Source organism: Bufo bufo, chromosome 3 (assembly GCF_905171765.1).
Source record: "Bufo bufo chromosome 3, aBufBuf1.1, whole genome shotgun sequence".
In the NCBI taxonomy this organism is placed as follows: Eukaryota; Metazoa; Chordata; class Amphibia; order Anura; family Bufonidae; genus Bufo; species Bufo bufo.
Genome location: NC_053391.1, coordinates 106,253,341 through 106,325,210, shown reverse-complemented (window position 1 = coordinate 106,325,210; position 71,870 = coordinate 106,253,341). Strand labels below are relative to the sequence as shown.

Sequence of the window (71,870 nt, the reverse complement as noted above, 5' to 3'; positions counted from 1 at the left end):
AGACAGTCAAAAAGCCCAGTGGCCCACGTACCTATCTGAGTTGATGTGGGCCTATAACAACAGAGTACACAGTACCACCGGATACTCTCCACATATGCTCATGTTTGGACGAGCTGGTGTCACGACTGTGACTGATCCAGACAGGTCTGGGAGGAGAAGGTCGCAGCAACTTGCTACTCGCGATAGCTTGTGAGTTTGCTCCGTGGTTCAGGGTATGTCATCCGGGTTTTGCCTTGTGAACCTTTTTGTCCTGACTGGGAGTTTGTAGGCATCCTTCTCAGGTGAGTCCTGTCTGCCACTCCCAGCTACTATATTAGTTTCAGTTTCACTTGCAGTCATTGCCAGATATAGTCCTTACTTCCAGTGCTATTCTGTCCTTGGAGATAGTTTGACAGTGTTGCTGTGGAGCTCTTGTCCGGCGTGGACTGTCGTGTTTGGGATCGCCTTCTCTGCTCGTTACTGGATAAGTCTATCTCTGCTATAGATTGTTTGTTTGTTGCTGTCTTCCCCTGTTGTTCTCCTAGACGTGAGTGATGGTGACTAGTGCTCCCATCGGCTTTTCCCCAGTCTAGTCTTGTTAGGGTGACTGAGGGTTTAGGCATCCTGCTCGCCGCACGGGTTCACACCCCGTCTAGGGTATCAGGGCAGACAGGTGCCAGCTTAGGGTTAGTCAGGGGTGGCCATTCTATTTCCCATCCGTAGATAAGGGTCCCCCTTCCCCTCCGTCTGGTGCGACACGACTGCTGCTGGGATAGCGTTCGTGACAGTATATCTGTCCTTTTAAAAAAAAAGGTGACATCTCCTTTTTTTTTGCTCGCTGTTTTGCTTGGTATTTTTCTGTTCCACTATGGATCCGGTTACGGTTTTGGCGAAACAATTACAGGGGTTATCCCTTGAAGTGGCAAGATTAAAAGCAACAGTGCTGCAGCAGCAGCAGCAATCCTTGGGTTCCACCGTTGCTACGGGAAACCAAGGTACTCCTGAGCCAAAAGTGGCTTTACCTGATAGGTTCTCAGGAGGGAGAGACCAATTTGTAACCTTCAGAGAAGCTTGCAAATTGTTCTTCAGGTTACGTCCTAGATCCTCCGGCGGTGAGGAACAACGGGTGGGCATTGTAATTTCTCTCCTGCAAGGAGATCCGCAGGCTTGGGCTTTCTCCCTACCATCAGACTCTCCGGCTACGTAGACTTCGGCAAGAGAACCGGTCTGCTGAACTATATTGTTCCTAATTCCGTAGGTGGGCTACTGATACATAATGGAACGACTCGGCCCTTAGGAGTCAGTTCTGCCAGGGGTTATCTGAAAAATTTAAAGACGCGCTGGCGGTATACGAGGTCCCTGGGTCTCTTGAGGCTGCTATGTCTCTGTCCATAAGAATCGACAGACGACTCAGGGAGAGACTAGTAAATTTTACGGAGGCCTCTATAGGGCAGGGATCGGTTTGTTATGATCCAGTCGAACCAATGCAAAATGGATGAATCCTCCTAAGTTCCGCCGTAGGTCAGAGGTTTGTTTTCGTTGTGGGGGGAGGGGTCATTTTGTAAAGGTTTGTCCCTCAGAACCCAAGAGACCACAAACAAAGGAGCCGCCGGAAAACTAGAGTCCCCAGATTGTGCGGAGGATAACAGTCTGGGCGTATTCGTTTCCTCCATACGCATGTCTCAGTTTTTGTTGTCCGCTACCGTTGAGGCGGGCAATAAGACTGAGATCTGTTCCGTCTTTTTGGACAGTGGGGCGGGGGTCAACTTGGTGGATTCACGGTTTGCTCAGGCTCTGGGTTTTACTCCGGAACCGGTACGCAGAACTATTCCTGTTTTTGCCATCGACTCCTCCCCTCTTACTCAGAGAGAGTTAACTCAGATCATCCATAATATCCATCTGCAGGTAGGGGACCTCCATAAAGAGCATATCTCTTGTTATGTCCTGGACGGTCTTCCGGCTCCTATGGTATTGGGGCTTCCCTGGCTGGTGACTCACAATCCAGTGGTGGATTGGCAGGCCGGGGAGATTGTGGAGTGGAGTGAACATTGTAACTGCTTGAGTAGTAGGTGCTCTACACTCTCTGTAACATCTTTACCTGCCTTTCTGTCAGATTTTATGGATGTGTTCTCTGAGAAGGGTTGTCAGGGGTTACCACCTCATCGTCCATATGATTGCCCGATTAATCTATTACCTGGGGCAAAACTACCTAAAACCCGGTTATACAATCTTTCCGGCCCGGAGAGGAAGGTTATGCAAGATTATATTTCGGAGAGTTTGGCTAAGGGACACATCAGACCCTCTTCTTCACCCGTGGCTGCAGGGTTCTTTTTCGTTAAAAAGAAAGATGGAGGCCTGCGTCCTTGCCTGGATTTCCGGGAATTAAACCGGATAACTATCCGAGATCCCTATCCTCTTCCTCTCATTCCCGACCTCTTTAATCAGGTTGCTGGTGCTAAATGGTTCTCCAAAATGGATCTCAGAGGAGCCTATAACCTGGTTCGCATCAAAGAGGGGGATGAGTGGAAAACGGTTTTTAATACTCCGGAAGGGCATTATGAAAATCTGGTCATGCCATTTGATCTTACTAATGCGCCTGCGGTGTTCCAACATTTTGTCAACTATATTTTTAGTCACCTTATCGGGAGATTTGTTGTGATATATCTTGATGACATCCTGGTCTATTCCCCGGATCTGGATACACATAAGATCCATGTGAGACAAGTGCTGCAGATATTAAGGGCCAACAAATTGTTTGCTAAATTAGAGAAATGTGTGTTCGCCGTAAAAGAACTGCCATTTCTGGGGTATGTGTTGTCAGATTCAGGTTTCCGCATGGATCCAGAGAAAGTCCGGGCGATTATGGACTGGGATCTGCCTGAGAACCTGAAGGCATTGCAACGCTTCTTGGGGTTTGCCAATTTTTATAGAAAGTTTATAAAGAACTATTCCTTGGTGGTCAAACCACTGACGGACATGACCCGAAAGGGATCCGATTTTTCCAAATGGTCACATGCAGCCAAAACTGCCTTTACATCTCTGAAGGAGAGATTCACCTCGGCCCCTATTCTCGTACAACCAGATGTCTTGCTTCCTTTTATTGTAGAGGTTGACGCATCAGAGGTGGGGGTGGGAGCGGTACTATCTTAGGGCCCGTCCCCTGGTGAATGGCGTCCGTGTGCTTTCTTTTCGAAGAAATTGTCTACTGCAGAAAGGAACTATGATATTGGCAACAGGGAACTTTTGGCTATTAAGTTGGCTTTTGAGGAGTGGCGTCATTTTTTGGAGGGGGCGGTTCATCCCGTCACGGTGATTACTGATCACAAAAACTTATTATATCTGGAGTCTGCTAAACGTCTCACCCCTAGACAGGCTCGGTGGTCGTTATTTTTTACTAGGTTTAATTTTGTAATAACCTATCGCCCGGGGGCAAAAAATACTAAGGCGGATGCATTGTCCCGAAGTTTTCCTGGAGGGGGTGATGTTGACGTACCAGAGCCCATTTTGCAAAAGGGGGTGGTGGTCTCTGCATTACACTCAGGTTTGGAGGGGAGGGTGTTGGAAGCTCAGGGGGATGCCCCGGCCTCCTGCCCCTCGGGTAAACTGTTTGTGCCAGAAAATTTACGCCTGGAGATACTAAAAGAACACCATAACTCCACACTGGCAGGACACCCAGGTAGTAGGGCAACCTCTGAGTTAGTGTCTCGTCGGTTCTGGTGGCCTAAGTGGCGCCAGGAGGTGTTGAATTTTGTGTCTGCATGTGCTAACTGTGCTCGTTCTAAGTTAGATCATACTCGTCCGGCAGGGCGTCTTTTACCTCTGGCCATCCCCAACAGGCCTTGGACGCACCTATCAATGGATTTCATTACGGATCTACCAGTATCAGCGGGGAAGACTGTTATTCTTGTAGTTGTTGACAGATTCAGTAAAATGGTGCACTTTATTGCTCTTGCCGCATTGACTAATGCTAACACACTGGCTCAGGTTTTTATTGACCACATCGTGAAGCTTCACGAGGTCCCTTCCGATATTGTTTCGGATCGTGGTACCCAATTTGTTTCTAAATTTTGGAAAGCTTTTTGTTCTCGTTTAGGGGTTCATCTGTCGTTTTCTTCATCTTTCCATCCACAGTCCAACGGTCAGACTGAACGTACCAATCAAAACCTAGAGACATATTTGAGATGCTTTGTTTCCGAAAATCAGGAGGAATGGTCATCTTATTTACCGTTAGCCGAGTTTGCCATTAATAATCGTCATTTTTTGGTGCGTATGGTTTCCATCCTCAGTTTTGTACGTTTAGTGAGGGGGGGCCGTATGGGATTCCCGAGGAGGAACAATTTGCGTCTTCACTTTCTTCAGTGTGGCAGAGTGTGCAAGAAAGTTTGAAGAGAATTGGTGGTAGATACAAACGTGTGGCTGATAGGAAGCGCACTGAAGGTCCGGACCTTGGGGTGAATGACTTGGTGTGGTTGTCTACCAGAAATATCAAGTTGAAGGTTCCCTCGTGGAAATTAGGTCCGAGATTTATTGGTCCTTATAGGGTAATTAAGATCATTAACCCGGTGGCTTTTCGTCTGGAGCTACCTCAGACTCTAAGGATCCATAATGTCTTCCACAGATCTCTGCTTAAAAGATATGTAGAACCTCCTGAACCATTGCCACTACCGCCTCCACCGGTGGTTGTTGACGGCAGTCTTGAGTTTCAGGTAGAAAAGATTGTTGATTCACGATATGTTCGCCGCTCTCTTCAGTACCTGGTGCACTGGAGAGGTTATGGTTCCGAAGAGAGAATGTGGGTTCCAGCATCAGAGATAAAAGCGGACAGACTCATTCGGGCTTTTCATAGCTCCCATCCGGAGAGGCCTGGTCTTGAGGGTCCGGGGGCCCCTCGTAGAAAGGGGGGTACTGTCACGATTGTGACTGATCCAGACAGGTCTGGGAGGAGAAGGTCGCAGCGACTTGCTACTCGCGATAGCTTGTGAGTTTGCTCCGTGGTTCAGGGTATGTCATCCGGGTTTTGCCTTGTGAACCTTTTTGTCCTGACTGGGAGTTTGTAGGCATCCTTCTCAGGTGAGTCCTGTCTGCCATTCCCAGCTACTATATTAGTTTCAGTTTCACTTGCAGTCATTGCCAGATATAGTCCTTACTTCCAGTGCTATTCTGACCTTGGAAGGAGATCGTTTGACGGTGTTGCTGTGGAGCTCTTGTCCGGCGTGGACTGTCGTGTTTGGGATCGCCTTCTCTGCTCGTGACTGGATAAGTCTATCTCTGCTATAGATTGTTTGTTTGTTGCTGTCTTCCCCTGTTGTTCTCCTAGACGTGAGTGATGGTGACTAGTGCTCCCATCGGCCTTTCCCCAGGGGTGGCCATTCTATTTCCCATCCGTAGATAAGGGTCCCCCTTCCCCCTCCGTCTGGTGCGACACGACTGCTGCTGGGATAGCGGTCGTGACAGCTGAGAGCGGTCCACCAGGTTGTGGGGGAGTGCCTGGGACAGTTGGTACACCCTAACCCAAGACTAGTGCAGAAAGATGGGTATGTCCCGGGTGATCGGGTGATGGTCAAAGCTAAACGGCCATCTGGGAAGTTGGATGGACGGTGGTATGCAGTCCTATACACGGTGAAGAGAAGGGTAGACCCCGCTATTCTGGTCTATGAGGTAGAGCCAGTAGGGACAGGGGGACCCTCACGGAACTTACACCGTAATATGTTGAGACGTTGCAATTTTGATGAGCCGCCGGTGTGCGTGGAGGGGATGCCTCCTCACGCTCAGGGTATGGAGGAAAGTCCCTCAGATGAGGAAGAGGAGGAATGGTGGGTCGTCCCTGCCCAAGTGTCCACAGAGGTTCAGGCCATGGCAGGTTATTTCTGAAACCCCCAATCTGAGAAGGTCAGCGAGGCCCAATGCTGGTGTGCCTCCACAGCGCGATGCCGAGGATGAGTTTGTATGGGGAGAGTTGTCGAGGATTATAACTTCTAGTGGGGTGGCATGTGAGATTGTGGATAAACTCTGCCTGTATAAGGTCTATGTTTAAATTGTATTGGAGCTGTTATTTGGTATTCCGGGCACTAGAGGCCACTGTTTTGCAGCACAGTCAGCACACTCTGGGATCTGCATATGCAAAGCAGATGATGACTCATGCTAGCTGCTTCTGAAAACCAGGAAGTGCTGATCTGACATGGTGGAAGCAATGTTCTTTGAGAGACTGAATCCGATTTCATCCTGGCTTGCGGATTTCCGGGAGTGAATGGACACGCAGAGGAAGAAGATTAGCTGTTGTCCCCTTACTGGATCCGGCTCTTTGAAAGAGAGATTGTTCCAGGAAGACAGTGTACAGCGTGTGGGCAGAAGTCCTATCATCAAGCAAGGCCGCATGGTTGCTGAGAGGTTGGTGGCCATCCTGGGTAAGCGGCATCTTTGGGCCCAGAACGGACGCAGGTCAGTACACCTGGTTACTGATTGTATTGTACTGTGTGGCGCCTGAAGTAACAGAGACTAGCCTAGGCCTTATAGTAGTTATATAGTTAGGGTTATATATTTTACTAGGCCTTACTGTACTGGCTGCGGCGCAGTATTTGACTTGCAGGCTCTGCTGCGTCCGCCACCAGCTAGGTGTGACCTCTTTAGCGGCACAGCACGACTTGCAGGCTCTGCTGTGTGCGCCATCGGGGTAGGGACAGTGACTGTGGGCCTGGGGTATTACTTAGTCTATGTATACTTATATTGTTGTGTTTTCACTATTGTTAAAGTAAAGTTTCTGTTCTTGCATATAAAGCTGGTGTCAGTGTCGCTTTTCTTGTCTGTGACTTCATTGTATCCTGGGGAGCCCACCCCGGTACATGGCTCACACGCCTAACAGTTTGTTGCTCAACACCCAGGCTCCTTTTTGGCTAGGCCCGGTGGCTGGACTCCGGTCAGTGCAGCCGAGATGAGGACGTTTTGGGGTCTCATGCTGCACATGGGCCTAGTCAAGAAACCTAGTTTCAGGCATTACTGGAGTGGGAACATCCTCTACCAGACCCCACTTTACAGTATGGCCATGACACGCTCCCGGTTTGAGGCCATCCGGAAAAGCCTGCATTATGCAGATAATGCAGCATGTCCCCCCCAAGGTGATCATGCCTATGACCGCCTGTACAAAATCAGGCCGGTCATTGATCACTTTCGGGCCAAATTTGTGCAGGACTATGAAAGGGAGGTCGCGGTTGATGAGTCTCTCATTGCTTTCATGCGGAGACTCCTTTTCCGCCAGTATGTTCCCTCTAAGCGGGCGAGGTATGGCTTGAAGCTGTACAAACTTTGTGAGAGTACCTCAGGGTACATTTACAAGTTTCGTGTGTACGAGGGGCGATATTCCCGTATTCAACCCCCAGAATGTCCCCCCACTCTGGGTGCTAGCGGGAAACTTGTGTGGGACCTTAATCACCCACTGCTAGATAAGGGTTACCACCTGTACATGGATAACTTTTATACTAGTATTCCCTTGTTCTAGTCCCTTGCCGCCAGATCCACGTCCACTTGTGGGACTGTGCAGAAAAATCAACGTGGCCTCCCTACCCACCCCCTCCAGGTACCTATCCCCAGGGGTGAGACCCGTGCCTGTCACGACTGTGACTGATCCAGACAGGTCTGGGAGGAGAAGGTCGCAGCGACTTGCTACTTGCGATAGCTTGTGAGTTTGCTCCGTGGTTCAGGGTATGTCATTCGGGTTTTGCCTTGTGAACCTTTTTGTCCTGACTGGGAGTTTGTAGGCATCCTTCTCAGGTGAGTCCTGTCTGCCACTCCCAGCTACTATATTAGTTTCAGTTTCACTTGCAGTCATTGCCAGATATAGTCCTTACTTCCAGTGCTATTCTGACCTTTGAAGGAGATCGTTTGACGGTGTTGCTGTGGAGCTCTTGTCCGGCATGGACTGTCGTGTTTGGGATCGCCTTCTCTGCTCGTGACTGGATAAGTCTATCTCTGCTGTTGATTGTTTGTTTGTTGCTGTCTTCCCCTGTTGTTCTCCTAGACGTGAGTGATGGTGACTAGTGCTCCCATCGGCCTTTCCCCAGTCTAGTCTTGTTAGGGTGACTGAGGGTTTAGGCATACTGCTCGCCGCACGGGTTCACACCCCGTCTAGGGTATCAGGGCAGACAGGTGCCAGCCTAGGGTTAGTCAGGGGTGGCCATTCTATTTCCCATCCGTAGATAAGGGTCCCCCTTCCCCTCCGTCTGGTGCGACACGACTGCTGCTGGGATAGAGGTCGTGACAGTGCCCTTACCAGTGGAAACCTGTTGCTGGTCAGATATAAGGACAAGAGGGATGTCCTTGTACTGTCCACAATTCACGGTAATGGCATCACCCCTGTCCCTCTGCGAGGAACCGCGGCAAAGGTCCTCAAGCCCGATTGTATCGTCGACTACAATCGGTATATGGGAGGAGTTGATCTCTCTGATCAAGTCCTCAAGCCATATAATGCCATGCGCAAAACCCAGGCATGGTACAAAAAAGTTGCGGTCTACTTGGTGCAGGTTGCCTTGTACAACTCTTTTGTGCTATCCCGGAGCGCTGGCAACACAGGGACATTCCTTCAGTTCTATGAGGCAGTCCTCAAGGACCTGATATTTTCTGACCGGAAAAGAGCAGGCCGGAGTACCTTGGGAACTGGAGGCGCCCGGATCATCCCTGGCCAACACTTTTCAGGTGTGGTCCCCCATACTGGAAAGAAGGGATGGACCCAAAAAAGGTGTGTCACAGGAGGGGGATATGGAAGGACACCACTACTCAGTGTAACACGTGCCCCGATCATCTGGGCCTCTGCATTATTGGTTGCTTCAGGGAGTACCACACTTCCATGTACTAAATTTATATTCCCCTTACCCAATTTAGCCACTGACAATCGGATAAAAAACTATGGTTCTCAGACTTGAGACACTAAAACAAAAACATTTTTTTTCAAAAATATTTAGTAAAAATAAATAAAAAAAGTTGACATATCTCCATAGTCTAAGAGTCTTTTTTTTTTTTTTTTTAGCCGTTTTTTTTGTGTTCATCTGAGGGGTTAGGTCATGGGGTATTTTTATAGAGCAGATTCTTACGGACGCGGCGATACCTAATATGTAAAATCAGTTTTGAATACCTTGAGGGGTGTAGTTTCTTAGATGGGGTAGCTTTCATGGAGTTTCTACTCTAGGGGTGCATCAGGGGGGCTTCAAATGGAACATGGTGTAAATAAACCAGTCCAGCAAAATCTGCCTTCCAAAAATCACACGGCGCACCTTTCCCTCTACGCCCTACCGTGTGTCCGTACAGTGGTTTACGGCCACATATGGGGTGTTTCTGCAAACTACAGAATTGGGGCAATAAATATAGCATTTTGTTTGGCTGTTAACACTTGCTTTGTCACTGGGAAAAATGGAATAAAATGGAAAATTTGTCAAAAAATTTAAATTCTCAAATTTCATCTCCATTTGCCAATAACTCTTGTGCAACACCTAAAGGGTTAACAAAGTTTGTAAAATCAGTTTTGAATACCTTGAGGGGTGTAGTTTCTTAGATGGGGGTCACTTTTATGGAGTTTCTACTCTAGGGGTGCATCAGGGGGGCTTCAAATGGGACATGGTGTAAATAAACCAGTCCAGCAAAATCTGCCTTCCAAAAACCACACAGCGCACCTTTCCCTCTACACCCTACCGCGTGCCTGTACAGTGGTTTACGGCCACATATGGGGTGTTTCTGCAAACTACAGAATCGGGGCAATAAATATAGCACTTTGTTTGGCTGTTAACCCTTGTAAAAATGGATTCAAATTGAAAATTTGGCAAAAAATTGAAATTCTCAAATTTCATCTCCATTTGCCAATAACTCTTGTGCAACACCTAAAGGGTAAACAAAGTTTGTAAAATCAGTTTTGAATACCTTGAGGGGTGTAGCTTCTTAGATGGGGTCACTTTTATGGAGTTTATACTCTAGGGGTGCATCAGGGGGGCTTCAAATGGGACATGGTGTAAATAAACCAGTCCAGCAAAATCTGCCTTCCAAAAGCCACACGGCGCACCTTTCCCTCTACGCCCTACCGTGTGCCCGTACAGTAGTTTACGGCCACATATGGGGTGTTTCTGAAAATTACAGAATCGGGGCAATAAATATAGCATTTTCTTTGGCTGTTAACCTTTGCTTTGTTACTGGAAAAAATTGATTAAATGGAAAATTTGCCAAAAAAATCTAAATTCTGAAATTTTATCTCCATTTGCCAATAACTCTTGTGGAACACATAAAAGGTTAACGACGTTTTTAAAATCAGTTTTGAATACCTTGAGGGGTGTAGTTTTTTTGGGTGGTTTCTATTATGTAAGCCTCACAAAGTGACTTCAAACCTGAACTGGTCCTTAAAAAGTGGGTTTTTGAAAATTTCAAAAAAATTTCAAGATTTGCTTCTAAACTTCTAAGCCTTGTAACGTCCCCAAAAACTAAAATGTAATTCCCAAAATGATCCAAACATGAAGTAGACATATAGGGAATGTAAAGTAATAACTATTTTTGGAGGTATTACTATGTATGATAGAAGTAGAGAAATTGAAACTTCGAAATTTTCTAATTTTTCCTAAATTTTTGTAAATTTGGTATTTTTTTTTTAAATGAAATTTATTTATTTTTTTACTTCATTTTACCAGTGTCATGAAGTACAATATGTGACGAAAAAACTATCTCAGAATGGCCTGGATAAGTCAAAGCGTTTTAAAGTTATCACCACTTAAAGTGACACTGGTTAGAATTGCAAAAAATGGCCTGGTCCTTAAGGTGAAATATGGCTGTGTCCTTAACCCCTTCAGGACCGGGCTCATTTTCACCTTAAGGACCAGGCCATTTTTTGGAAATCTGACCAGTGTCACTTTAAGTGCTAATAACTTTAAAACGCTTTGACTTATCCAGGCCATTCTGAGATTGTTTTTTCGTCATATATTGTACTTCATGACACTCAAAAAAGTCAAAAAAATAATTTTTTTTGCACAAAAAAATACCAAATTTACCAAAAATTTGGAAAAATTTCCAAATTTCAAAGTTTCAGTTTCTCTACTTCTGTAATACATAGTAATACCCCAAAAAATTGGGATGACTTTACATTCCCCATATGTCTACTTCATGCTTGAATTGTTTTGGGAATGATATTTTATTTTTTGGGGATGTTATAAGGCTTAGAAGTTTAGAAGCAAATCTTGAAATTTTTCCGAAATTTACAAAAACTCAATTTTTAGGGACCAGTTCAGGTCTGAAGTCACTTTGCGAGGCTTACATAATAGAAACCACCCAAAAATGACCCCATCTAAGAAACTACACCCCTCAAGGTATTCAAAACTGATTTTGCATACATTGTTAACCCTTTAGGTGTTGCACAAGAGTTATTGGCAAATGGGGAGGAAATTTGAGAATTTCATTTTTTTGTCTAATTTTTCATTTTAACCCATTTTTTCCACTAACAAAGCAAGGGTTAACAGCCAAACAAGACTGTATCTTTATTGCCCTGACTCTGCCGTTTACAGAAACACCTAATATGTGGCCGTAAACTACTGTACGGCCACACAGCGGGGCGTAGAGTGAAAGGTGCGCCGTTTGGTTTTTGGAAGGCTGATTTTTATGGACCGGTTTATTTACACCATGTCCCATTTGAAGCCCCCTGATGCACCCCTAGAGTAGAAACTCCCTAAAAGTGACCCCATCTAAGAAACTACACCCCCTCAAGGTATTCAAAACTGATTTTACATACGTCATTAACCCTTTAGGTGTTGCACAAGAGTTATTGGCAAATGGAGATGAAATTTGAGAATTTCATTTTTTTGCCTAATTTTCAATTTTAACCCATTTTTTCCACTAACAAAGCAAGGGTTAACAGCCAAACAAGACTGTATCTTTATTGCCCTGACTCTGATGTTCACAGAAACACCCCATATGTGGCCGTAAACGACTGTATGGCCACACAGCGGGGCGTAGAGTGAAAGGTGCGCCGTTTGGTTTCTGGAGGGCTAATTTTGCTGGACTGTTTTTTTTACACCATGTCCCATTTGAAGCCCCCTTGATGCACCCCTAGAGTAGAAACTCCATAAAAGTGACCCCATCTAAGAAACTACACCCCTCAAGGTATTCAAAACTGATTTTACAAACTTTGTTAACCCTTTAGGTGTTGCACAAGATTTAATGGAAAATAGAGACACAATTTCAAAATTTCACATTTTTGGCAGATTTTCCATTTTAATATTTTTTTTCCAGTTACAAAGCAAGGGTTAACAGCCAAACAAAACTCATTATTTATGGCCCTGATTCTGTAGTTTACAGAAGCACCCCATATGTGGTCGTAAACCGCTGTACGGGCACACGGCAGGGCGCAGAAGGAAAGGAATGCCATACGGTTTTTGGAAGGCAGGTTTTGCTGGACTGTTTTTTTGACACCATGTCCCATTTGAAGCCCCCCTGATGCACCCCTAGAGTAGAAACTCCATAAAAGTGACGGCCATCTAAGAAACTACACCCCTCAAGGTATTCAAAACTGATTTTACAAACGTTGTTTACCCTTTAGGTGTTCCACAAGAATAAATGGAAAATAGAGATTAAATTTCACTTTTTCGGCAGATTTTCCATTTTAATATTTTTTTTCCAGTAACAAAGCAAGGGTTAACAGCCAAACAAAACTCTTTATTTATGGCCCTGATTCTGTAGTTTACAGAAACACCCCATATGTGGTCGTAAACTGCTGTATGGCCACACGGCAGGGCGCAGAAGGAAAGGAACACCATATGGTTTCTGGAAGGCAGATTTTGCTGGATTGTTTTTAGACACCATGTCCCATTTAAAGCCCCCTGATGCACCCCTAGGTTAGAAACTCCAAAAAAGTGGCCCCATTTTGGAAACTACGGGATAAGGTGGCAGTTTTGTTGGTACTATTTTAGGGTACATATGATTTTTGGTTGCTCTATATTACACTTTTTTGTGAGGCAAAGTAACAAAAAATAGAAATTCAGAAATTTCATCTCCATTTGCCATTAACTCTTGTGGAACACTTAAAGGGTTAACAAAGTTTGTAAAAACTGTTTTGAATACCTTGAGGGGTGTAGTTTCCAAAATGGGGTCATTTTTTGGAGTTTATACTCTAGGGGTGCATCGGGGGGGCTTCAAATGGGACATGGTGTCAAAAAACCAGTCCAGCAAAAACTGCCTTCCAAAAACCATATGGCGCTTCTTTCCTTCTGCGCCCTGCCGTGTGGCCATACAGCAGTTAATGACCACATATGGGGCATTTCTATAAACTAAAGAATCAGGGCAATAAATATTGAGTTTTGTTTGGCTGTTAACCCTTGCTTTGTTATGGGAAAAAATGAATTAAAATGGAAAATTTGCCAAAAAATAGCTGTTTTGGCACTGTTTTTATTTTTTATTATTTACAACGTTCATCTGACAGGTTAGATCATGTGCTATTTTTATAGAGCAGGTTCTTACGGACGTGACGATACCTAATATGTATACTTTTTTATTTATTTAGGTTTTACACAATAATATCATTTTTGACACAAAAAAAAAACATGTTTTAGTGTCTCCATAGTCTGAGAGCCATAGTTTTTTCAGTTTTTTGGCGATTGTCTCAGGTTGGGTATCATTTTTGCGGGATGAGATGACGGTTAGATTGGTACTATTTTGGGGTGCACATGACTTTTTGATCGCTTGCTATTACACTTTTTGTGATGTAAGGTAACAAAAAAATAGCTTTTTTGACACCGTTTTTATTTAATTTTTCTTACAGTGTTCACCTGAGGGGTTAGGTCATGTGGTATTTTTATAGATCAGGTTCTTACGGACATGGCAATACCTAATATGTCTACCTTTTTATAATTTATCAGGCTTTTACACAATAATATTTTTGAAACAAAAAAAAATCATGTTTTAGTATCTCCATAGTCTGAGACACATAGTTTTTTTATTTTTTGGGCCATTGTCTCATGTAAGGGCTCATTTTTTGCGGGATGAGGTGACGGTTTGATTGGTACTTTTTTGGCGTACATGCGACTTTTTTGATCACTTTTATTACCTTTTTTGGGAAGTAAGGTGGGCAAAATTTCAATTTCCTCATAGTTTTTATTTTTTTATTTTTATGGCGTTCACCGTGCGGGGAAAGTAACATGACCGTTTTATAGATCAGGTCGTTACAGACGCGGCAATACCTAATATGTGTAGTGTATTTTATTTTATTTTTTTTTATTCAGTGATAAATGTGTTTTTTTGAAACTTTACTTTTTTCACTTTTTTTTTGACCCAGACCCACTTGGTTCTTGAAGATCCAGTGGGTCTGATGTCTGTATAATACAGTACAGAACAATATATATTGTTCTGTACTGTATTTTACACTTGTCTGAACAGATCTATGCCTTTTAGCATAGATCTGTTCAGCACCATGGACAGCAGGACGCCTGAGAGGCGTCCTGTTGCCATGGGAACCTTCCCCGTCTGCTCAGTACTGGTCAGAACTGCGCAGACGGGGAAGGGTAATTACAGGGCTGAGGGGGGCTCTCTGGGGGCTCTCTCCCTCTCCCATCGGGGGGCTGCAAAGGCACAGCAGCCCCCCGATGGGAGAGGGAGGGAGCTCCCTGCGCTGTTAACCTTTTCCATACAGCGGTCCGTACGGACCTCTGTATGGAAAGGGTTAAACGGCTGACATCGCATCGCACATGTCAGCCGTTTATACCAGGGTGCCAGCAATGTGCTGGCACCCTGGTATCCCCACTAGACACCAACGATCATTGAAGGGGAGGCGGGCGGGGGATCGCGATCCCGCCTGCCGCACCGCCCGCCTCCCGCACCTTACCGCACCTCCGCACCGCCTGCGACACCCCCCCTGCACCACCCGCCCACATAACATCATTCAGGGGTGCAGGGGGGGTGAAACATCTTTATTTTGGGCATACTAAAGTTTCTGATCCCCGCGGTCAGGGACCGCGGGGATCAGTAACCGCAGAAAGCGCTACAAACCGCAGGTCTGAATTGACCTGCGGTTTGCAGCGATCGCCGACATGGGGGGGTCACAGTACCCCCCTCGGCATTGACCTAAGGTGCCCGGCTGTGTGTGACAGCCGGGATCTCAGCGCTGTCACCATGTCTGCAGACATGGTGACAGTTTATGCCATGACGTGTATACTCATCATGGCGCGCTAAGTAGCAGTGCGCCATGACGAGTATACTCGTCATAGGTGGGGAATATTTTCACTTTCTCCTTCTCTGATCGCTTCCCTGACAGGAATTGGGGCGATCAGAGAAGGAGAAGCACATAGTCCCTCCCTAACCCCCCCTTACCTGCCCCGATGCGCTGTGATTGGTCCCTCTGCAGTAATGGACCAATCACAGCGATCGCGGGCGGGTCAGAGCTCCAATACAGCTCCTGCCGGCTTCTCTGGTTGCCTAGCAACCCCAGCACGCCGGCTTCACTGAAGCTTCAGCGCTTCGCTCCCTGCGCTGACAGTGAAACCCGATCACGTACATGCACGTGGGGATGCGGTGAGGCACCACATTCCCCCACGTACATGTACGTGATGTTGCGTGAAGGGGTTAAGGAGTTAAAAAACACACTTTTTGGGCAAAATATACAATTTTACAGCCCTTGCTGCATCTGCACGTGTGAAATTCAAACATTATATACTGCTGTAATATTCTGTTAGTAAAAAAGCACCCTTTTTTGGCAAAATACATAATATTGCAGCCTTTGCTGCATATGTCATTGTGAGATACACCCTTTATATACAGTTGTTCTATTCTGCTATTAAAAAAAACACCCTTTTTAGAAACATAGAAAGTATTGGCATATAAGAACCATTTGGCCCATCTAGTCTGCCCAATATACTGAATACTATGAATAGCCCTTGGCCCTATCTGATATGAAGGATGGCCTCATGCCTATCCCATGCATGCTTAAACTCCTTCACTGTATTTGCAGCTACCACTTCTGCAGGAAGGCTATTCCATGCATCCACTACTCTCTCAGTAAAGTAATAATTCCTGATATTACTTTTAAACCTTTGCCTCTCTAATTTAAAACTATGTCCTCTTGTTTCTGTGAAGGTTCTCATTTATCCAGGTAATGGTATATCTGTAAAGAATAAATCAAGGCAACTGGACATACTGTAGATTTCTTGAAAACGTTTGACTCGTTCTTCCAACGAGCTTTCTCAATTCTGAGTGACTGTACAAGAATTCTCTGGGAATAAATATGTAACTGAATCAATATCTGGTAATTATACCCAGCATGGGGTCAGAGGTCATAATACCCAGCATGGGGTCAAAGGTGTTGATTCCATTATCCTAATTGGAGTCAGTAGTTGATAAAGACTTCCCAGAAAAAGGTGTCAAGACAGCATTGTATGTGGCAGACAATAGATGTGAATTCTTGTACAGTCACTCAGAATTAAGTAAGCTCGTTGGAAGAACGAGTGAAACGTTTTCAAGAAATCTACAGTACGTCCAGTTGCCTTGATTTATTCTTTACAGATATACCATGACCTGGATAAATGAGAACCTTCACAGACATATTGCAACACATTTTGGGGGGAAAACCCTTAAACTTGTACGAGAATATGAAAAGACAGCAAGAAAACTGGCAGACTATAGAAACCACATGCGTTTCAACCTCAGATGCCGAAAACAGGGGCTGGTACCATGCAGCATCAGAATGGACTCCACGGTGAAGGGTCACAGAGCTGAGATGATTCTACAAAAAGCCCAGAAGCAACTACTAAATGAACGGGTACGACAGACCCCTTTCACAGTTGAAACAAACTATCAGTCAGCTGGAAGAGGACCTGACTTTGCAGCTACCCGCTGAAACGTGGAGGAAAGTAGCAGATTTCGCAGTACATGCACAGCTAGCTCAGCACACTAAGAGCAAGGAGAGGCAGAAGAACAAGTTCTGCATTTTGTTATCCCAAACTGCAAACAGCCATACCAGTGAGGAACTGACATGGAGACGAAAGGAGGAAACAAGGACAGTGCAAAACAAGGAGAAATGGGTGCAGAATCTTTCAGACCGGGTTCTCACCCAGCCTGAGATGGATGTCCTTGCGAAAGGGTTGAATTTCGCAATCACACCAAGAACCATACCAATAGTTGATATTATTTCAGCCACTGAAGCCTAAATCCACAGCAACAAAGTACCACAGGGTGAGGCTGAACAACTTCGCCTTAAAGTGTCTGCAGCTCTGGCCAGTGCCAAACCACCTCCTTCAAACTTGACTAGAGAAGAAAGGAGGGCCGTTACATCCCTGAAGAAAGACACAAACATCACCATCCTGCCTGCGGATAAAGGAAGATGCACGGTTGTACTTAATACATCTGACTACGATGCCAAGGTGACCACACTCCTGGATGATAACAACACATATGAGGCCCTAAGACGAGACCCAACCAGTGGCTACAAGAAGAAGGTTATAGAACTACTACAACAACTAGAAAAGGACAAGATCATTGATCGGGCCATGTATCATCGCCTCTACCCTGGGGAAGCCCCTCCATGTATTTATGGACTTCCTAAGGCTACTTTCACACTACCGTTCAGAGCGGGTCCGTCTGATGTCTGCTCAGACGGATCCGCTCCTATAATGCAGAGGTTTGTATCCGTTCAGAACGGATCCATCTGCATTATAGTTTTAAAAAAATTCTAAGTCTGAAAGTAGCCTGAACGGATCCGTCCAGACTTTACATTGAAAGTCAATGGGGGACAGATCCGTTTGAAGATTGAGCCATATTGTGTCATCTTCAAACGGATCCGTCCACATTGACTTACATTGTAAGTCTGGACGGATCCGCTTGCTTTCAGGTGTCCACTTGCTGAGCGGAGCGGAGGCTGAACGCTGCCAGACTGATGCATTCTGAGCGGATCCGCGTCCAATCAGAATGCATTAGGGCAGTACGGATGCGTTCGGGGGCGCTTGTGAGCCCCTTCAAACGGAGCTCACAAGCGGACACTCGAACGCTAGTGTGAAAGTAGCCTAAGGTACATAAGGACGGGACCCCTCTCAGGCCAATTGTCAGCAGCATCAACTCTGTGACCTACAATGTGGCTAAATACTTAGCCAGAATCCTAGCGCCCTTGGTTGGAAACACACAACTTCACATACAGAACTCTCAGGATTTCACCACCAAAATCCAGAACTTGGTATTGGGCACAGAAGAAACAATGGTCTCCTATGATGTTACATCCCTCCTCACCTGCATACCCACTACAGAGGCAATTGAAATGTCAGGAAACAGTTGCTACTAGACAACACCTTAGGCTACAGAACAGAACTTAGCCCAGACCAAGTGTGTGCCTTACTGGACCTTTGTCTGAGTACCACCTACTTCAAGTATAAGGACAAGTTCTACAAGCAAAAACATGGCTGTGCTATGGGATCGCCAGTATCACCTCTTGTAGCAAACCTGTATATGGAGGAAGTAGAAAGGAAAGCCCTGACCACTTTCAAGGGAATTACACCGAGTCATTGGTTCAGATATGTGGGTGACACTTGGGTTAAAATTCATAAACAAGAGTTACAGGCTTTCACCGACCACATCAACTCAGTGGATCATAACATCAATTTCACGCGGGAAGATATGCAGAACAACAAACTGGCGTTTCTGGACTGTCTTATAACAGTGGAAGAGGGAAGGAAGCTGGGAATAGAGGTCTATCGAAAACCAACACACACAGACCAGTACCTGCTATTTGATTCCCACCATCCTCTAGACCACAAACTGGGAGTCATCCAGACTTTACATCACCGGGCAGAGAAAATCCCCACCAGCACAGAGGCCAAGGCGAAGGAATTCAAACACTTCAGAGCGGCACTTAAAACTTGTGGGTATCCAGTTTGGGCCTTTGTCAAAACAGAAGGAAGGATAATAAAGAGCACCAAGACTACCAGTGAGGGCGAGAAGCATGACAGACGCAAGAATATGGTTATCCCATATGTAGCTGGGGTGTCTGAGAAACTCAAAAGGATTTTTAATAAACATCAGATCCCTGTCTGCTTTAAACCCAGCAACACACTGAGGCAACAACTGGTTCACCCCAAAGACCCAACGCCTAAACACAAGATGGACAACATTGTGTATGCAGTCCAGTGCAATGAGGAATGCTCAGAACTGTATATCGGCGAAACAAAACAACAACTACATCAGCGTATGGCTCAGCATAGAAGAGCCAAAACCTCTGGTCAAGATTCAGCCGTGTACTTACATCTAAAAGAAACAGGTCACACCTTTGAAGACAGTCAAGTACGTGTTTTGGATAAGGAGGCCGATTGGTACAAACGAGGTGTGAAGGAGGCCATCTACGTAAAAATGGAGGAGTCAAGCTTGAATAGAGGCGGTGGGGTTAGACATCTATTGTCTGCCACATACAATGCTGTCTTGACAACTTTTTTTGGGAAGTCTTTATCACTTATTGACTGCAATTAGGATAATAGAATCAACACCTTTGCCCCCATGCTGGGTATAATGACCTCTGACCCCATGCTGGGTATAATTACCAGATGTTGATTCAGTTACATATTTATTCCCAGAGAATTCTTGTACAGTCACTCAGAATTGAGAAAGCTCGTTGGAAGAACGAGTGAAACGTTTTCAAGAAATCTACAGTACGTCCAGTTGCCTTGATTTATTCTTTACAGATATATGTCCTCTTGTAGCAGTTTTTCTTCTTTTAAATATTTTCTTCTCTTTTACCTTGTTGATTCCCTTTATGTATTTAAAAGTTTCTATCATATCCCCTCTGTCTCGTCTTTCTTCCAAGCTATACATGTTCAGGTCCTTTAACCTTTCCTGGAAAGTTTTATCCTGCAATCCATGTACTAGTTTAGTAGCTCTTCTCTGAACTCTCTCCAAAGTATCGATATCCTTCTGGAGATATGGTCTCCAGTACTGCGCACAATACTCCAAATGAGGTCTCACTAGTGCTCTGTAGAGCGGCATGAGCACCTCCCTCTTTCTACTGTTAATGCCTCTCCCTATACACCCGAGCATTCTGCTAGCATTTCCTGCTCATCTATGACATTGTCTGGCTACCTTTAAGTCTACTGAAATAATGACCCCTAAATCCCTGTCCTCAGATACTGAGGTTAGGACTCTATCACTGATTTTATATTCTAATCTTGGGTTTTTACGCCCCAGCTGCATTATCTTGCACTTATCAACATTAAATTTTAGTTGCCAGATTTTTGACCATTCCTCTAGTTTTCCTAAATCCTTTTCCATTTGGTGTATGCCTCCAGGAACATCAACCCTGTTACAAATCTTTGTGTCATTAGCAAAAAGACACACCTTACCATCGAGGCCTTCTGAAATTTCGCTGATAAAGATATTAAACAATATGAGTCCCAGAACAGATCCCTGAGGTACCCCACTGGTATCAAGACGGTCTGAATATACTCCATTGACTACAACCCTCTGTTGTCTGTCCCTCAGCCACTGCCTAATCCATTCAACAATATGGGAGTCCAAGCTCAAAGACTGCAATTTATTGATAAGCCTTCTATGTGGGACAGTATCAAAAGCCTTACTAAAGTCTAGATAAGCGATGTCTACTGCACCTCGCCATTTATTATTTTAGTCACCCAATCAAAAAAATCTATAAGATTAGTATGACATGATCTCCCTGAAGTAAACCCATGCTGTTTTTCATCCTCTCCTTAAGTATGGTTTCCATTAATTTCCCCACTATTGATGTCAGGCTTACTGGCCTATAGTTGCCCGATTCCTCCCTACTACCTTTCTTGTGAATGGGCACAACATTTGCTAATTTCCAATCTTTTGGGACGACTCCTGTTACCAGTGATTGGTTAAATAAATCTGTTAATGGTTTTGCTAGTACACCGCTAAGCTCTTTTAATAGCTTTGGGTGTATCCCATCAGGCCCCTGTGACTTATTCGTATTAATTTTAGACAGCTGACCTAGAACCTCTTCCTCTGTAAAGACACATGCATCAAAAGATTTATTAGTCTTCCTCCCTAACTGAGGTCCTTTTCCTTTGTAAAAACTGAACAGAAGTATTTATTGAGGCAGTCAGCTAGTTCTTTATCTTCCTCCATATACCTTCCTTCTTTTGTTTTTAATTTGGTAATTCCTTGTCTTAACTTCCTTTTTTCATTTATGTATCTGAAGAATGTCTTATCAACTTTTTTTCACTGACTGAGCTAATTTCTCTTCTGCCTGTGCTTTAGAAGCTATTATAACTTGCTTGGCCTCTCTCTCCCTAATCTTATAAATTTCCCTGTCATCCTCGTTTTTTTTTATTTATTTTTTTATAATTACTAAATGTTATCTTTAAATGATTTTGGCCACTTCTCCTGAGTACCACAGTGGTCTCTTCCTTTTTTTTGCTTTTACTGACTAGCCTAATGCAATTATCTGTTGCCTTCAATAGTGCCACTTTTAAGTAGTCCCATTTCTCCTGGACTCCATTGAAATTGTTCCAATCTGCTAGGGACTCGTACACCTCTAATCTAATTTTAGGAAAGTAAATTTTTCTAAACTTTAAGGGCCAGATTTATTATTACTCTGACAGCTCACTCCACTTTCACATATGGCTAAAGTCAGTTTTAGCCAAGTCAGATTTATGATCGGCCCTTTAAAGGGGTATTCCCACTTTGCTTTTTCAATCTTACCAGCAGTAGATGTCCTGATAACTTCCTGGTTTGGCTCAGGCAGTTGAGTGAAGGCCGGCCACGCCTCCTCATGACTCACCCTGAGAGTTCAGTCCTTGCGTGCTCGTTCATGTGGATGAGACATCATTCTGGGAGATGGGAAGTTCGGATCTTTTTCATGAATCGGATCTTCGGTTCACTTCCTGAGCCGGCAGAAGCAAGTGAACTGAAGATCAATGCGCATGCTCAGTTCATCGAATCTTCGGTTCACTTGCTGAGTCGGCTCTCAAGTGAACCGAAGGTCAGGAGGGACTCGCTCCTGGCAAACACAGCTCTGCTGCAGTGAATGCAGTGGAGCAGACTGGGATGTAATTACACTGTATAGTTATTGCAGGTATTTAGATAATTGTCTAAGAGTTTATTAGTTAAAAGAATCCTGTCACCGAGTCCCTGCCAGGCTTCCTACTCTGCTACATTGCTGCAAGCACCCTATACACACACAGCTCTGCTACATGCAATACTATACCCCCCTATAGCACCCTATACACACACAGCTCTGCTACATGCAATACTATACCCTCCCTATACACACACAGCTCTGCTACATGCAATATTATACCCCCTATAGCACCCTATACACACACAGCTCTGCTACATGCAATATTATACCCCCCTATAGCACCCTATACACACACAGCTCTGCTACATGCAATACTATACCCCCCTATACACACACAGCTCTGCTACATGCAATATTATACCCCCTATAGCACCCTATACACACACAGCTCTGCTACATGCAATACTATACCCCCCATAGCACCCTATACACACACAGCTCTGCTACATGCAATACTATACCCCCCTATAGCACCCTATACACACACAGCTCTGCTACATGCAATACTATACCCCCCCATAGCACCCTATACACACACAACTCTGCTACATGCAATACTATACCCCCCTATAGCACCCTATACACACACAGCTCTGCTACATGCAATACTATACCCCCCCTATAGCACCCTATACACACACAGCTCTGCTACATGCAATACTATACCCCCCCATAGCACCCTATACACACACAGCTCTGCTACATGCAATACTATACCCCCCTATAGCACCCTATACACACACAGCTCTGCTACATGCAATACTATACCCCCCCTATAGCACCCTATACACACACAGCGCTGCTACATGCAATACTATACCCCCCCTATAGCACCCTATACACACACAGCTCTGCTACATGCAATACTATACCCCCCTATACACACAGAGCTCTGCTACATGCAATATTATACCCCCTATAGCACCCTATACACACACAGCTCTGCTACATGCAATACTATACCCCCCTATAGCACCCTATACACACACAGCTCTGCTACATGCAATATTTTACCCTCCCTATAGCACCCTATACACACACAGCTCTGCTACATGCAATACTATACAACCACCCCCCACCCACGGACTTGTCAGAAGACAGGGAGCCGCAGAGCAGGAAGCCTGGCAGGGACTCGGTGACACGTCTCTGACTCATTTGATTCTTTTAACTAATAAACTCAGACGATTCTCTGAGTCCCTGCGAATCCCCCTGTGCTGTGAGTCACTGCTGGACTGCTGGTTGCCTCTGATTGGTTGGAGGGTGTGGAGGGGCGGGGCTAGCTTCCACTGTTGGCTCCTATTACACTGCCTGCTGCTGCCTCTATGCTAATCTGACTGAGCTGTTTCACTCGTGCGCGCTCACAGTGTGAGTGAGAGGCCGGCTGCAGGATTGCAATAGAAACCAGTGCGCAAGTGCGGCATGGATGCGGCCGGCGAGATGTGGCCGTATCCATGGGATACCAGCACAAACACAGGGGAGTGAAAGGAGCATTTTTAGGCTGAATGGTATGTTTTTTTTATTACATGTATTATAAGAAATGTTCAGTGGGGGGCAATGATTTAATGTAACCCTATTTAATGAAGTGGGAATACCCCTTTAAGACTGTAATAAATGTGGTTTGACGGTAGCAGTTTATCCCTCAGTAAGCAGCTTTACAAAAGTCGCACATCTTTATGAAAAAGTCGCACGTTTTTACGAAAAAGCATGTTCTATTAAAAAGTCTCATAAGATAAGCATGGTCCTCACTGGAGTGAAATTGCGCATTTTTTTGCGACTTTTTTGCGACTTTTTAAATAGTCCCAATAGTAAATCTGTCTAGAGATTCATTTACATAAGAAAACACGCCCACTTTCAGAAAACTGGCGAGCATAGTGCAGAGCAGAAAAAAGTCGCAAATTTGTGCACAGGTTTAGCGTTTGCGCATTTTTTTGCGACTTTTTCACTCCATTATTCTGACTTGAGCTAATGATAAATCTGGCCCTAAAACTTTTGTTTTTGTGTGGAGTCACTGTACTTATAGTAAACCACACTGACTGGTGATCACTAGATCCTAAGCTTTCCCCTACAGTAATATCAGATACCAAATTCCCATTTGTGAATACTAAATCTAAAATGGACTCCTTCCGGATTGGCTCCTCAACTACTTGCTGTAGAGATAATCCCAGTAGGAAATTTAGAATATCTGTACTCCTGGCAAAACTAGCTATTTTGGTTTTCCAGTTTACATCAGGAAGATTAAAGTCTCCCATAATGATAACTTCCCCTTTCAATGTCATTTTAGCTATTTCCTCAACTAATAGATCATCTAATTCTTTGACTTGGCTAGGTGGTCTATATATCACACCTACATAAGTTACCTTATGATTATCAAGCTGCAACGTAACCCAAACTGACTCTAAATTGGTCTCGCTAACTTGTATTAGATTAGATTTTATGCTATCTTTCACATACAGGGCCACCCCTCCTCCTTTCTTGCCTTTCCTGTCTTTCCTATATAGAGAGAACCCTGGTATTGTTATATCCCAGTCATTACTCCCATTGAACCACGTCTCAGTAACAGCCACTAAATCTATATTCTCAGATGCCATTATAGACTCAAGTTCATCGATCTTATTCCCTAAACTGCGAGCATTTGTAGACAAGACTCTGAGCTTGTCATTTCTTAACCTATGTGCTACTGGCATCTTCTGGCATTGTCCGAGGCGCAGTCGGACTGCTGGATTATCACTCTTTTGCCCCCCTTTCTTAGTTTAAATGCTCCTTAGCAAATACTTTGAACTGTTCACTGAGGACATTCGCTCCCTTGAGAGAAAGATGCAAACCATCTTTCTTGTACAGTTCTTTTCCATTCCAACGAGAGCTAACATGAGACACAAACCAAACCCTTGGTTCAGAGACCATTCACCAAGCCATACATTGAATTCCTTAATGCGCATCTGCTTGTCATGCTGAAGGTTATGCACAGGCAAAACTGCAGAGAATGAAACAGTCGATGCAACCTCCCGTATATCATTACCAAGTCTGTGAAAAGCTTACTTCACCTTTAAAACCTCATTGCAAGTCAGATAATTTGTCCCAAGATGGACAATAACATCCACCTTCCTTTTCTGCTTTGCTTGCCTAACAATATTAAAGATACGTTGTCTGTCCCTGCTAGCGATAGCACCAGGGAGAAATCTCACAAAACCATTTTCCTCAAACTTCACACATCTTATGATAGAATTGCCCACCACAGCTGCTTACTATCAGTCCTCACCTTATCCTTTTTGTCTTTGGCTGCAGTATTGCATACTTTAGGCATAGGAGATGATTGTTCCTCACCCACTGTGCCTGAGCCATCCTCCATGTTGCTCTTGCACTCCAAAAGTGCTGCAAATGAATTATGGAGAGCCACAGGCTGTGGGACATGTCTTCTATCCTCAACTCTAAGTCTACCAGAACCTGCAGTAACCCATCTTCTATTTCTAGGGAGCCTCTGTGGCAGTGGCATTGCAACATTCCCAGCCTGAGTTTGTTTAACAGTTGATTTACAAATTTCAGATTTCAAAAATGCAATTTCCTGGTGCATTACGGAGAGCTGTCTACAGAACAGACAGCATCCAAACCTCCGAAGAGTGGAACCTGAAATAAAAGCACAGCAATTCCTGCACAGAAGCAGGTCTGCCATTTTAAAGAGGGGAAAGATTTTGAACAACAAAACCTACTTTTTTAGATTGTATCCACCTCCAGATTACCTCCTGAATATCTCCAATGCACTTATAAATGCTGCACTTTGAGAATGCTGCAAGCAATAGCTATCTTACCCTTAAAAGTAGGGAAGGGGCTATATGTTCTTGATAAAGAAGCAGCATCCTGAGCACACCCCGTTATAGTTAATGGCGCCTGCTCCGTTCTTTTACTTTAAGATTTGTGCTCAATTTAGCACTTCCATTATATTTGTTCTTCTGCTCCGGTGAAAGCAGAAGACCAGAGTGTGATAACGCTCTTGTGAACCCCACCTAACAGTAAAGCCTGTATTTAGAAGATGAAATAATAGTGCTGTGCCCTCTGTATATCTTTTACCCTTCTCTCAGTGCTTAGTTAACGCCCTGTCCATTCATATAATGCACATATAGGTCTGGAATTAAGTTATACGTTTAGTGAGTGTTTGTGAGTAGGTATGTATATAGAAGAGTTGGCAACTCTCCTGAAACATACAGGAGGCTCCCAAAAAGGGAAGACCTCCTGAATTCCTAGAGGGGTTTGTAAATCCCCACACAGGGCATGAAAGACATATCATAAAAAAGGGGTGGGGGCATACATGGAAGGTGGAGGAGTCTTAGGAAAAGGAGTGTGTCCACAATTTTCAAAAATTTCAGGGTGCAACCACTTATTAATACTGGCAGATATGCTAGTGTAGGGTGCAACAAATCCTCCGGAATTATTTTAAAGCAGTGTATGAGTCCATATGTCCCCCAGTGTGTGGTGGAGGAAAGCTTTGCTTTAGTGGGTCCCAAATAAATGGAGTACTTTGTACTTCTGGAACCCTTATTCTATTCCTACCGCCATATGAAATGGCATTTGCCGGCTCCATCCTGATCAGGAAACCATTCTTCTACTGAACATCTTATGTCCCGCACTCTCCTTTGATATACTTTCAAGTGTGAAAAAATATCATGTAAAACAGGCGGGTGGTCAATGATTCTGCAACACTCAAATGAGTTCAAAACTTAGTGGAAGACTAAGGAGAATACTGAACCAATGAGGATATGGAGTAATTTGAAACATAGCTTTTACTAGTTCCAAAAATAAAATAAATGAGGCTCAAACGATTAACCATAAACTGGTAATAAGGAAAAAATAAAATCTTACCACCTCTGGCGTGTGTTGCTGATTCTTTCTTTCCAAGTCCAAAGGGGTAGTAATTATCCTGAAAATCCTGGATCTTTCTGTCCGTAAATAATAATATCTTGAAGGGACGCTGTGATTGTTAAAATTTTACATAGGGACAATACCTATCTTACCCTTAAAAAACCCTATGTGTAAGTAGGGAAGGGGCTATATGTCCCTGCCTCACAAACACAGAGCACCCGCCCCATGGGAATAGAGTGAGGGCTTTTTAGGGATACGGCCACTGAAGGGACAGATTCCGGACGATTTCACCCCTATCGGGGCGGGTGCTCTGTGTTTGTGAGGCAAGATTTCCAGGATAATTACTACCCCTTTGGACTTGGAAAGAAAGAATCAGCAACACACGCCAGAGGTGGCAAGAATTTATTTTTGAGCCTCATTTATTTTATTTTTGGAACTAGTAAAAGTTATGTTTTAAATTACTCCATATCCTCATTGGTTCAGTATATTGTATGGTTTTGAGGAGATTTTGCTGTTGTAATACTTACCAGCTTGTGTGATAACTTGAAGACTAAGGAGCAGCATAACACTGGCAGGGCCGGATTTGCATAAAAAAATCAACTCTGGCACAAATAAAAAACCACCAGCCTCCTCCTCCAAGATATAGTGTCAAAATAAATGCCTACAACCTGAATCTCTGGCTTTATATTAGGAGTAATCTGGATAGGAGAGCGTCAGGGGTGGATTGACCATAGACCTTACAGGGAAATTTCCTGGTGGACCGATGCCCAGAGGGCCAGCCAGTGGATGTTTTTGGGGATGTATTTTGTGCTTCTGGCAGTAATTTGTGATGGACTGTGGTATTTGGCTCTGTTGGGGTGGTATAATGTGCCACAATATAGTATTGCTGGCCCTGCCCTCCATCAATTTGGACCCAGTTACAAAACAGGGTCACTTTTCTTATTTTTTCCAAGGCCACTTTAAGTTCCCAGTCTGCCTCTAGAGAGCAGTGATAAGACAGGTAACAGTTTCACCCCCAGTGCCATCTGCAGAAACCAGATACCTTCATGGTGCCTTCATTTACTAAATGGAAGAGGCAGAGGGGCAGATATAGCAGCAGGTTTGGTCACCTAGTGATATTGTAGTGTGTGATCTGTCATTGTATAACTAAGAGATTCTGCCATTTATAAAGTATATAATACTAAGGACCAATCATTTTCATGCATGTGTGATGATGACACAACATCGATGACATCACAGAAACTAGTGAGGAGCCTGAGGACCAATCAGATTCAGGCATATGTGATGACATCACAGAAGCTAGTGACATCACCAAGTTCTGAGTCTAGGAAAACCACTGGCTGACTTTACCTTGGCCAAATTAACTGTGAATACACAGAGAGACAGATTGGCTTTTGCTTTTGCTGAGCAAATATTTTCTTTGCATCATGGAGATCCAGGGTTTGGCATTCTTGCCTATCCTCTTGTCCATATGGATGCTATTAGGTCTCTGTTCCACGACCACCATTACTGTCATCTTAGGCCATTCAAAATATCCATACATCAGGTAAGAGGGTACGGGGGGCAGAATCCTTACTGTGTAGTATAATTATTAGTATTACTGCGGTATAATTCCTGTGAGGGTATTATTACATTAGAATTACTATTATTATTAGTGCATGAGGGGCTCCGATATGTTCCTGACTGGAAGATATTGGAAAAGTTCTCAGCTTTTAACATCGGCTTGAGGAATTGGCTAGTATTGTCAGTTGCGTATCATTTTGGTGCATTTTTTGCAGTGATTTGGATTATTAATAAGCTCCATCTTATTGTTCATGTAGTAAATATCACAATGACTGTAAGTCTATAGTACATCAATGTGTACACTATCAAGGTCATAATAATAATAATGGTGGTGATGATAGTAATAATTATTCATTTCTTAACGAGTTTTACCCAGTTCCTCTGCTTCTCCGCAGGGACCATATCACTGGGTGTATTGGGGAAGTAATAGATATACACTCACCTAAAGAATTATTAGGAACACCTGTTCTATTTCTCATTAATGCAATTATCTAGTCAACCAATCACATGGCAGTTCCTTCAATGCATTTAAGGGGGTGGCCCTGGTCAAGACAATCTCCTGAACTGTAAACTGAATGTCAGAATGGGAAAGAAAGGTGATTTAAGCAATTTTGAGCGTGGCATGGTTGTTGGTGCCAGACGGGCCGGTCTGAGTATTTCACAATCTGCTCAGTTACTGGGATTTTCACGCACAACCATTTCTAGGGTTTACAAAGAATGGTGTGAAAAGGGAAAAACATCCAGTATGCGGCAGTCCTGTGGGCAAAAATGCCTTGTGGATGCTAGAGGTCAGAGGAGAATGTGCCGACTGATTCAAGCTGATAGAAGAGCAACGTTGACTGAAATAACCACTCGTTACAACCGAGGTATGCAGCAAAGCATTTGTGAAGCCACAACACGCACAACCTTGAGGCGGATGGGCTACAACAGCAAAAGACCCCACCGGGTACCACTCATCTCCACTACAAATAGGAAAAAGAGGCTACAATTTGCACGAGCTCACCAAAATTGGACTGTTGAAGACTGGAAAAATGTTGCCTGGTCTGATGAGTCTCGATTTCTGTTGAGACATTCAAATGGTAGAGTCCGAATTTGGCGTAAACAGAATGAGAACATGTATCCATCCTCTGATGGCTACTTCCAGCAGGATAATGCCCATGTCACAAAGCTTGAATCATTTTAAATTGGTTTCTTGAACATGACAATGAGTTTACTGTACTAAATTGGCCCCCACAGTCACCAGATCTCAACCCAATAGAGCATCTTTGGGATGTGGTGGAACGGGAGCTTCGTGCCCTGGATGTGCATCCCTCAAATCTCCATCAACTGCAAGATGCTATCCTATCAATATGGGCCAACATTTCTAAAGAATGCTATCAGCACCTTGTTGAATCAATGCCACGTAGAATTAAGGCAGTTCTGAAGGCAAAAGGGGTCCAACACCGTATTAGTATGGTGTTCCTAATAATTCTTTAGGTGAGTGTATAGCAGGGCAGGTAAAAGTACATAAATTCTCCTCTGCTCTTGATGAGATATTTCCGACTTATGTCCTAGTAACTTCCAATATTTTGCTTTATTTCACAGTAACACGGGAGAAGAGTTCCCCGAATCGGTGGTCTTCACAGTCGTCTTCATGGTTATATCCATTGTAGGTAAGTGGATGCAGCTTCCTATAGGGAGACTACATGATGAAGATCTCAGTGACTCCAGATCTATGATCACTATCCAGCACTGAGCGGTGGCCATCACTAGAGATTGTAATCATCATTGGCTCCTGAAGGTTATTGCAAGTGTTTATAGAAATGACCTATGGAAATCTCTGGCTGGTAATATGTATTGTCTATTTCAGGAGCTGGCATCACTTCCGTCAAATACAGGTTCATGATCATTCATTCTGAGCCATCAGAGAAGCGACATATCATCGGCCAGAGAATCCTCTATGCCATGGGATGGCTTGCGTGTATTGAGACAGCCTTGACCGGCGCATTTTCGGTTAGTCAGATTTTATATAAAGTATAAATACACAGAAGAATCAGAACAATTACATGTAGAGGGGTCAATGCTTGGGCCCGGTGTTACATATATACTGGGCTGGGGCCCTATTTAGTGTTTGTTCCATAGAAAACATAGGGGCGGAATTTCTATTTGAAAATGTGCATTTTGCACCAAAAAACTGGTGTCAATGTGTAGCATCACATTTGCCAAGTGTTTTACACACTTTGCTAAGCTTTTTATGCCTTGTCCGATAAGGAGGAGTGTCGCCTAAAGGAAAGGGGTGTGGCCTAAATGCATCTTCATGTGCGACAAAACGCACCCAAATTTTTTTTTGTAAAACTATAGAATATAAGACACATTTCTGTCCTGAATCTGGGTCCATACACCAGAATAGTAAATTTGTCTAATAACAAGACTGTAATTCGTATTCTTAGTGTAAATTGTGACACTATTAGTAAATCTCCCCCATAGTGTCTGATGCTCAGTGGCATAGTGCTGAATGAAGCATACATTACCATGATATTCCCTGGTAACTATCCTTAGGTATTACTGCCCCTGTGTAATTGCACTCCACCTGCGGACTCTGCTCTTCTGCATTCTCAGATCTCCATAACGAGCTCATTGTGACATTTATATCTCTCTCTACATTCTAGTTGAAGACCAATCCCCTCCTCCACAGGATCAGCGCAGGAGTGGCATTTTTCAGTTTTGCCATTTACAACCTGTGTCAATCTGTATGCCTGTACAAGAGATCCCTCAGCAGTCGTTGCATGTGCCACATTAGACTGGCATCAACCTTGGTGACCATTGTGGCACTGCTAATCTGTATCCTTTTATAGCCGGCTGGTACAATTATTTGTGTGGATATATTTGCATTTTAAGTTATTAAGAAATACAAGTTACATTTTAATAGCATTTTGGTTTGTCCCAAGCGGGAGTTTTTGGGCGTTTTGGCCTTAGTATATCTATATTGATTTCCCTAAGACCTTCCAAGTGGATAACAATATACGTCTTAATGTTGTGTGCTGGATACACTGGTGATTATCTGCTTCCAGTGACTTCATTGCAGCATAGATGATAAATGACAGTATAGAAAACACAATATTAATAGACTTCTGTTACTTCTCCTTAACATCTCCTTCCAGTTGCTGTAGGTTTGGGCAGCTTCTTCCTTCTATGTACCACTGATAGCTGTAAAGAGGTGAGTTTATGTCTTAATTCGCCATCTTAAGTAACCACATGTGTCCTATGTAATAGTGATATAGAAACTCTTGGTAGACATGTCATACTCCCACCTAACTCTATACCAGAACCACTGGTGAGTACTGCTGGGCACTAATATCTTCTATTCCATCCCTCTCTCTTCTGCAGATCTTCTCTATAACAGGCATGGTGGGTGAGTGGACGGGATTCTTCGGCTTGACAGTTTACCCTGTCATGAATTATACAGATTTTCAGGTGAGTAGATTATACATGAAGGTCTCATGCACCCAGTAAGCTTTTTAATGATACTATATTGAAGAAAGCCATTTCATGATAAATGTCCCTTTTCTTTTATTCTCAGTGTTTGTCATTAGAGTTGTCCCGAGAAGGCATCTCCATCGTTCTGAGGAAAAAGACCCAGGACCCTGAAAACCCCCAATAAAATCTAAGGTTAAGAACCAGGGGCGGAGTGCCAGGAAGACAACTAAAACCATCTGGACATTGCTGGATTTAATACCGAACATGGCATTTACCGGACTTTCCGCAGTTAGATATATATTTTATCTGCTGCATCAAGAGACAGATTCCAGGCTTGGTCTCTGTTCTCACCACTGGACATGGCATTTACCGGACTTTCCGCAGTCAGATATATATTTTATCTGCTGCATCAAGAGACAGATTCCAGGCTTGGTCTCTGTTCTCGCTACTGGATATGACACTTACCGGACTTTCCGCAGTCAGATGTATATTTAATCTGCTGCATCAAGAGACAGATTCCGGGCTCGGTCTCTGTTCTCAATTCTGGACATGGCATTTACCTGATTGTCCAGAGCTACTTCACATAAAATGTTGACTTTTTACCCCTTTGCCCAGGGGAGGGGCAGTCCTTCAGCCATGGCTCCCTAGAGGTTTCCTCCACTGGGGGTTTTTCCTCTCCTGAGTGTTGAAGGATGACTCTTTGTGAGTTAGGGGTTTTCCATCAACAGGGCCATTTCAAAATTACTGCCCTTTTAATAAATAAAAGTCACCAGATGAGGTAGCAAACAATGTGTCCGTGTCTCTTTATCATTCATTGTAGGCAACTTATTATAACTAATATTACATAATAGAGGATGGGAAACTTCTTGGTGGTGATCTGATCTGTCAGAAGAACTGAAAAATGAAAAACACAACAAATTCTGTCTTTGGAGCATCCATAAGGTCTCTATCACACGGTCAGTATTTTGCATCAGGATTTGCTCATGATTTGGAAGCTAAAAGCAGGAGTGGGTACAAAACACAGAAGTCATGCAAATATTACAATTACAAGTCATCTCCGTTTTGGACCCACTCCTGTTTTCTTTTGGCCTTAGTAATACTGATCAATTACTGACTAAATGCTGGAAAAATAAACAGTGACGTCAACACAAACTTACTGCTGACACCGTCTCCACTCTGTCATGGGGGCCATACTTGTATCACCGTGTAACAGAACTGGTTCTCTAGCAATCTATATGGAATCAGCAGACGGTGTAAAAAGATAGGGCTCTTTCACCCTACAGTAGAATCTTGGGCCACTGTAGGTTAAGTCCTTGACATATAAGGCTGATTCTAAGTGTGAACTGATTCTAAGAGTGACGCCTGTCAACTGCCTGTCATACGAATGCACAATAATTGTTCACTACCACAGCGGACTAGCTAGGAATATTTATGCAATGCACAGTGATGTACACCAATATACACGCACCCTGCAGCCGGCAAATAGCTGATTTTTAATGATCTTCATCACTAATTAACTCTAATCGAATTTGTTGGGAAAATTTGGCGAAGCGTCCGATTCTAATTTTTGAAAACTTCACTCATCTCTAGTAAAAACATATACATGGATAATTTAATATGACCTATTTTAAGGGAGCATTCACATGACTGTATCTGTTTTGAAGACCTTAAAAACGGATACGGTCATGAATACCAGCCTTGTGCATTCCGCATTTGTGGATCAGCACGTCTTGCCCTTTGTTAGAAATGCTTATTCCGGTCTGCTAAACAGATAAGAATAGGACATGCTCTATTTTTTATTTTTTTTGCAGGGCCCACTGTAATGAATGGTCCCCATCTGATCCGCAAAAAATGCTGATCCGATGTGGACCGAAAATACGGTCGTGTGAATGTTCTTTCAGTGTTTCAATGTAGCCTCATGGTTACTTCTGCTGTTTGCAATATCTCTTCTGTTCAGCTTTACTTTATGCATATTTTTGCTCTGTGACAGCATATGTGCTTTACTCTTGCGTGTGACATAACAGTTCATATAATTTGTGTCACTAATTATCTCTGTACTGTGAAATCAATGTGTGTATTATCCAAATACTGTGACATCATGTACATTATTCCATCATTGTGTACATTGTTTCCGTACTGTGACATCATTATGGGCCATTTGTAAATATGTGGCTGGTCTAAACTTGGTCCCATTCCAAGTTTTGCTATGGGGCCCCATAGTTATTTGTTACAATCCTGCAGCTGATATTGTAAGTTACTACTACTGACCATGCTGTAGGTGGCTGAATACACTCCAATGACTTAACTTTTAGTTTTTGATAGAAGGGATTCCAAATGGTGTACCCTTCTCCACAATGTCCATATCCCCTAGTAGGACATAAAATGTTTGAGACAACTACTTTAAAATAAGTGTGTCATCAGCAAAATTACCTATTGTTTAAAGGGGTTATCCCATGACTAATGTAACAATTTTAATTAGACATCATAGAAAAAATGACTCTTTCTAAGAAAGCCATAACCAGCCCTGTACCTCACATGGATCCAGAGATCACCCATTCATTGCTCTGCTAGACTTATATCAAGCTGACAGCTCTAGGGGAGTGTCTCTTCTGCTGCAGAGCTCAGGAGGCAGTTGGAGGATGAAACTGAGCATGTGCGGCCATCTCAGTGAGCAGGTCAAAGAAATAAGAGAAAAGTAAACAGCAGGTGGCGGTATGCAGATAGATTTTATTGAATAACTCGGTGGCTATGGAAAATCTTTGATCACATGCAATTACAAAAGTATTCAGATCCAGGTCCTGGTTTGAAGAGATGGCCTTGTGGTTTGCCCGGCAGTTGGTTCGCGGCAAACTTTGCTCGATATTCGCGCCCGCCAATTCTTTTACATTGTAAAGAACTTTTGTAGTGTCCCACTAAGTAACTGTGGGCACTACTCAAGGGTCAATTGGGTCACGTTGTTCCCCACCTCTTGTGGAACATGGTCATGGTATTTTGTATTGCATTTTAATGTATGTTGTCATATTATCCCCTGTGTACCAGGCCTGTTAGGGGTGTAGTTCCTCCTCCTAGGCAGTAGAGGGAGCTAGGGAACCCCCTAGTATATATAGTCAGGTCCAGTTCAGGGAGAGGGTGTGTGTGGTTAGAAGCCAGTGTTGACTTTAGCTAGAGAGTAGCTGAAGATCAGCTTCTAACATGCAGCTAGATTGCCCAGGTTTCTAGCTTGCATCCAGGAGAAGAAGTTGCCTCCTGAAGATATCTAGCACCTTGAAAAGTACAGAGCAGAGCCACTTTTATCCAGCCAAGTAGAAAGCTGAAGGGCAGAAGGATATTTACAGCAAGAGGATTTATACCAGAGGAAGGTTTCCCTACCCAAGGATAAAGCCAGCTATAGGGCATACGGGCCTTGGAGAAAGCCAGACAGGATCTGAAGAAAGTACAGCCTGATCTGTGAGTGTTATTCCCTCTGAGTATCTTGCAAGAACTTTGCCTGCCATTTATGTGAAGCCTGCCTGTTATCAAAGTCCCTGCATATGGAACTAACTGAAGCCTGTATATAGTTGAACTGTTCAGTAAAAAGGAGTTCTGGTTCACTACAACTGTGTGTACCTCAATTATTCCTACAATAAATCGGTGTGCCACCGTTACCGGCACTGGCGTCACGAACTATAAGGGATCTTGCCACCGGAACACTAAACCTACAACACCCAGGGCACCTCACCTACCACCAGGCCTGGTCCCTATACCCAGAGAGTGTCCCAGAGGATCTACGTGCCAGCCTCTCCATCACTGCTGTACGCCTGCCCAGGGTATATTAAAAACTGTGAGTACCAATAGCAACCCTCGGTCTGTTAACTGTCCCCTGTGACCTCACCATCGCTCACCCTGAAGGACTGGCGTACTGCACTTTGACCCATGACACATCAATCAGGTGGTATAGGACAGACAATTGAAAAGTTTCAGCACATGAACACACCCCCTACCTTATAAATAGACCTGATCTGGCTGCCATTTTACATTCTGTCTTTTGTCAGTGTAGGGAGAGGTTGCTGTGTGGAGCAGGGACAGACTGTTAGGGACACAAATCGCTAGCTAATAGGTCCACAAAAGTCCTTTTAAGGACTAGTATAGGTGTGCTATTGATATGTGTGCAGTACAGAGGGATGTAATACACTTATAATATACACTGCTCAAAAAAATAAAGGGAACACTTAAACAACACAATGTAACTCCAAGTCAATCACACTTCTGTGAAATCAAACTGTCCACTTAGGAAGCAACACTGAGTGACAATCAATTTCACATGCTGTTGTGCAAATGGGATAGACAACAGGTGGAAATTATAGGCAATTAGCAAGACACCCCCAATAAAGGAGTGGTTCTGCAGGTGGTGACCACAGACGGCTTCTCAGTTCCTATGCTTCCTGGCTGATGTTTTGGTCACTTTTGAATGCTGGCGGTGCTTTCACTCTAGTGGTAGCATGAGACGAAGTCTACAACCCACACAAGTGGCTCAGGTAGTGCAGCTTATCCAGGATGGCACATCAATGCGAGCTGTGGCAAGAAGGTTTGCTGTGTCTGTCAGCGTAGTGTCCAGATCATGGAGGCGCTACCAGGAGACAGGCCAGTACATCAGGAGACGTGGAGGAGGCCATAGGAGGGCAACAACCCAGCAGCAGGACCGCTACCTCCGCCTTTGTGCAAGGAGGAACAGGAAGAGCACTGCCAGAGCCCTGCAAAATGACCTCCAGCAGGCCACAAATGTGCATGTGTCTGCTCAAACGGTCAGAAACAGACTCCATGAGGGTGATATGAGGGCCCGACGTCCACAGGTGAGGGTTTTGCTTACAGCCCAACACCGTGCAGGACGTTTGGCATTTGCCAGAGAACACCAAGATTGGCAAATTCGCCACTGGCGCCCTGTGCTCTTCACAGATGAAAGCAAGTTCCCACTGAGCACATGTGACAGACGTGACAGAGTCTGGAGACGCCGTGGGGAACGTTCTGCTGCCTGCAACATCCTCCAGCATGACCGGTTTGGCATTGGGTCAGTAATGGTGTGGGGTGGCATTTCTTTGGAGGGCCGCACAGCCCTCCATGTGCTCGCCAGAGGTAACTTGACTGCCATTAGGTACCGAGATGAGATCCTCAGACCCCTTGTGAGACCATATGCTGTGGCGGTTGGCCCTGGGTTCCTCCTAATGCAAGACAATGCTAGACCTCATGTAGCTGGAGTGTGTCAGCAGTTCCTGCAAGACGAAGGCATTGATGCTATGGACTGGCCCGCCCGTTCCCCAGACCTGAATCCAATTGAGCACATCTGGGACATCATGTCTCGCTCTATCCACCAACGTCACGTTGCACCACAGACTGTCCAGGAGTTGGCAGATGCTTTAGTCCAGGTCTGGGAGGAGATCCCTCAGGAGACCGTCCGCCACCTCATCAGGAGCATGCACAGGCGTTGTAGGGAGGTCATACAGGCACGTGGATTCCACACACACTACTGAGCCTCATTTTGACTTGTTTTAAGGACATTACATCAAAGTTGGATCAGCCTGTAGTGTGTTTTTCCACTTTAATTTTGAGTGTGACTCCAAATCCAGACCTCCATGGGTCGAAAAATTTTATTTCCATTTTTAAATTTTTGTGTGATTTTGTTGTCAGCACATTCAACTATGTAAAGAACAAAGTATTTCAGAAGAATATTTAATTAATTCAGATCTAGGTTGTGTTATTTTTGTGTTCCCTTTATTTTTTTGAGCAGTGTACTTTCTAACATAGAAAGCATATTATAGTGGATTTGTATTGTGCAGCATTGTGAGCGGTTCTGCAGCGATACTACAATTACAAAGAGTGACAAACGCAATTAGAAAAAATAATTATAACTGGTGTGATATACCAGTGGCCCCCAAAAACGACAGATTGAAGCGGTATGTTATATACCAATATACTTTCTTTATAGTGTATTTGGGTACTGCAGCATTTGTTTGCTGTTTTGCTGTGTTCCCTCTGCTACACACAGTGACAAACTGCATTTTAAAAAATTATTATAACTGGTGTGATATACCAGTTGCCCCCCAAAACAACAGATTGAAGCGGGGTGTTATATATAAATATACTTTCATAATAGTGTATTTGGGTACTGCAGCATTTGTTTGCTGTTTTGCTGCGTTCCCTCTGCTCCACACAGTGACAAATGGTACTGGAAAAAATTATTATAACTGGTGTGATATACCAGTCGCCCCCCAAAACGACTGATTGAAGCGGGGTGTTATATACCTTCTTCCACAAACACTGCGCTTCTATAGAGACTTTTGTCACAGGATCATTTAAAAAATGACAGGCAGAGGAAGAGGCAGGCCCTTTCGCAGGGGTGGTAGGGGTCGGGCAGGAGCACCAGGCCGGAGCCTAAGTGGGAAGTTGCAGAAGGTGCGTGCGAATACGTCAAAGGACGCACCAGACTTGGTTGAGTGGCTCACTCAGCCTTCCGCTTCTGCACCCTCCTTATCCTCTCTATCTGCAACCTCTTCACTCTCTGCTGTGTGCACCCCCAAAGACACCACCACCAACACCACCATATACCCTCCGCCTGAGTCACAGGAATTATTTTACGATCCATTACAAGACATTTCCGATGCGCAGCCATTCTTGGCATCGGATCAGGAAGAGGAGGTAGCAACAGCCGCCACTCAGCGGTCTGACGACAGTACCCAGATCAGCCCAAGGAGGTTGGTCCCCGCTGTTGCTGCCTACTCCGTGATCTCTAATGTTAGTGGTGGGGAAGGTGACGTCGATGATGACGTGTCTTGGACATCACGTGGGTGCCCACAAGAGAGGAAGAGGAGGGGAGTTCAGAGGGAGAGATGGACCAGCAGATAGGGAGGAGAAGCAAGCAGAACTTACATTGCACAGGAGGCAAAAAGCAGACTGCAAAAGTATCCAGAGCGAGCCATCTACCATGCACAGTCACATCTGGCGCTCCCAGGATGCCGGCACATGGCTCCGCAGTGTGGGCTTTTTTTAACATGTCCGCTGCTGTCAACACAAGTCGCGGTAAGCCTAACACTCACCTAGGGATGACCGCCTTAAGAAGGCACCTGGCCTCCCATCACCAAGCCCAGTGGGAGCAATGCCATCAGAACCCACAAAGCCACACCCCAGGCGCTCACTGTCCAGCCTCTTCTCCTCCCAATTGTCCTCCACTCCACCTTCCATCGTGCCGTCCTCACATTTATCTGGCAAAAGGCAGGCTTCCATGGCCCAAATGTTCGAGCGTAAAAAGATGATGACGCCAGATAACCCTCTTGCTCAACAGTTGACCGCTAGCTTGTCGGAACTGCTAGCCCGCCAACTACTGCCATATAAATTGGTGGACTCGGAGGCCTTTAGAAAATTTGTGGCCATTGGAACACCGCAATGGAAGGTCCCAGGAAGGTAATATTTCTCCCAGAAAGGCATCCCAGAGCTATATGGCCACGTTCAGCGGCAAGTGAATGTATCTCTGGCACACAGTGTTGGTGCCAAGATACATCTAACCACAGACACGTAGTCTAGCAAACACGGGCAGGGAACGTACATAACTTTTACTGCCCACTGGGTGAACCTTCTGACGGCCGTCAAGCATGTAACCCGTGGCACCCGTGTAGATTTGGTGTTACCACCACGGATTGCATGCAGGCCTGCCTCTTCTTCTCCTCCTCCTACTCCATCCTCCCTCTCCTCTTCAGCTGACTCCTCCTTTTCCGCTGCTACCGTCTCTTCAGCTGCGCCCCCCCCAAGATCCCCAGAACCTATTCGACATGCCAGGTGAGACGTTGCCATGCTGTGCTGCGTCTGTTGTGCCTGGAAGTACCCCAGGGTCCAGGACGTCTTGTGGCAGGTCAGGAAAATCTCTGGCCATTTTAGATCTTACAGGGCCATGGATCGCCTTGCTGATATTCAGCGGCGACACAACCTGCCAGTCAGACGTCTGATCTGTGACTGCCCGACGCGCGGGAACTCTACCTTGTATATGATAGATAGGCTGCTCCAGCAGAAATGTGCAGTTAATGACTACCTGTACGAACTCTGCGGCAGGACAGGTTCTTCGGAGCTTGTTTTTTTTCACCGTGCCAGTGGCTGCTCATGAGCGACGCATGCAGACTTCTGTGGCCATTTGATGAGATCACCAAACTGGTCAGTCGCAGCCAGGCGTACCTTACGCCTTCTTTCTGGAGCGTGTATTGCGTCGGGTCATTGATCAAACTGCCGAGGAGCAGGAAGATGAGGAAGTTGCAATACTTAATGAATTCCCAGGGGGGGCTAGTCCATCTGAGACAAGTCAACAAGAGGAGTCTGAAGAGGAGTCAGAGGAGGATGGTGCCGGGGCGGATGAGGAGGAGCAAGAAGAACATGCTTTAAACCTTTCTGGGATCCCTGGTGTTGTCCGTGGATGGGGGGAGGAGAACGAGGACGACATTATCCTGGATGATGAGCAGGAGCCAGGCCACTACACCGCTTCCAGTTTAGTGCAAATGGGGGCCTTCATGCTCCAGTGTTTTAAGAGGGACCCCCGTATAAAAAGCATAAAGGGCAAGGACCAGTACTGGGTGGCAACGTACTTAGACCCCCGGAACGAACAAAAAATGGCGGAAATGTTACCACCATCACAGAGGGCTGTCAGAATGCAGCACTTCCAGGCCTTGCTTCGAGAAATGCTGCATTCTGCTTTTGCGGGCGCTGGCAGAGGAATTTCCACTCACAGAGAAACAGTTGCGGGTACCAATCCAACAGCCTGCAAGTAGAGGGCGGTTTGAAGATGTGTTGGTCACTTCTGATATGAGATCATTCAGCCAACCCATCAACAGCTGTCCTCCGGATCCAGCCTCAGGGAACGCCTAGACCGTCAGGTGTTCGACTACATCGGGTTAACGGCCGATGTGGATGCTCTGAGAAGCGATGAACCCCTGGACTACTGGGTGGGCAGGCTTGACCTCTGACCAGAGCTGGCACAATTTGCCATGGAACTGTTGGCTTGACCCTCGTACAGTGTCCGGTCCGAAAGGACGTTCAGCGCAGCAGGGGGGGATCGTGACCAATAAGCGCACTCTCCTAGCTCACGACAGTGTTGACTACCTCACATTTCTAAAAATGAATGAGGCATGGATCTCGGAGGACTTTAACACATGTGACCAGTAGACCATGTTGGATTCAAATTCCTCATGACAGCCCACAAATTAGGCATTGAACGGACATAAAAGGCCTTTTATGCCGCTGTATTTACCGAAGACAGGGACCATGAATTGTTATGGGTGGTGGCGCCACCACCCATAACAATTCATGGTTCCTGTCTTAGGTAAATACAGCGGCATAAAAGGCCTTTTATGTCCGTTCAATGCCTAATTTTTGGGGCATGTACTAGTGGCCGACACTTACTTATTTATCCTGTGAACGGCTAATGTACCTCCAGCCACAGAATACAAAGTTCTTTGCTGTCAGGTGAACGTCTGTTGGCTAATTTTTGGGGCCTGTACTGGCCGACAGTTATTTATCCTGTGAATGCCTAATTTTGCTGACTGGAATTGAAAATCAATGGGTCTGTAACTGTTCCGCTAAATTGCGGAACGGATGCGGACCCATTTTACAGACATGTGAATGGACCCTATATGTATTTGACATGTATTCACTGGCTGCTGTCAGTTCTGGCTGATTTAGGCCGAGCTATTACACTAAAAGAGAACAATATTACAAAAACCAAAATAAACGTTATAACTGTATAAATGATTTATATAACTTATTAGAAAAAATAATAATTTTAAGGCAACTTTTCCAATAGCAGGAGCATCTCCTGCACCCCCTTCACGGCCTGGCGGTGTCTCTCCTCCATGGCCTTCATCCGCTCCTGAAAGGCCCGCATATCCTGGCGGTACTCCTTCTGCATTTTTGCCACTTTGGCCTTCAATGTCTTCAGTACTGTTGGGGAAAAAAAAGAACATTATTTGCAATTCTTATTAAACCTTTAAACCTATATTTTGTGGTGCATATGACTTTTTGATCGCTTGCTATTACACCTTTTTGTGATAAAAGTTGTCCAAAAAAAGCCTTTTTGGAGAGATTTTATTTTTTGTTTTGAAAGGTGTCCACCTGAGGGGTTACTTGGTATGATATTTTTATACAGCTGGTTGTTACAGATGCGGCAAGACTGAATATGTTTCCTTATTTTTTTGTTATTTCTGTTTTACACAATAAAAGCATTGTTGAACCAAAAACAATTCATGTTTTAATGTCTCCATAGTTTGAGAGCCATATTATTATTTTTATTCGGTGATTGTCTAATGGTAGGGTATAATTTTTGGCCGAATGAAATGACAGATTGGTACTATTTGGGGGGCATATGCCTTTTTTAATAGCTTGGTGTTGCACTTTTTTTTAATTGTTTTTATTTTTATTTTTTTTACAGTGTTCACCTGAGGGGTTAGGTCATAGGATATTTTTATAGAGACGGTCGATATGTACACGGCGGTACAACATATGTCTGTCTATTTTTTACCTTTTTTTCTTTATACACATTGACTATTTAAATCTCAATATATTAGTGATATTTATTATGATTATATAGTTTATTAGTTTGTGATATTTCAGTACAGTATAATTTTATTTTGTTAGTTAGTGATAGTTCAATAAAGTTTAATATTATTAATTTTTTAAGTTAATGGTTTTAATGTAGATTAAAGAGTTATTGTCCAGTGTTCTTTTTTTGTATTACTATAGTGTATGTTGTCCCCTCATTGTTGACCCTTTTAATGTTTATGTACATGTTATGGATACATAATCATATTACTATGTGCACATATTTACCCTCCTGGCTGGGGCTGGTGATCGCCTCTTCCTCCGAGTCCTGAGATGGGGCGGTGCTGGAGGGTCCAGCACTTTCCACCTCCACCTCTTTCACTTCTCCCACAACTGGTGGGGGTGGCTCAATAGGCTGGGAGGGTCCGGCCTCCTCCTCCTCAACCTCCACGGCCTCCGCCGATCGCCTTCTCCGAATGGAGGGAATAGGAACTTCTGTAATCACAGAATGTTCAGATTTTAGAGAAACAACTCAGAAATCTTAACAACATTAGATATAAAGAAATTCCAATATGGAGGGATCTATATATAATTGCAGTGGCTGCCAGCTTTATGCCACATAACTCAATCAAAAATGAACAGCATGTAAACAGACATCCAATCCACAGTGTCTTGATGAAACAATAGGGAGAGAGGAGACCCATGGGATGGGATTATCTCCTGAGTGTATCATAGGATGATCTACTTCTCTACACCTGAGTCGGCTACTTCTTAATCCTATCACTAACACAATAGAACAAAGGGACAAATAAACTAACACATTCATTGGGAGTCTCAGAGCAGAGTTAACCCTTATTGCGTTTATGGATTCACACCATGCAACTTTAATGGGGAATAGGAAAGATGTGGCCTATAAACTCAACCAATAAATCATGGTTTATAGTTCACTCTAACCCAAATAGGTCAGAGTGGGGGTCTCCATAGTCCTGGGTCCATAGCCCGTAGGAAGGAGGCTAGCCCTCAGGCTTCTACTGCAGACCCAGTGATGGTTCAGTCCGTCACTTGTCTGGCACAAAGCCAACACATCACATCACCCAAAGAACACCATCCTCACAGTGAAACATGGTGGTGGCAGCATCATGCTGTGGGGATGTTTTTCAGAAGCCGGGACTGGGAAACTGGTCAGAGTTGAGGGAAAGATGGACAGGGATATTCTTGAGCAAAACCTGTACCACTCTGTGCGTGATTTGAGGCTAGGACGGAGGTTCACCTTCCAGCAGGACAATGACCCCAAACACACTGCTAAAGCAACACTTGAGTGGTTTAAGGGGAAACATGTAAATGTGTTGGAATGGCCTAGTCAAAGCCCAGATCTCAATCCAATAGAAAATCTGTGGTCAGACTTAAAGATTGCTGTTCACAAGCGCAAACCATCCAATTGGAAGGAGGAATCAGTTTTGCAAGGAGGAAGGGGCAAAAATCCCAGTGGTAAGATGTGGCGAGCTCATAGAGACTTATCCAAAGCGACTTGGAGCTGTGATTGCCGCAAAAGGTAGCTCTACAAAGTATTGACTTTAGGGGGTGAATAGTTATGCACATTGACCTTTTCTGTTATTTTGTCCTATTTGTTGTATGCTTTACAATTAACCAATTAAAAAAAAGTTCTAAGTTGTGGGCATGTTCTACAAATTAAATGATGCAAATCCTCAAACAATCCATGTTAATTCCAGGATGTGAGACAACAAAAAAAAGAACGAAGTCAAGGAGGGTGAATACCTTTGCTTAGCACTGTATACATTACAGAGTGTTGGCAAAACATACAAAAGTTATTTACGCATCTGCCTGGGCATTTTTCGTCCCGAATTCTTTTTATTAACTGGGGGTGTCTGCGCTTCATGTCTGACCATTTTTTAATGATGGCCAGACGTCGGTGTTTGAGACCTGTTTTGCGCCAGATCTCAAATGCCAGCTCCCGTACAATTCGCTGCTTCTCGGCGTGGGACCGGGCTGCGGTCGTATCCCCGCCCCAACATCCGCTGCAAGATAAAAAATGCAAGCATATAATCCCAATTTTTAACAATAGTAGTATTGAAAATAATTTACTCAAGTAAACTGCAAAAAGTATTTAAGTCTTTGAAGTGGAAATATTAGATTTAGGCCGCCTGCACACGGGCGTGTTTTTTCACAACTACGGACCGTACAAACTCGTCCTGCCGAGTGGATGAGCGCACTGCGTTTTTGCAGATTGCAATTTGGGGATCCACAAAACACAGATACCGGTCACGTGCGTTCTGCATTTTGCAGAACGGAACATCCAGCCCATAATAGAACTTCCTATCCTTACCCTAATATGGACATGTTTATTTTTTGTGGGGAAAACAGAACAGACATACGGATACAGATAGCACATGGTGTGCTGTCCGCATCTTTTGCAGCCCCCTTAAAGTGAATGGGTACGCCACTCCTACAGGGCTGTTGCCCTATTCTTTAGTGCTGCATTGACAGGGCCACGGCACCCTCCTTCCTTCTCCTGCTGTTTTATCCCCTCTGGTTCGGCACTCCAGTACTCTGATGAAGGCTGGTTAAGAAAAGCTCAGGCAAGATGGCCGACCCCATAATCCTGTTCAGGAAATAGAATAAAAAAATTAAAAAATCTACAATCAGAAAACAAAAACAGATTTAAAAAAATGTGTCATTTTCTGGTTTCAACTCACAGAAAAAAAAAATATTATAGTTGACACATTCCCTTTAAATTGAATGTTTCCGACTGTAAAGATTATAAAAGGAGACAGACTCTGCTGGTGGCAATCTTTTGTGAAGTGTTGTCTTGAAGTCCCAAAGGTCAAGGAGAATATGCTTTGACTCGATCGCTCCTATTTCTGACAGCCAGGGAGATGATGGGAGTGTTTACTTCAGGAATTTGTCAACCTCATCCCGCTGAGGGTACACTTTAAATCATTAGATGACAATTAGTATAAAACATTGTCCTTGTAATGGAAGAAATCAGGACAGAGAATAAATCAGTGATCTGCTCCAGTAGAGCTTTTTATATCACCTTGCATTCACCCAGGCATCTAATGGCCGTTCTGTATACCACAGTACTGCACACATCCTCCCACATCACTGCCTAAGACAAGTAAGTGCTGTTCAGGTCACCTTTATGCTTGGGATAATCGATTTAACTCATACACTACCAGGTGCATCGCTATCAGATCAGTATAGTAAAAGATCAGATGCATGTGGATTATAGGCCACATGATCATTCAATATAATAGCTGAGAAATATACCGTGGTGGAGGAAGAGACATATCTCCCAGTGAAATTAGAGTACAGTTTCAAGTGCAGTGACCCAGCGGATCAACGCTTATAGTTAATTGTTTTTGCTGTGATTTAATGCTAAAAAACACTTTATGCACTGTGTATCCCAGATTGATGGACAACAAACAGTCAACATTGGCAGCGTTAGCCTAGTTTCTAGGGTGATGGTCTGGTCCCACTCCCTGGCTAGTGAGAATCCGAGTTGTACAGAGCTAAAAGCAAGACCTACATGTGTGAAATCCTGCTAAGTATGCCCAAAAGAGAAGCCTCAACCAGTAAATGCCATTCCTGAGACTGAAAATCTATTAGTACCTGGCTATGCTAGAAGCCAATTTTCCTCACTTTAGGGGAACAAAACCTCCCCGACTCTAATGAGAATAACTCCCTGGATCAACGCCCCCCCCCCCCCCCTCTAGTAGCTATAGTCTGTAATATTATAACACTCCAGAAATACATCCAGGCCCCTTTTGAACTCTTTTAGTGAACTCACCATCACCACCTCCTCAGGCAGACAGTTCCATAGTCTCACTGCTCTTACCGTAAACTCTTCTATGTTTGTGTACAAACCTTCTTTCCTCCAGATGCAGAAGATGTCCCCTCGTCACAGTCCTGGGGATAAATAGATGATGGGAGAGATCTCTGTACTGACCCCTGATATATTTCTACATAGTTATTAGAGATAGCAAGGTTGTATTGTATAGTGGGCACTCAATATCTGGTACTACATATGGGGTACAACATATTTATTGGTTTAAAAATCGATCAATAATCCACCAAGTTATATACGAGACAATCAAATCACAACATAGCAATCAATTATATAGCAATCAATAAAACACCATAGTATATTATATAAAATATAATTATTCCCTAATCATTATATAAGACAATGTAAACAATCCCTAAAAATTCCTGGAGGTTAGATAAAAGTTAATACATGTAGTCCTTGAGAATTAACCAAGGGTTGGTTGTTAGTGGGTTAGAGTATCATGAATTATTCCATAAAATCCCTCTAAAATTCCTCTAAAAATTCCACGTTGTTTTATAAGATGCAATTGAAAAGGTGCACTTGTTACTAGTGTCCTTCAATAGTTTTAAATAGGCAAGTCACTAAAAAGTCTCAGTTGGCTAGCATATTATTTGGGTAATAATTCTGGTCAGGGGTATTGTATGCAGTTTGGTGGTTTTACTTACTGCTTGTTGCTCAATTTTTTCTATATCTGACTGTGGTGGCGTCCCACAATTTTTAATCACATGAGATTTAAAATCGTACGAACATTGTATAAGAAGATTTTTAGAGGATACGATATTTATGGTCAAAGGAGGATGTATATTCCATACTTTATGAGGTCCTGACCAGATTTTATAAGGAGCTTCAATTAGACTAAAGGGCGTAACCCATATGGGTATATAAGGAAGCAATGTAGGATCTCAAAAACCAGCTACTGAGGAAGAGGCACGCAACCTCGAAACGCATATAGCAGGAGTGGATGAGATCCTTATACTAAGAAGACGTCCTACAGCATCGAAACTAGTAGCAGATAGAGTTGAGCGAACACCTGGATGTTTGGGTTCGAGAAGTTCGGCCGAACTTCCCGGAAATGTTCGGGTTCGGGATCCGAAACCGACCCGAACTTCGTCCCGAACCCGAACCCCATTGAAGTCAATGGGGACCCGAACTTTTGGGCACTAAAAAGGCTGTAAAACAGCCCAGGAAAGAGCTAGAGGGCTGCAAAAGGCAGCAACATGTAGGTAAATCCCCTGCAAACAAATGTGGATAGGGAAATGAATTAAAATTAAAATTAAAAAAATAAAAATGAACCAATATCAATTGGACAGAGGTCCCATAGCAGAGAATCTGGCTTCACGTCAGCAGAGAATCAGTCTCTTCATGCCATAGCAAAGAATCTGGCTTCATGTCAGCAGAGAATCAGTCTCTTCATGCCATAGCAGAGAATCTGGCTTCATGTCAGCGCAGAATCAGTCTTCATGTCATAGCAGAGAATCAGGCTTCACGTCACCCACCACTGGAACAGGCCACTGTCACACATTTAGGCCCCGGCACCCAGACAGAGGAGAGAGGTCCCGTAACAGAGAATCTGGCCTTATGTCAGCGCAGAATCTGTCTTCATGTCATAGCAGAGAATCAGGCTTCACGTCACCCACCACTGGAACAGGCCACTGTCACACATTTAGGCCCAGGCACCCAGGCAGAGGAGAGAGGTCCCGTAACAGAGAATCTGGCCTTATGTCAGCGCAGAATCTGTATTCATGTCATAGCAGAGAATCAGGCTTCACCTCACCCACCACTGGAACAGGCCACTGTCACACATTTAGGCCCCGGCACCCAGACAGAGGAGAGCGGTCCCGTAACAGAGAATCTGGCCTAATGTCAGCGCAGAATCTGTCTTCATGTCATAGCAGAGAATCAAGCTTCACGTCACCCACCACTGGAACAGGCCACTGTCACACATTTAGGCCCCGGCACCCAGACAGAGGAGAGAGGTCCTGTAACAGAGAATCTGGCCTTATGTCAGCACATAATCTGTCTTCATGTCATAGCAGAGAATCAGGCATCACGTCACCCACCACTGGAACAGGCCACTGTCACACATTTAGGCCCAGGCACCCAGGCAGAGGAGAGAGGTCCCGTAACAGAGAATCTGGCCTTATGTCAGCACAGAATCTGTCTTAATGTCATAGCAGAGAATCAGGCTTCACGTCACCCACCACTGGAACAGGCCACTGTCACACATTTAGGCCCAGGCACCCAGGCAGAGGAGAGAGGTCCCGTAACAGAGAATCTGGCCTTATGTCAGTGCAGAATCTGTCTTCATGTCATAGCAGAGAATCAGGCATCACGTCACCCACCACTGGAACAGGCCACTGTCACACATTTAGGCCCAGGCACCCAGGCAGAGGAGAGAGGTCCCGTAACAGAGAATCTGGCCTTATGTCAGCGCAGAATCAGTCTTCATGTCATAGCAGAGAATCAAGCTTCACGTCACCCACCACTGGAACAGGCCACTGTCACACATTTAGGCCCAGGCACCCAGGCAGAGGAGAGAGGTCCGTAACAGAGAATCTGGCCTTATGTCAGCGCAGAATCTGTATTCATGTCATAGCAGAGAATCAGGCTTCATGTCACCCACCACTGGAACAGGCCACTGTCACACATTTAGGCCCCGGCACCCAGACAGAGGAGAGCGGTCCCATAACAGAGAATCTGGCCTTATGTCAGCGCAGAATCTGTCTTCGTGTCATAGCAGAGAATCAGGCTTCACATCAGCCACCACTGGAACAGGCCACTGTCACACATTTAGGCCCAGGCACCCAGGCAGAGGAGAGAGGTCCCGTAACAGAGAATCTGGCCTTATGTCAGCGCAGAATCTGTCTTAATGTCATAGCAGAGAATCAGGCTTCACGTCACCCACCACTGGAACAGGCCACTGTCACACATTTAGGCCCCGGCACCCAGACAGAGGAGAGCGGTCCCGTAACAGAGAATCTGGCCTTATGTCAGCGCAGAATCTGTCTTCATGTCATAGCAGAGAATCAAGCTTCACGTCACCCACCACTGGAACAGGCCACTGTCACACATTTAGGCCCCGGCACCCAGACAGAGGAGAGAGGTCCTGTAACAGAGAATCTGGCCTTATGTCAGCACAGAATCTGTCTTCATGACATAGCAGAGAATCAGGCATCACGTCACCCACCACTGGAACAGGCCACTGTCACACATTTAGGCCCAGGCACCCAGGCAGAGGAGAGAGGTCCCGTAACAGAGAATCTGGCCTTATGTCAGCACAGAATCTGTCTTAATGTCATAGCACAGAATCAGGCTTCACGTCACCTACCACTGGAACAGGCCACTGTCACACATTTAGGCCCAGGCACCCAGGCAGAGGAGAGAGGTCCCGTAACAGAGAATCTGGCCTTATGTCAGCGCAGAATCTGTCTTCATGTCATAGCAGAGAATCAGGCATCACGTCACCCACCACTGGAACAGGCCACTGTCACACATTTAGGCCCAGGCACCCAGGCAGAGGAGAGAGGTCCCGTAACAGAGAATCTGGCCTTATGTCAGCGCAGAATCAGTCTTCATGTCATAGCAGAGAATCAAGCTTCACGTCACCCACCACTGGAACAGGCCACTGTCACACATTTAGGCCCCGGCACCCAGACAGAGGAGAGAGGTCCTGTAACAGAGAATCTGGCCTTATGTCAGCACAGAATCTGTCTTCATGTCATAGCAGAGAATCAGGCATCATGTCACCCACCACTGGAACAGGCCACTGTCACACATTTAGGCCCAGGCACCCAGGCAGAGGAGAGGTCCCGTAACAGAGAATCTGGCCTTATGTCAGCGCAGAATCTGTCTTCATGTCATAGCAGAGAATCAGGCATCACGTCACCCACCACTGGAACAGGCCACTGTCACACATTTAGGCCCAGGCACCCAGGCAGAGGAGAGAGGTCCCGTAACAGAGAATCTGGCCTTATGTCAGCGCAGAATCAGTCTTCATGTCATAGCAGAGAATCAAGCTTCACGTCACCCACCACTGGAACAGGCCACTGTCACACATTTAGGCCCCGGCACCCAGACAGAGGAGAGAGGTCCTGTAACAGAGAATCTGGCCTTATGTCAGCACAGAATCTGTCTTCATGTCATAGCAGAGAATCAGGCATCACGTCACCCACCACTGGAACAGGCCACTGTCACACATTTAGGCCCAGGCACCCAGGCAGAGGAGAGAGGTCCCGTAACAGAGAATCTGGCCTTATGTCAGCACAGAATCTGTCTTAATGTCATAGCAGAGAATCAGGCTTCACGTCACCCACCACTGGAACAGGCCACTGTCACACATTTAGGCCCAGGCACCCAGGCAGAGGAGAGAGGTCCCGTAACAGAGAATCTGGCCTTATGTCAGCGCAGAATCTGTATTCATGTCATAGCAGAGAATCAGGCTTCATGTCACCCACCACTGGAACAGGCCACTGTCACACATTTAGGCCCAGGCACCCAGGCAGAGGAGAGAGGTCCCGTAACAGAGAATCTGGCCTTATGTCAGCGCAGAATCTGTATTCATGTCATAGCAGAGAATCAGGCTTCACGTCACCCACCACTGGAACAGGCCACTGTCACACATTTAGGCCCCGGCACCCAGACAGAGGAGAGCGGTCCCGTAACAGAGAATCTGGCCTTATGTCAGCGCAGAATCTGTCTTCATGTCATAGCAGAGAATCAGGCTTCACGTCAGCCACCACTGGAACAGGCCACTGTCACACATTTAGGCCCAGGTATCAGGCAGAGGAGAGAGGTCCCGTAACAGAGAATCTGGCCTTATGTCAGCACAGAATCTGTCTTCATGTCATAGCAGAGAATCAAGCTTCACGTCACCCACCACTGGAACAGGCCACTGTCACACATTTAGGCCCCGGCACCCAGACAGAGGAGAGAGGTCCTGTAACAGAGAATCTGGCCTTATGTCAGCACAGAATCTGTCTTCATGTCATAGCAGAGAATCAGGCATCACGTCACCCACCACTGGAACAGGCCACTGTCACACATTTAGGCCCAGGCACACAGGCAGAGGAGAGAGGTCCCGTAACAGAGAATCTGGCCTTATGTCAGCGCAGAATCAGTCTTCATGTCATAGCAGAGAATCAAGCTTCACGTCACCCACCACTGGAACAGGCCACTGTCACACATTTAGGCCCCGGCACCCAGACAGAGGAGAGAGGTCCTGTAACAAAGAATCTGGCCTTATGTCAGCACAGAATCTGTCTTCATGTCATAGCAGAGAATCAGGCATCACGTCACCCACCACTGGAACAGGCCACTGTCACACATTTAGGCCCAGGCACCCAGGCAAAGGAGAGCGGTCCCGTAACATAGAATCTGGCCTTATGTCAGCACAGTATCTGTCTTAATGTCATAGCAGAGAATCAGGCTTCACGTCACCCACCACTGGAACAGGCCACTGTCACACATTTAAGCCCAGGCACCCAGGCAGAGGAGAGAGGTCCCGTAACAGAGAATCTGGCCTTATGTCAGCACAGAATCTGTATTCATGTCATAGCAGAGAATCAGGCATCACGTCACCCACCACTGGAACAGGCCACTGTCACACATTTAGGCCCAGGCACCCAGGCAGAGGAGAGAGGTCCCGTAACAGAGAATCTGGCCTTATGTCAGCGCAGAATCAGTCTTCATGTCATAGCAGAGAATCAAGCTTCACGTCACCCACCACTGGAACAGGCCACTGTCACACATTTAGGCCCCGGCACCCAGACAGAGGAGAGCGGTCCCGTAACAGAGAATCTGGCCTTATGTCAGCACAGAATCTGTCTTCATGTCATAGCAGAGAATCAGGCATCACGTCACCCACCACTGGAACAGGCCACTGTCACACATTTAGGCCCAGGCACCCAGGCAGAGGAGAGAGGTCCCGTAACAGAGAATCTGGCCTTATGTCAGCGCAGAATCTGTCTTCATGTCATAGCAGAGAATCAGGCATCACGTCACCCACCACTGGAACAGGCCACTGTCACACATTTAGGCCCAGGCACCCAGGCAGAGGAGAGAGGTCCCGTAACAGAGAATCTGGCCTTATGTCAGCACAGAATCTGTCTTAATGTCATAGCAGAGAATCAGGCTTCACGTCACCCACCACTGGAACAGGCCACTGTCACACATTTAGGCCCAGGCACCCAGGCAGAGGAGAGAGGTCCCGTAACAGAGAATCTGGCCTTATGTCAGCGCAGAATCAGTCTTCATGTCATACCAGAGAATCAAGTTTCACGTCACCCACCACCGGAACAGGCCACTGTCACACATTTAGGCCCCGGCACCCAGACAGAGGAGAGAGGTCCTGTAACAGAGAATCTGGCCTTATGTCAGCACAGAATCTGTCTTCATGTCATAGCAGAGAATCAGGCATCACGTCACCCACCACTGCAACAGGCCACTGTCACACATTTAGGCCCAGGCACCCAGGCAGAGGAGAGAGGTCCCGTAACAGAGAATCTGGCCTTATGTCAGCACAGAATCTGTCTTAATGTCATAGCAGAGAATCAGGCTTCACGTCACCCACCACTGGAACAGGCCACTGTCACACATTTAGGCCCAGGCACCCAGGCAGAGGAGAGAGGTCCCGTAACAGAGAATCTGGCCTTATGTCAGCGCAGAATCAGTCTTCATGTCATAGCAGAGAATCAAGCTTCACGTCACCCACCACTGGAACAGGCCACTGTCACACATTTAGGCCCCGGCACCCAGACAGAGGAGAGCGGTCCCGTAACAGAGAATCTGGCCTTATGTCAGCACAGAATCTGTCTTCATGTCATAGCAGAGAATCAGGCATCACGTCACCCACCACTGGAACAGGCCACTGTCACACATTTAGACCCAGGCACCCAGGCAGAGGAGAGAGGTCCCGTAACAGAGAATCTGGCCTTATGTCAGCGCAGAATCTGTCTTCATGTCATAGCAGAGAATCAGGCATCACGTCACCCACCACTGGAACAGGCCACTGTCACACATTTAGGCCCAGGCACCCAGGCAGAGGAGAGAGGTCCCGTAACAGAGAATCTGGCCTTATGTCAGCGCAGAATCAGTCTTCATGTCATAGCAGAGAATCAAGCTTCACGTCACCCACCACTGGAACAGGCCACTGTCACACATTTAGGCCCCGGCACCCAGACAGAGGAGAGAGGTCCTGTAACAGAGAATCTGGCCTTATGTCAGCACAGAATCTGTCTTCATGTCATAGCAGAGAATCAGGCATCACGTCACCCACCACTGGAACAGGCCACTGTCACACATTTAGGCCCAGGCACCCAGGCAGAGGAGAGAGGTCCCGTAACAGAGAATCTGGCCTTATGTCAGCACAGAATCTGTCTTAATGTCATAGCAGAGAATCAGGCTTCACGTCACCCACCACTGGAACAGGCCACTGTCACACATTTAGGCCCAGGCACCCAGGCAGAGGAGAGAGGTCCCGTAACAGAGAATCTGGCCTTATGTCAGCGCAGAATCAGTCTTCATGTCATACCAGAGAATCAAGTTTCACGTCACCCACCACCGGAACAGGCCACTGTCACACATTTAGGCCCCGGCACCCAGACAGAGGAGAGAGGTCCTGTAACAGAGAATCTGGCCTTATGTCAGCACAGAATCTGTCTTCATGTCATAGCAGAGAATCAGGCATCACGTCACCCACCACTGGAACAGGCCACTGTCACACATTTAGGCCCAGGCACCCAGGCAGAGGAGAGAGGTCCCGTAACAGAGAATCTGGCCTTATGTCAGCACAGAATCTGTTTTAATGTCATAGCAGAGAATCAGGCTTCACGTCACCCACCACTGGAACAGGCCACTGTCACACATTTAGGCCCAGGCACCCAGGCAGAGGAGAGAGGTCCCGTAACAGAGAATCTGGCCTTATGTCAGCGCAGAATCTGTATTCATGTCATAGCAGAGAATCAGGCTTCACGTCACCCACCACTGGAACAGGCCACTGTCACACATTTAGGCCCAGGCACCCAGGCAGAGGAGAGAGGTCCCGTAACAGAGAATCTGGCCTTATGTCAGCGCAGAATCTGTATTCCTGTCATAGCAGAGAATCAGGCTTCACGTCACCCACCACTGGAACAGGCCACTGTCACACATTTAGGCCCCGGCACCCAGACAGAGGAGAGCGGTCCCGTAACAGAGAATCTGGCCTTATGTCAGCGCAGAATCTGTCTTCATGTCATAGCAGAGAATCAGGCTTCACGTCAGCCACCACTGGAACAGGCCACTGTCACACATTTAGGCCCAGGTATCAGGCAGAGGAGAGAGGTCCCGTAACAGAGAATCTGGCCTTATGTCAGCACAGAATCTGTCTTCATGTCATAGCAGAGAATCAGGCATCACGTCACCCACCACTGGAACAGGCCACTGTCACACATTTAGGCCCAGGCACCCAGGCAGAGGAGAGAGGTCCCGTAACAGAGAATCTGGCCTTATGTCAGCGCAGAATCAGTCTTCATGTCATAGCAGAGAATCAAGCTTCACGTCACCCACCACTGGAACAGGCCACTGTCACACATTTAGGCCCCGGCACCCAGACAGAGGAGAGAGGTCCTGTAACAGAGAATCTGGCCTTATGTCAGCACAGAATCTGTCTTAATGTCATAGCAGAGAATCAGGCATCATGTCACCCACCACTGGAACAGGCCACTGTCACACATTTAGGCCCAGGCACCCAGGCAGAGGAGAGGTCCCGTAACAGAGAATCTGGCCTTATGTCAGCGCAGAATCTGTCTTCATGTCATAGCAGAGAATCAGGCATCACGTCACCCACCACTGGAACAGGCCACTGTCACACATTTAGGCCCAGGCACCCAGGCAGAGGAGAGAGGTCCCGTAACAGAGAATCTGGCCTTATGTCAGCGCAGAATCAGTCTTCATGTCATAGCAGAGAATCAAGCTTCACGTCACCCACCACTGGAACAGGCCACTGTCACACATTTAGGCCCCGGCACCCAGACAGAGGAGAGAGGTCCTGTAACAGAGAATCTGGCCTTATGTCAGCACAGAATCTGTCTTCATGTCATAGCAGAGAATCAGGCATCACGTCACCCACCACTGGAACAGGCCACTGTCACACATTTAGGCCCAGGCACCCAGGCAGAGGAGAGAGGTCCCGTAACAGAGAATCTGGCCTTATGTCAGCACAGAATCTGTCTTAATGTCATAGCAGAGAATCAGGCTTCACGTCACCCACCACTGGAACAGGCCACTGTCACACATTTAGGCCCAGGCACCCAGGCAGAGGAGAGAGGTCCCGTAACAGAGAATCTGGCCTTATGTCAGCGCAGAATCTGTATTCATGTCATAGCAGAGAATCAGGCTTCATGTCACCCACCACTGGAACAGGCCACTGTCACACATTTAGGCCCAGGCACCCAGGCAGAGGAGAGAGGTCCCGTAACAGAGAATCTGGCCTTATGTCAGCGCAGAATCTGTATTCATGTCATAGCAGAGAATCAGGCTTCACGTCACCCACCACTGGAACAGGCCACTGTCGCACATTTAGGCCCCGGCACCCAGACAGAGGAGAGCGGTCCCGTAACAGAGAATCTGGCCTTATGTCAGCGCAGAATCTGTCTTCATGTCATAGCAGAGAATCAGGCTTCAAGTCAGCCACCACTGGAACAAGCCACTGTCACACATTTAGGCCCAGGTATCAGGCAGAGGAGAGAGGTCCCGTAACAGAGAATCTGGCCTTATGTCAGCACAGAATCTGTCTTCATGTCATAGCAGAGAATCAAGCTTCACGTCACCCACCACTGGAACAGGCCACTGTCACACATTTAGGCCCCGGCACCCAGACAGAGGAGAGAGGTCCTGTAACAAAGAATCTGGCCTTATGTCAGCACAGAATCTGTCTTCATGTCATAGCGGAGAATCAGGCATCACGTCACCCACCACTGGAACAGGCCACTGTCACACATTTAGGCCCAGGCACCCAGGCAGAGGAGAGAGGTCCCGTAACAGAGAATCTGGCCTTATGTCAGCACAGAATCTGTCTTAATGTCATAGCAGAGAATCAGGCTTCACGTCACCCACCACTGGAACAGGCCACTGTCACACATTTAGGCCCAGGCACCCAGGCAGAGGAGAGAGGTCCCGTAACAGAGAATCTAGCCTTATGTCAGCGCAGAATCTGTATTCATGTCATAGCAGAGAATCAGGCATCACGTCACCCACCACTGGAACAGGCCACTGTCACACATTTAGGCCCAGGCACCCAGGCAGAGGAGAGAGGTCCCGTAACAGAGAATCTGGCCTTATGTCAGCGCATAATCAGTCTTCATGTCATAGCAGAGAATCAAGCTTCACGTCACCCACCACTGGAACAGGCCACTGTCACACATTTAGGCCCCGGCACCCAGACAGAGGAGAGCGGTCCCGTAACAGAGAATCTGGCCTTATGTCAGCACAGAATCTGTCTTCATGTCATAGCAGAGAATCAGGCATCACGTCACCCACCACTGGAACAGGCCACTGTCACACATTTAGGCCCAGGCACCCAGGCAGAGGAGAGAGGTCCCGTAACAGAGAATCTGGCCTTATGTCAGCGCAGAATCTGTCTTCATGTCATAGCAGAGAATCAGGCATCACGTCACCCACCACTGGAACAGGCCACTGTCACACATTTAGGCCCAGGCACCCAGGCAGAGGAGAGAGGTCCCGTAACAGAGAATCTGGCCTTATGTCAGCGCAGAATCAGTCTTCATGTCATAGCAGAGAATCAAGCTTCACGTCACCCATCACTGGAACAGGCCACTGTCACACATTTAGGCCCAGGCACCCAGGCAGAGGAGAGAGGTCCCGTAACAGAGAATCTGGCCTTATGTCAGCACAGAATCTGTCTTAATGTCATAGCAGAGATTAAGGCTTCACGTCACCCACCACTGGAACAGGCCACTGTCACACATTTAGGCCCAGGCACCCAGGCAGAGGAGAGAGGTCCCGTAACAGAGAATCTGGCCTTATGTCAGCGCAGAATCAGTCTTCATGTCATACCAGAGAATCAAGTTTCACGTCACCCACCACCGGAACAGGCCACTGTCACACATTTAGGCCCCGGCACCCAGACAGAGGAGAGAGGTCCTGTAACAGAGAATCTGGCCTTATGTCAGCACAGAATCTGTCTTCATGTCATAGCAGAGAATCAGGCATCACGTCACCCACCACTGGAACAGGCCACTGTCACACATTTAGGCCCAGGCACCCAGGCAGAGGAGAGAGGTCCCGTAACAGAGAATCTGGCCTTATGTCAGCACAGAATCTGTCTTAATGTCATAGCAGAGAATCAGGCTTCACGTCACCCACCACTGGAACAGGCCACTGTCACACATTTAGGCCCAGGCACCCAGGCAGAGGAGAGAGGTCCCGTAACAGAGAATCTGGCCTTATGTCAGCGCAGAATCAGTCTTCATGTCATACCAGAGAATCAAGTTTCACGTCACCCACCACCGGAACAGGCCACTGTCACACATTTAGGCCCCGGCACCCAGACAGAGGAGAGAGGTCCTGTAACAGAGAATCTGGCCTTATGTCAGCACAGAATCTGTCTTCATGTCATAGCAGAGAATCAGGCATCACGTCACCCACCACTGGAACAGGCCACTGTCACACATTTAGGCCCAGGCACCCAGGCAGAGGAGAGAGGTCCCGTAACAGAGAATCTGGCCTTATGTCAGCACAGAATCTGTCTTAATGTCATAGCAGAGAATCAGGCTTCACGTCACCCACCACTGGAACAGGCCACTGTCACACATTTAGGCCCAGGCACCCAGGCAGAGGAGAGAGGTCCCGTAACAGAGAATCTGGCCTTATGTCAGCGCAGAATCTGTATTCATGTCATAGCAGAGAATCAGGCTTCACGTCACCCACCACTGGAACAGGCCACTGTCACACATTTAGGCCCAGGCACCCAGGCAGAGGAGAGAGGTCCCGTAACAGAGAATCTGGCCTTATGTCAGCGCAGAATCTGTATTCCTGTCATAGCAGAGAATCAGGCTTCACGTCACCCACCACTGGAACAGGCCACTGTCACACATTTAGGCCCCGGCACACAGACAGAGGAGAGCGGTCCCGTAACAGAGAATCTGGCCTTATGTCAGCGCAGAATCTGTCTTCATGTCATAGCAGAGAATCAGGCTTCACGTCAGCCACCACTGGAACAGGCCACTGTCACACATTTAGGCCCAGGTATCAGGCAGAGGAGAGAGGTCCCGTAACAGAGAATCTGGCCTTATGTCAGCACAGAATCTGTCTTCATGTCATAGCAGAGAATCAGGCATCACGTCACCCACCACTGGAACAGGCCACTGTCACACATTTAGGCCCAGGCACCCAGGCAGAGGAGAGAGGTCCCGTAACAGAGAATCTGGCCTTATGTCAGCGCAGAATCAGTCTTCATGTCATAGCAGAGAATCAAGCTTCACGTCACCCACCACTGGAACAGGCCACTGTCACACATTTAGGCCCCGGCACCCAGACAGAGGAGAGAGGTCCTGTAACAGAGAATCTGGCCTTATGTCAGCACAGAATCTGTCTTCATGTCATAGCAGAGAATCAGGCATCATGTCACCCACCACTGGAACAGGCCACTGTCACACATTTAGGCCCAGGCACCCAGGCAGAGGAGAGGTCCCGTAACAGAGAATCTGGCCTTATGTCAGCGCAGAATCTGTCTTCATGTCATAGCAGAGAATCAGGCATCACGTCACCCACCACTGGAACAGGCCACTGTCACACATTTAGGCCCAGGCACCCAGGCAGAGGAGAGAGGTCCCGTAACAGAGAATCTGGCCTTATGTCAGCGCAGAATCAGTCTTCATGTCATAGCAGAGAATCAAGCTTCACGTCACCCACCACTGGAACAGGCCACTGTCACACATTTAGGCCCCGGCACCCAGACAGAGGAGAGAGGTCCTGTAACAGAGAATCTGGCCTTATGTCAGCACAGAATCTGTCTTCATGTCATAGCAGAGAATCAGGCATCACGTCACCCACCACTGGAACAGGCCACTGTCACACATTTAGGCCCAGGCACCCAGGCAGAGGAGAGAGGTCCCGTAACAGAGAATCTGGCCTTATGTCAGCACAGAATCTGTCTTAATGTCATAGCAGAGATTAAGGCTTCACGTCACCCACCACTGGAACAGGCCACTGTCACACATTTAGGCCCAGGCACCCAGGCAGAGGAGAGAGGTCCCGTAACAGAGAATCTGGCCTTATGTCAGCACAGAATCTGTATTCATGTCATAGCAGAGAATCAGGCTTCATGTCACCCACCACTGGAACAGGCCACTGTCACACATTTAGGCCCAGGCACCCAGGCAGAGGAGAGAGGTCCCGTAACAGAGAATCTGGCCTTATGTCAGCGCAGAATCTGTATTCATGTCATAGCAGAGAATCAGGCTTCACGTCACCCACCACTGGAACAGGCCACTGTCACACATTTAGGCCCCGGCACCCAGACAGAGGAGAACGGTCCCGTAACAGAGAATCTGGCCTTATGTCAGCGCAGAATCTGTCTTCATGTCATAGCAGAGAATCAGGCTTCACGTCAGCCACCACTGGAACAGGCCACTGTCACACATTTAGGCCCAGGTATCAGGCAGAGGAGAGAGGTCCCGTAACAGAGAATCTGGCCTTATGTCAGCACAGAATCTGTCTTCATGTCATAGCAGAGAATCAGGCATCACGTCACCCACCACTGGAACAGGCCACTGTCACACATTTAGGCCCAGGCACCCAGGCAGAGGAGAGAGGTCCCGTAACAGAGAATCTGGCCTTATGTCAGCGCAGAATCAGTCTTCATGTCATAGCAGAGAATCAAGCTTCACGTCACCCACCACTGGAACAGGCCACTGTCACACATTTAGGCCCCGGCACCCAGACAGAGGAGAGAGGTCCTGTAACAGAGAATCTGGCCTTATGTCAGCACAGAATCTGTCTTCATGTCATAGCAGAGAATCAGGCATCATGTCACCCACCACTGGAACAGGCCACTGTCACACATTTAGGCCCAGGCACCCAGGCAGAGGAGAGGTCCCGTAACAGAGAATCTGGCCTTATGTCAGCGCAGAATCTGTCTTCATGTCATAGCAGAGAATCAGGCATCACGTCACCCACCACTGGAACAGGCCACTGTCACACATTTAGGCCCAGGCACCCAGGCAGAGGAGAGAGGTCCCGTAACAGAGAATCTGGCCTTATGTCAGCGCAGAATCAGTCTTCATGTCATAGCAGAGAATCAGCTTCACGTCACCCACCACTGGAACAGGCCACTGTCACACATTTAGGCCCCGGCACCCAGACAGAGGAGAGAGGTCCTGTAACAGAGAATCTGGCCTTATGTCAGCACAGAATCTGTCTTCATGTCATAGCAGAGAATCAGGCTTCACGTCACCCACCACTGGAACAGGCCACTGTCACACATTTAGGCCCAGGCACCCAGGCAGAGGAGAGAGGTCCCGTAACAGAGAATCTGGCCTTATGTCAGCACAGAATCTGTCTTAATGTCATAGCAGAGATTAAGGCTTCACGTCACCCACCACTGGAACAGGCCACTGTCACACATTTAGGCCCAGGCACCCAGGCAGAGGAGAGAGGTCCCGTAACAGAGAATCTGGCCTTATGTCAGCACAGAATCTGTATTCATGTCATAGCAGAGAATCAGGCTTCATGTCACCCACCACTGGAACAGGCCACTGTCACACATTTAGGCCCAGGCACCCAGGCAGAGGAGAGAGGTCCCGTAACAGAGAATCTGGCCTTATGTCAGCGCAGAATCTGTATTCATGTCATAGCAGAGAATCAGGCTTCACGTCACCCACCACTGGAACAGGCCACTGTCACACATTTAGGCCCAGGCACCCAGGCAGAGGAGAGACGGTCCCGTAACAGAGAATCTGGCCTTATGTCAGCGCAGAATCTGTCTTCATGTCATAGCAGAGAATCAGGCTTCACGTCAGCCACCACTGGAACAGGCCACTGTCACACATTTAGGCCCAGGCACACAGACAGAGGAGAGAGGTCCCGTAACAGAGAATCTGGCCTTATGTCAGCGCAGAATCTGTCTTCATGTCATAGCAGAGAATCAGGCATCACGTCACCACCACTGGAACAGGCCACTGTCACACATTTAGGCCCAGGCACCCAGGCAGAGGAGAGAGGTCCCGTAACAGAGAATCTGGCCTTATGTCAGCACAGAATCAGTCTTCATGTCATAGCAGAGAATCAGGCTTCACGTCACCCACCACTGGAACAGGCCACTGTCACACATTTAGGCCCAGGCACCCAGGCAGAGGAGAGAGGTCCTGTAACAGAGAATCTGGCCTTATGTCAGCGCAGAATCTGTCTTCATGTCATAGCAGAGAATCAGCTTCACGTCACCCACCACTGGAACAGGCCACTGTCACACATTTAGGCCCAGGCACCCAGGCAGAGGAGAGAGGTCCCGTAACAGAGAATCTGGCCTTATGTCAGCACAGAATCTGTCTTCATGTCATAGCAGAGAATCAGGCTTCACGTCACCCACCACTGGAACAGGCCACTGTCACACATTTAGGCCCAGGCACCCAGGCAGAGGAGAGAGGTCCCGTAACAGAGAATCTGGCCTTATGTCAGCGCAGAATCTGTCTTCATGTCATAGCAGAGAATCAGGCATCACGTCACCCACCACTGGAACAGGCCACTGTCACACATTTAGGCCCAGGCACCCAGGCAGAGGAGAGAGGTCCCGTAACAGAGAATCTGGCCTTATGTCAGCGCAGAATCAGTCTTCATGTCATAGCAGAGAATCAAGCTTCACGTCACCCACCACTGGAACAGGCCACTGTCACACATTTAGGCCCCGGCACCCAGACAGAGGAGAGCGGTCCTGTAACAGAGAATCTGGCCTTATGTCAGCACAGAATCTGTCTTCATGTCATAGCAGAGAATCAGGCATCACGTCACCCACCACTGGAACAGGCCACTGTCACACATTTAGGCCCAGGCACCCAGGCAGAGGAGAGAGGTCCCGTAACAGAGAATCTGGCCTTATGTCAGCGCAGAATCAGTCTTCATGTCATAGCAGAGAATCAAGCTTCACGTCACCCACCACTGGAACAGGCCACTGTCACACATTTAGGCCCCGGCACCCAGACAGAGGAGAGAGGTCCTGTAACAAAGAATCTGGCCTTATGTCAGCACAGAATCTGTCTTCATGTCATAGCAGAGAATCAGGCATCACGTCACCCACCACTGGAACAGGCCACTGTCACACATTTAGGCCCAGGCACCCAGGCAGAGGAGAGAGGTCCCGTAACAGAGAATCTGGCCTTATGTCAGCACAGAATCTGTCTTAATGTCATAGCAGAGAATCAGGCTTCACGTCACCCACCACTGGAACAGGCCACTGTCACACATTTAGGCCCAGGCACCCAGGCAGAGGAGAGAGGTCCCGTAACAGAGAATCTAGCCTTATGTCAGCGCAGAATCTGTCTTCATGTCATAGCAGAGAATCAGGCATCACGTCACCCACCACTGGAACAGGCCACTGTCACACATTTAGGCCCCGGCACCCAGGCAGAGGAGAGAGGTCCCGTAACAGAGAATCTGGCCTTATGTCAGCGCATAATCAGTCTTCATGTCATAGCAGAGAATCAAGCTTCACGTCACCCACCACTGGAACAGGCCACTGTCACACATTTAGGCCCCGGCACCCAGACAGAGGAGAGCGGTCCCGTAACAGAGAATCTGGCCTTATGTCAGCACAGAATCTGTCTTCATGTCATAGCAGAGAATCAGGCATCACGTCACCCACCACTGGAACAGGCCACTGTCACACATTTAGGCCCAGGCACCCAGGCAGAGGAGAGAGGTCCCGTAACAGAGAATCTGGCCTTATGTCAGCACAGAATCTGTCTTAATGTCATAGCAGAGATTAAGGCTTCACGTCACCCACCACTGGAACAGGCCACTGTCACACATTTAGGCCCAGGCACCCAGGCAGAGGAGAGAGGTCCCGTAACAGAGAATCTGGCCTTATGTCAGCGCAGAATCTGTCTTCATGTCATAGCAGAGAATCAGTTTCACGTCACCCACCACCTGGAACAGGCCACTGTCACACATTTAGGCCCCGGCACCCAGACAGAGGAGAGAGGTCCTGTAACAGAGAATCTGGCCTTATGTCAGCACAGAATCTGTCTTCATGTCATAGCAGAGAATCAGGCTTCACGTCACCCACCACTGGAACAGGCCACTGTCACACATTTAGGCCCAGGCACCCAGGCAGAGGAGAGAGGTCCCGTAACAGAGAATCTGGCCTTATGTCAGCGCAGAATCAGTCTTCATGTCATAGCAGAGAATCAAGCTTCACGTCACCCACCACTGGAACAGGCCACTGTCACACATTTAGGCCCCGGCACCCAGGCAGAGGAGAGAGGTCCCGTAACAGAGAATCTGGCCTTATGTCAGCGCAGAATCTGTCTTCATGTCATAGCAGAGAATCAGGCTTCACGTCACCCACCACTGGAACAGGCCACTGTCACACATTTAGGCCCCGGCACCCAGACAGAGGAGAGAGGTCCAGTAACAGAGAATCTGGCCTTATGTCAGCGCAGAATCTGTCTTCATGTCATAGCAGAGAATCAGGCTTCACGTCACCCACCACTGGAACAGGCCACTGTCACACATTTAGGCCCAGGCACCCAGGCAGAGGAGAGAGGTCCCGTAACAGAGAATCTGGCCTTATGTCAGCGCAGAATCTGTCTTCATGTCATAGCAGAGAATCAGGCTTCACGTCACCCACCACTGGAACAGGCCACTGTCACACATTTAGGCCCCGGCACCCAGACAGAGGAGAGAGGTCCCGTAACAGAGAATCTGGCCTTATGTCAGCACAGAATCTGTCTTCATGTCATAGCAGAGAATCAAGGCTTCACGTCACCCACCACTGGAACAGGCCACTGTCACACATTTAGGCCCAGGCACCCAGGCAGAGGAGAGAGGTCCCGTAACAGAGAATCTGGCCTTATGTCAGCACAGAATCTGTCTTCATGTCATAGCAGAGAATCAGGCTTCACGTCACCCACCACTGGAACAGGCCACTGTCACACATTTAGGCCCAGGCACCCAGGCAGAGGAGAGAGGTCCCGTAACAGAGAATCTGGCCTTATGTCAGCACAGAATCTGTCTTAATGTCATAGCAGAGAATCAGGCTTCACGTCACCCACCACTGGAACAGGCCACTGTCACACATTTAGGCCCAGGCACCCAGGCAGAGGAGAGAGGTCCCGTAACAGAGAATCTGGCCTTATGTCAGCGCAGAATCTGTCTTCATGTCATAGCAGAGAATCAGGCTTCACGTCACCCACCACTGGAACAGGCCACTGTCACACATTTAGGCCCAGGCACCCAGGCAGAGGAGAGAGGTCCCGTAACAGAGAATCTGGCCTTATGTCAGCGCAGAATCAGTCTTCATGTCATAGCAGAGAATCAGGCTTCACGTCACCCACCACTGGAACAGGCCACTGTCACACATTTAGGCCCAGGCACCCAGGCAGAGGAGAGAGGTCCCGTAACAGAGAATCTGGCCTTATGTCAGCGCAGAATCTGTCTTCATGTCATAGCAGAGAATCAGGCTTCACGTCACCCACCACTGGAACAGGCCACTGTCACACATTTAGGCCCAGGCACCCAGGCAGAGGAGAGAGGTCCCGTAACAGAGAATCTGGCCTTATGTCAGCGCAGAATCTGTCTTCATGTCATAGCAGAGAATCAGGCATCACGTCACCCACCACTGGAACAGGCCACTGTCACACATTTAGGCCCAGGCACCCAGGCAGAGGAGAGAGGTCCCGTAACAGAGAATCTGGCCTTATGTCAGCACAGAATCTGTCTTCATGTCATAGCAGAGAATCAAGGCTTCACGTCACCCACCACTGGAACAGGCCACTGTCACACATTTAGGCCCCGGCACCCAGGCAGAGGAGAGAGGTCCCGTAACAGAGAATCTGGCCTTATGTCAGCACAGAATCTGTCTTCATGTCATAGCAGAGAATCAGGCATCACGTCACCCACCACTGGAACAGGCCACTGTCACACATTTAGGCCCAGGCACCCAGGCAGAGGAGAGAGGTCCCGTAACAGAGAATCTGGCCTTATGTCAGCACAGAATCTGTCTTAATGTCATAGCAGAGAATCAGGCTTCACGTCACCCACCACTGGAACAGGCCACTGTCACACATTTAGGCCCAGGCACCCAGGCAGAGGAGAGAGGTCCCGTAACAGAGAATCTGGCCTTATGTCAGCGCAGAATCTGTATTCATGTCATAGCAGAGAATCAGGCTTCACGTCACCCACCACTGGAACAGGCCACTGTCACACATTTAGGCCCAGGCACCCAGGCAGAGGAGAGAGGTCCCGTAACAGAGAATCTGGCCTTATGTCAGCGCAGAATCTGTCTTCATGTCATAGCAGAGAATCAGGCTTCACGTCACCCACCACTGGAACAGGCCACTGTCACACATTTAGGCCCCGGCACCCAGACAGAGGAGAGAGGTCCCGTAACAGAGAATCTGGCCTTATGTCAGCACAGAATCTGTCTTCATGTCATAGCAGAGAATCAGGCATCACGTCACCCACCACTGGAACAGGCCACTGTCACACATTTAGGCCCAGGCACCCAGGCAGAGGAGAGAGGTCCCGTAACAGAGAATCTGGCCTTATGTCAGCGCAGAATCTGTCTTCATGTCATAGCAGAGAATCAGGCTTCACGTCACCCACCACTGGAACAGGCCACTGTCACACATTTAGGCCCAGGCACCCAGGCAGAGGAGAGAGGTCCCGTAACAGAGAATCTGGCCTTATGTCAGCGCAGAATCTGTCTTCATGTCATAGCAGAGAATCAGGCTTCACGTCACCCACCACTGGAACAGGCCACTGTCACACATTTAGGCCCCGGCACCCAGACAGAGGAGAGAGGTCCCGTAACAGAGAATCTGGCCTTATGTCAGCACAGAATCTGTCTTCATGTCATAGCAGAGAATCAGGCTTCACGTCACCCACCACTGGAACAGGCCACTGTCACACATTTAGGCCCAGGCACCCAGGCAGAGGAGAGAGGTCCCGTAACAGAGAATCTGGCCTTATGTCAGCACAGAATCTGTCTTCATGTCATAGCAGAGAATCAGGCTTCACGTCACCCACCACTGGAACAGGCCACTGTCACACATTTAGGCCCAGGCACCCAGGCAGAGGAGAGAGGTCCCGTAACAGAGAATCTGGCCTTATGTCAGCGCAGAATCTGTCTTCATGTCATAGCAGAGAATCAGGCTTCACGTCACCCACCACTGGAACAGGCCACTGTCACACATTTAGGCCCAGGCACCCAGGCAGAGGAGAGAGGTCCCGTAACAGAGAATCTGGCCTTATGTCAGCACAGAATCTGTCTTCATGTCATAGCAGAGAATCAGGCTTCACGTCACCCACCACTGGAACAGGCCACTGTCACACATTTAGGCCCCGGCACCCAGGCAGAGGAGAGAGGTCCCGTAACAGAGAATCTGGCCTTATGTCAGCACAGAATCTGTCTTCATGTCATAGCAGAGAATCAGGCATCACGTCACCCACCACTGGAACAGGCCACTGTCACACATTTAGGCCCAGGCACCCAGGCAGAGGAGAGAGGTCCCGTAACAGAGAATCTGGCCTTATGTCAGCGCAGAATCTGTCTTCATGTCATAGCAGAGAATCAGGCTTCACGTCACCCACCACTGGAACAGGCCACTGTCACACATTTAGGCCCAGGCACCCAGGCAGAGGAGAGAGGTCCCGTAACAGAGAATCTGGCCTTATGTCAGCACAGAATCTGTCTTCATGTCATAGCAGAGAATCAGGCTTCACGTCACCCACCACTGGAACAGGCCACTGTCACACATTTAGGCCCAGGCACCCAGGCAGAGGAGAGAGGTCCCGTAACAGAGAATCTGGCCTTATGTCAGCACAGAATCTGTCTTCATGTCATAGCAGAGAATCAGGCTTCACGTCACCCACCACTGGAACAGGCCACTGTCACACATTTAGGCCCAGGCACCCAGGCAGAGGAGAGAGGTCCCGTAACAGAGAATCTGGCCTTATGTCAGCGCAGAATCTGTCTTCATGTCATAGCAGAGAATCAGGCATCACGTCACCCACCACTGGAACAGGCCACTGTCACACATTTAGGCCCAGGCACCCAGGCAGAGGAGAGAGGTCCCGTAACAGAGAATCTGGCCTTATGTCAGCGCAGAATCAGTCTTCATGTCATAGCAGAGAATCAAGCTTCACGTCACCCACCACTGGAACAGGCCACTGTCACACATTTAGGCCCCGGCACCCAGACAGAGGAGAGAGGTCCGTAACAGAGAATCTGGCCTTATGTCAGCACAGAATCTGTCTTCATGTCATAGCAGAGAATCAGGCATCACGTCACCCACCACTGGAACAGGCCACTGTCACACATTTAGGCCCAGGCACCCAGGCAGAGGAGAGAGGTCCCGTAACAGAGAATCTGGCCTTATGTCAGCGCAGAATCTGTCTTAATGTCATAGCAGAGAATCAGGCTTCACGTCACCCACCACTGGAACAGGCCACTGTCACACATTTAGGCCCAGGCACCCAGGCAGAGGAGAGAGGTCCCGTAACAGAGAATCTGGCCTTATGTCAGCGCAGAATCTGTCTTCATGTCATAGCAGAGAATCAGGCTTCACGTCACCCACCACTGGAACAGGCCACTGTCACACATTTAGGCCCAGGCACCCAGGCAGAGGAGAGAGGTCCCGTAACAGAGAATCTGGCCTTATGTCAGCACAGAATCTGTCTTCATGTCATAGCAGAGAATCAGGCTTCACGTCACCCACCACTGGAACAGGCCACTGTCACACATTTAGGCCCAGGCACCCAGGCAGAGGAGAGAGGTCCCGTAACAGAGAATCTGGCCTTATGTCAGCACAGAATCTGTCTTCATGTCATAGCAGAGAATCAGGCTTCACGTCACCCACCACTGGAACAGGCCACTGTCACACATTTAGGCCCAGGCACCCAGGCAGAGGAGAGAGGTCCCGTAACAGAGAATCTGGCCTTATGTCAGCGCAGAATCTGTCTTCATGTCATAGCAGAGAATCAGGCTTCACGTCACCCACCACTGGAACAGGCCACTGTCACACATTTAGGCCCAGGCACCCAGGCAGAGGAGAGAGGTCCCGTAACAGAGAATCTGGCCTTATGTCAGCACAGAATCTGTCTTCATGTCATAGCAGAGAATCAGGCTTCACGTCACCCACCACTGGAACAGGCCACTGTCACACATTTAGGCCCAGGCACCCAGGCAGAGGAGAGAGGTCCCGTAACAGAGAATCTGGCCTTATGTCAGCGCAGAATCTGTCTTCATGTCATAGCAGAGAATCAGGCTTCACGTCACCCACCACTGGAACAGGCCACTGTCACACATTTAGGCCCAGGCACCCAGGCAGAGGAGAGAGGTCCCGTAACAGAGAATCTGGCCTTATGTCAGCGCAGAATCTGTCTTCATGTCATAGCAGAGAATCAGGCTTCACGTCACCCACCACTGGAACAGGCCACTGTCACACATTTAGGCCCAGGCACCCAGACAGAGGAGAGAGGTCCCGTAACAGAGAATCTGGCCTTATGTCAGCGCAGAATCTGTCTTCATGTCATAGCAGAGAATCAGGCTTCACGTCACCCACCACTGGAACAGGCCACTGTCACACATTTAGGCCCAGGCACCCAGGCAGAGGAGAGAGGTCCCGTAACAGAGAATCTGGCCTTATGTCAGCGCAGAATCTGTATTCATGTCATAGCAGAGAATCAGGCTTCACGTCACCCACCACTGGAACAGGCCACTGTCACACATTTAGGCCCAGGCACCCAGGCAGAGGAGAGAGGTCCCGTAACAGAGAATCTGGCCTTATGTCAGCACAGAATCTGTCTTCATGTCATAGCAGAGAATCAGGCATCACGTCACCCACCACTGGAACAGGCCACTGTCACACATTTAGGCCCAGGCACCCAGGCAGAGGAGAGAGGTCCCGTAACAGAGAATCTGGCCTTATGTCAGCGCAGAATCTGTCTTCATGTCATAGCAGAGAATCAGGCTTCACGTCACCCACCACTGGAACAGGCCACTGTCACACATTTAGGCCCAGGCACCCAGGCAGAGGAGAGAGGTCCCGTAACAGAGAATCTGGCCTTATGTCAGCGCAGAATCTGTATTCATGTCATAGCAGAGAATCAGGCTTCACGTCACCCACCACTGGAACAGGCCACTGTCACACATTTAGGCCCAGGCACCCAGGCAGAGGAGAGGGGTCCCGTAACAGAGAATCTGGCCTTATGTCAGCACAGAATCTGTCTTCATGTCATAGCAGAGAATCAGGCTTCACGTCACCCACCACTGGAACAGGCCACTGTCACACATTTAGGCCCAGGCACCCAGGCAGAGGAGAGAGGTCCCGTAACAGAGAATCTGGCCTTATGTCAGCACAGAATCTGTCTTCATGTCATAGCAGAGAATCAGGCTTCACGTCACCCACCACTGGAACAGGCCACTGTCACACATTTAGGCCCAGGCACCCAGGCAGAGGAGAGAGGTCCCGTAACAGAGAATCTGGCCTTATGTCAGCGCAGAATCTGTCTTCATGTCATAGCAGAGAATCAGGCTTCACGTCACCCACCACTGGAACAGGCCACTGTCACACATTTAGGCCCAGGCACCCAGGCAGAGGAGAGAGGTCCCGTAACAGAGAATCTGGCCTTATGTCAGCACAGAATCTGTCTTCATGTCATAGCAGAGAATCAGGCTTCACGTCACCCACCACTGGAACAGGCCACTGTCACACATTTAGGCCCAGGCACCCAGGCAGAGGAGAGAGGTCGCGTAACAGAGAATCTGGCCTTATGTCAGCGCAGAATCTGTCTTCATGTCATAGCAGAGAATCAGGCTTCACGTCACCCACCACTGGAACAGGCCACTGTCACACATTTAGGCCCAGGCACCCAGGCAGAGGAGAGAGGTCCCGTAACAGAGAATCTGGCCTTATGTCAGCACAGAATCTGTCTTCATGTCATAGCAGAGAATCAGGCATCACGTCACCCACCACTGGAACAGGCCACTGTCACACATTTAGGCCCAGGCACCCAGGCAGAGGAGAGAGGTCCCGTAACAGAGAATCTGGCCTTATGTCAGCGCAGAATCTGTCTTCATGTCATAGCAGAGAATCAGGCTTCACGTCACCCACCACTGGAACAGGCCACTGTCACACATTTAGGCCCAGGCACCCAGGCAGAGGAGAGAGGTCCCGTAACAGAGAATCTGGCCTTATGTCAGCGCAGAATCTGTCTTCATGTCATAGCAGAGAATCAGGCTTCACGTCACCCACCACTGGAACAGGCCACTGTCACACATTTAGGCCCAGGCACCCAGGCAGAGGAGAGAGGTCCCGTAACAGAGAATCTGGCCTTATGTCAGCGCAGAATCTGTCTTCATGTCATAGCAGAGAATCAGGCTTCACGTCACCCACCACTGGAACAGGCCACTGTCACACATTTAGGCCCCGGCACCCAGACAGAGGAGAGAGGTCCTGTAACAGAGAATCTGGCCTTATGTCAGCGCAGAATCTGTCTTCATGTCATAGCAGAGAATCAGGCATCACGTCACCCACCACTGGAACAGGCCACTGTCACACATTTAGGCCCAGGCACCCAGGCAGAGGAGAGAGGTCCCGTAACAGAGAATCTGGCCTTATGTCAGCGCAGAATCAGTCTTCATGTCATAGCAGAGAATCAAGCTTCACGTCACCCACCACTGGAACAGGCCACTGTCACACATTTAGGCCCCGGCACCCAGGACAGAGGAGAGAGGTCCTGTAACAGAGAATCTGGCCTTATGTCAGCACAGAATCTGTCTTCATGTCATAGCAGAGAATCAGGCATCACGTCACCCACCACTGGAACAGGCCACTGTCACACATTTAGGCCCAGGCGGAGGAGAGGGTCCCGTAACAGAGAATCTGGCCTTATGTCAGCACAGAATTGTCTTAATGTCATAGCAGAGAATCAGGCTTCAGGTCACCCACCACTGGAACAGGCCACTGTCACACATTTAGGCCCCGGCACCCAGACAGAGGAGAGAGGTCCTGTAACAGAGAATCTGGCCTTATGTCAGCACAGAATCTGTCTTCATGTCATAGCAGAGAATCAGGCATCACGTCACCCACCACTGGAACAGGCCACTGTCACACATTTAGGCCCAGGCACCCAGGCAGAGGAGAGAGGTCCCGTAACAGAGAATCTGGCCTTATGTCAGCGCAGAATCAGTCTTCATGTCATAGCAGAGAATCAAGCTTCACGTCACCCACCACTGGAACAGGCCACTGTCACACATTTAGGCCCAGGCACCCAGGCAGAGGAGAGAGGTCCCGTAACAGAGAATCTGGCCTTATGTCAGCACAGAATCTGTCTTAATGTCATAGCAGAGAATCAGGCTTCACGTCACCCACCACTGGAACAGGC

The 71,870-nt window shown here is 47.1% G+C and overlaps 1 long non-coding RNA gene across 1 annotated transcript; it reads left to right on the top strand.

Moving 5' to 3' along the window:
• The first annotated feature begins 31,107 nt into the window (after positions 1-31,107).
• LOC120993250 lies at positions 31,108-31,810 on the top strand. The gene is made up of 3 exons (XR_005777179.1): positions 31,108-31,246; positions 31,567-31,622; positions 31,793-31,810. It is a non-coding gene; the product is annotated as an uncharacterized LOC120993250 (long non-coding RNA).
• Positions 31,811-71,870: the final 40,060 nt, after the last annotated feature.